General features: G+C 47.6%; 1 pseudogene; it reads right to left on the bottom strand.

The window, feature by feature from the left end:
- Positions 1-36,295: 36,295 nt before the first annotated feature.
- LOC123076532 (uncharacterized) lies at positions 36,296-47,079 on the bottom strand (annotated as a pseudogene).
- Between the last annotated feature and the right edge of the window lie 25,010 nt (positions 47,080-72,089).

Here is a 72,089-nt window from a genome sequence, read left to right on the forward strand (position 1 = left end):
AAACCGTTAGCATTACGCACTGAACTATCACGTAGTCATCAAAACGTGTATGTCAGATGTTTCGCAACATCTACAGACGACGCTGAGGTCAGCACACCGAGCGGTGCATTAAGGACATAAGCCTTCTGTGCAGCAATGAGGACAATCCTCAGTTTACGGACCCAGCCCGCATAATTGCTACTACCAACTTTCAACTAAATTTTCTCTAGGAACATATCTTAACAGTAGAACTAAAGCGCAAGCTATGACATAATTTGCAAAGACCTTTTTGACTATGTTCATGATAATGAAGTTCATCTGATTATGAACTCCCACTCAGATAGACATCCCTCTAGTCATCTAAGTGATACATGATCCGAGTCAAACTAGGCCGTGTCCGATCATCACGTGAGACGGACTAGTCATCATCGGTGAACATCTCCATGTTGATCGTATCTACTATACGACTCATGTTCGACCTTTCGATCTCTTGTGTTCCGAGGCCATGTCTGTACATGCTAGGCTCGTCAAGTCAACCTAAGTGTTTTGCATGTGTTCCGAGGCCATGTCTGTACATGCTAGGCTCGTCAACACCCGTTGTATTCGAACGTTAGAATCTATCACACCCGATCATCACGTGGTGCTTCGAAACAACGAACCTTCGCAACGGTGCACAGTTAGGGGGAACACTTTCTTGAAATTTTATAAGGGATCATCTTACTTACTACCGTCGTTCTAAGAAAATAAGATGCATAACATGATAAACATCACATGCAATCAAATAGTGACATGATATGGCCAATATCATTTTGCTCCTTTGATCTCCATCTTCGGGGCACCATGATCATCTTTGTCACCGGCATGACACCATGATCTCCATCATCATGATCTCCATCATTGTGTCTTCATGAAGTTGTCACGCCAACGATTACTTCTACTTCTATGGCTAACGCGCTTAGCAATAAAGTAAAGTAATTTACATGGCGTTATTCAATGACACGCAGGTCATACAAAAATAAAGACAACTCCTATGGCTCCTGCCGGTTGTCATACTCATCGACATGCAAGTCGTGATTCCTATTACAAGAATATGATCAATCTCATACATCACATATATCATTCATCACATCTTCTGGCCATATCACATCACATAGCACATGCTGCAAAAACAAGTTAGACGTCCTCTAATTGTTGTTGCAAGTTTTTACGTGGCTTGTATAGGTTTCTAGCAAGAACGTTTCTTACCTACGTAAAACCACAACGTGATATGCCAATTTCTATTTACCCTTCATAAGGACCCTTTTCATCGAATCCGTTCCGACTAAAGTGGGAGAGACAGACACCCGCTAGCCACCTTATGCAACTAGTGCATGTCAGTCGGTGGAACCTGTCTCACGTAAGCGTACGTGTAAGGTCGGTCCGGGCCGCTTCATCCCACAATGCCGCCGAAACAAGATAAGACTAGTAGCGGCAAGAAGAATTGGCAAATCGACGCCCACAACTACTTTGTGTTCTACTCGTGCATAGAAACTACGCATAGACCTGGCTCATGATGCCACTGTTGGGGAACGTAGCAGAAATTCAAAATTTTCTACGCATCACCAAGATCAATCTATGGAGTAATCTAGCAACGAGGGGAAGGGGAGTGCATCTACATACCATTGTAGATCGCGATGCGGAAGCGTTGCAAGAACGCGGATGAAGGAGTCGTACTCGTAGCGATTCAGATCGCGGTTGATTCCGATCTAAGCACCGAAGAACGGTGCCTCCGCGTTCAACACACGTGCAGCCCGGTGACGTCTCCCACGCCTTGATCCAGCAAGGAGAGAGGGAGAGGTTGGGGAAGACTCCGTCCAGCAGCAGCACGACGGCGTGGTGGTGATGGAGGAGCGTGGCAATCCCGCAGGGCTTCGCCAAGCACCGCGGGAGAGGAGGAGGAGGGAGAGAGGTAGGGCTGCGCCAAGAGAGGCCGGAAAACTCATATGTTGGGCAGCCCTAGACCTCAACTATATATAGGGGGGGAGGGGGCTGCGCCCCCTCTAGGGTTCCCACCCCAAGGGGTGGCGGCCAGCCCTAGATCCCATCTAGGGGGGGCGGCCAAGGGGAGGAGAGGGGGGGGGGGCGCCACTAGGGTGGGCCTTAAGGCCCATCTGGACCTAGGGTTTGCCCCCTCCCACTCTCCCATGCGCCTTGGGCCTTGGTGGGGGGCGCACCAGCCCACCTGGGGCTGGTCCCCTCCCACACTTGGCCCACGCAGCCTTCTGGGGCTGGTGGCCCCACTTGGTGGACACCCGGGACCCTCCCGGTGGTCCCGGTACATTACCGATATCACCCGAAACTTTTCCGGTGACCAAAACAGGACTTCCCATATATAAATCTTTACCTCCGGACCATTCCGGAACTCCTCGTGACGTCCAGGATCTCATCCGGGACACCGAACAACATTCGGTAACCATGTATATCTATTCCCTATAACCCTAGCGTCATCGAACCTTAAGTGTGTAGACCCTACGGGTTCGGGAACCATGCAGACACGACCGAGACGTTCTCCGGTCAATAACCAACAGCGGGATCTGGATACCCATGTTGGCTCCCACATGTTCCACGATGATCTCATCGGATGAACCACGATGTCGGGGATTCAATCAATCCCGTATTCAATTCCCTTTGTCTATCGGTATGCTACTTGCCCGAGATTCGATCGTCGGTATCCCTATACCTTGTTCAATCTCGTTACCGGCAAGTCTCTTCACTCGTTCCGTAACTCACATCATCCCATGATCAACTCCTTGGTCACATTGTGCACATTATGATGATGTCCTACCGAGTGGGCCCAGAGATACCTCTCCGTTTACATGGAGTGACAAATCCCAGTCTCGATTCGTGCCAACCCAACAGACACTTTCGGAGATACCTGTAGTGCACCTTTATAGCCACCCAGTTACGTTGTGACGTTTGGTGCACCCAAAGCATTCCTACGGTATCCGGGAGTTGCACAATCTCATGGTCTAAGGAAATGTTACTTGACATTAGAAAAGCTCTGAGCAAATGAACTACACGATCTTGTGCTAGGCTTAGGATTGGGTCTTGTCCATCACATAATTCTCCTAATGATGTGATCCCGTTATCAACGACATCCAATGTCCATGGTCAGGAAACCGTAACCATCTATTGATCAACGAGCTAGTCAACTAGAGGCTTACTAGGGACATGGTGTTGTCTATGTATCCACACATGTATCTGAGTTTCCTATCAGTACAATTCTAGCATGGATAATAAACGATTATCATGAACAAGGAAATATAATAATAACCTATTTATTATTGCCTCTAGGGCATATTTCCAACAATTACCTCATCCACACTTCCTCAACTTCCCTGATGTTGTGCAAGATATAGAACATGAGGTCCTCCCCTCTTGTCGTGGCATGTTATAAGGTTTTGAGGCCCCAGCCCTCCCACCTTGCGCGTTGAATAGATGGAGCCTGGGTTGATACTTCGGCTCTTCTATATTGTATCGAGGCACCTTGTTATGCAGATGGGGAAGGTTGTCTGGATAGTATGATTTCCTGAGGTCTGACACCTCCTCTAGGATAACTGCCTCAGCTATGGAAGCTTCAATCTTAGCTTTGTTTCCACATTTCTGTCGGAGATGCTTGTTCTGTCTCTCACGGCCGTACTGCCAGCGATTCTGCACAGGCCCCCCTAACAATACCTCGTTCGCGAGGTGCAGAATGAGATGTGTCATCGGTGTAAAGAAGCCTGGCGGAAAGATCTTCTCTAGCTTGACTATCAACTCCGGTGCCTTCTTATGCAATTTTTCAATCACGTCTTTACTTACTTCTTTAGCACAGAGCGTGCGGAAGAAATGCCTTCATGATTTTCTTTGTATCCTACATGCTTTTCGGCAGTTCATGACCCTCAGGGAGGCTGTTAGCCCATACTCCCAAGAATGCTTCGAAGCATTTCTGGCTACAGCCGTACTCAGCCTTGACTGCAATCAGTTGCGAGATGGCATCCAACTGAGATATTTTCGCACACGCATAAAGAGGTTTCTTCGATGAGGCCAAGACCTCCAAGAAGGCCTTTGCGGTTGCCTCCGGCTCCTCCGGTTCATTCTCTGAAGGTGTCGCATTCGCCGTTTCTGCAACAATGACATCATCTAGCATGTCCCTGACCCCGTCGTCCTCATATCCATTGATGCGTTGTCGCATCACCTCCTCTCTACCACGGTCCTGCTCGGCTATGTTTATCGGCGGCATGTCAAAGTTTGGCATATATCCGTGCGTGCAAAGGTGCTCACTCATGTCCGTCTGATTTCTACGGTGACGTCTGGCACATCTCGCACAGGGGCATGGTGGGATAATTCTCATTGGACGACGGAATATCTCCTTCAAATACACATCAGTTTTCGCGATCCACTCTGATGTTACTCGATTCCGACGGATAAAACCACTATACGTCCACTGATTATCTGCCATCCTCTGCTTTTTTGCAAGCCACACAACATAATTAAGGATTCACTTAAATTAATCACATCAAATTTTCAGTTTCTACCGCGTTGAATCCACCTACATCTCTAATAGGTAAAGATGGGTCCTAATCCCACCCGAGGATGTGTAGATTGAGTATGTTCTCCATTCTACCCCGTTTCGAGACAAAATTTCGGCAGCACCTCCCCGCCGTTCTCCAGATACACGTCTCGGCAAATAGCCGAGAGAATGTGCTCCGAAGAACAATGGGGAGGCGCCGCCGAAATCCTATCTCGGAACAGGGTAGAACATGGAGAACATAACCAATCTACACATCCTCGGGCTGTCCGTGGAAAACGCTGGACAATCCGAAAGAGCTGCGGTGATAAATATGCAATTGAATGCATATTTATCGATGCAACCCTTTCGGACGGGAGACGCCTAGGTTACGCCTGTTGACTTGAGAATGAAATCTAGTGACATGATTCGTAGCTCACCCTCGGCTGTAGAGGAAGTATTCGAATAGCAGACGGACGACTGGGGACCAACAGCTCCTACGCCGATCACTTCACCGAGATGGAACACCACAGAACCTGCACCGTGACAATAATTAAGTACATCACAATATATTCATCATCATCATCTAAAAATCACCGAATCATAAAAATCAGCATCCTATATCATCTCTTCCGCAAAAAAATCATTATCTATCATCAACATCATCATCTATCATCATGCACATCATCATCTATCATGTAACAATCATCATACATTTGCAACTATCATCAAAAAATCTATCATCTAACATCATGCCCCTTGTTAAAAAAATTGCATTTGTTGCATTTCTCACATTTGTAACTATCATCAAATCATCTATCATCTAACTATGCATCCATCCATCTAGTTACATAACTATGAACAACAACAAAATTAACAAAAAAATCTACAGATAGGGAGGGAGGGAGCTCACCGTGGGGGAGGGCCGGCTCGGGGGGAGGGGCAGGCACGGGGGAGGGGCAGAGCAGGCGGTGGAGGGCCGCCGCGGCGGTGGCCTGGTGCGGGGAAGGGCCGGCCGCGCGCGGGGCAGAGGCGAGGGCGGCCGGGTCGGGGACGGGGTGGACGAGGCAGCGACGGGGTGGCCGACGCAGGGACGGGGTGGCCGGGGAGGGGGGCGGTGTGGCCGGGAAGGGGTCGGCGGAGGTCGGGGAGGGGACGAAGTGGCCGCCGGGGCGGGGTCGACGGAGGTCGGGGCGGGGACGGAGGTCGGGGGAGGGAGGGCTGGCCGCGCGGGGGATGTGTCGAGGGAGGCCGGGGCGGGCGGATAGAGCGGCGGCGTGGGCTGATCCGCGCGGAGACGATGGCGACGTGGGCGGATCCAGGCGGCGGCGCGGTGCGGGTCGACGTGCCGGGGGGGGGGGGGTGAGACAGAGAGGGAATGGGTGGAGGAGGATGAACAACGAGTGGATAAGGTCACCCCTATGCCGACGGCCTGGCCGTCGGCATAGGCCTGGCCGTCGGCATAGGCTGGGTCCACAAGTCAGTGGAGCGGGAGGAGTGGATAAGGTGGCCCTATGCCGACGGCCAGGCCGTCGGCATAGGTGTGGTCCCACCTGACAGCGAGAGGGCCATCGAGTGGATAAGGGTGGGTCTATGCCGACGGCCAGGCCGTCGGCATAGATAGGAGGCCTATGCCGACGGCTACGCCGTAGGCATAGATGGCAACTACTATTTTTTTTGAAAAAATAGTCCCACCTCGCCGAGGGAAAAGAAATTTGACCTGTTTAAATAGTTCACTAATCCATACGTTATAAGCTCTGGTATTCATTAGACTTATATGAAGAAAATGGACAATTACTGTGAACTTTTCAGTGCCCGGGCAGCCGGCCCGGTGCCCGAGCACTAAAAGGTTCACAGTGATAGTACATTTTCAATGATGAATACCGGAGTTTTTAATCAATTCAATTATTACATTTTTAGATTCCTAGTTTACCGTCTGTATGGGACCCGGTACCCGGTGCGACGCCTGTGACACCGGGACCCTGGGGGTTAGGCGGTACGGGGGCCGTGGGGGGTAGCAATGCCACTGGAGCTTAGCCGTCGGCATAGATGGACATGCCACGTCCGGCGAAAGTCAAAGGGCTAGACCCGGCGGTCGTCTGTGTCAGGGATAGACAGGACGGGGTACCTGTGGGCGGGGGGGGGGGGTAGCAATGCCGTCCGTGAGGGCGGCCACACCCCGGAGACGCGTGCCGCCTCTTCGTACATGCCACCACACCACCCCGCATGTATGAGGGCCCGGTGCGACGCTCCGGTGGCATTGCTACCCCCAGGGTCCCCGTCCCGCCTAACCCTGTAGCGTTAGACCACGAGATCTAGCCCTCTGACTTTACACAGACAGGCTTTGACCAGTGGAACTCTCCCCCCCGGTTGTGTTAGGTCAGCCCATAGGAACACTTTGGAGCAACATCCGGGCCAAACCCACAGCAAGATCCCCTCCGTGTAGACCCGACGCGTCTGTTTCACCCCTCCAGGTGCCGGCGGCGGCGCCGTCCGTGAGGGGGGGCACAGCCCGGAGACGCGTGCCGCCTCTCCGGACATGCCACCACACCACCCCACATGTATGAGGGCTCGGTGCGACGCTCCGGTGGCATTGCTACCTCCCAGGGCCCCATCCCGCCTAACCCTGTAGCGTTAGACCACGAGATCTAGCCCTTTGACTTTACACAGACAGGCTTTGACGAGTGGAACTCCCCCCCGGTTGTGTTAGGTCAGCCCATAGGAACACTTTGGAGCAACATCCGGGCCAAACCCACAGCAAGATCCCCTCCGTGTAGACCCGACGCGTCTGTTTCACCCCTCCAGGTGCCGGCGGCGGCGCCGTCCGTGAGGGGGGCCATAGCCCGGAGACGCGTGCCGCCTCTCCGGACATGCCACCACACCACCCCACATGTATGAGGGCCCGATGCGACGCTCCGGTGGCATTGCTACCCCCAGGGCACCCGTCCCGCCTAACCCTGTAGCGTTAGACCACGAGATCTAGCCCTTTGACTTTACACGGACGTGCTTTGACCAGTGGAACTCTCCCCCCGGTTGTGTCAGCCCATAGGAACACTTTGGAGCAACATCCGGGCCAGACCCACAGCAAGATCCCCTCCGTGTAGACCCTACGCGTCCGTTTCCCCCCTCCAGGTGCCGGCGGCGCCGCCGTCCGTGAGGGGGGCACACCCCGGAGACGCGTGTCGCCTCTTCGGACATGGCACCACACCACCCTGCATGTATATATGAGGGCCCGGTGCGACGCTCCGGTGGCATTGCTATCCCCCAGGGCCCCCGTCCCGCCTAACCATGTAGCGTTAGACCACGAGATCTAGCCCTTTGACTTTACACGGACGGGCTTTGACCAGTGGAACTCTCCACCCGGTTGTGTTAGGTCAGCCCATAGGAACACTTTGGAGCAACATCCGGGCCAGACCCACAGCAAGATCCCCTCCGTGTAGACCCGACGCGTCCGTTTCCCCCCTCCGTGAGGGGGGGCACACCCCGGAGATGCGCGCCGCCTCTTTGGACATGGCACCACACCACCCCGCATGTATGAGGGCCCGGTGCGACGCTCCGGTGGTATTGCTATCCCCCCAGGGCCCCCGTCTCGCCTCTTCAGACATGGCACCACAGCGCCCCGATGGTAGCAATGCCGCTAGGTGTTGCTTTGGGCCCTCCTACGGTTGTGGAAGCGTGGTGGCTGGCGCAGGCACCCGGCACGCAGCTCCGGGGTGTGCCCCCCTCACCGGCGTCGTTGTGGGGCACGGCGGCAGCAACGTCCGTGAGGGGGGCAATCGATATACCATCGGGGTATGTTTTTTTTGTTACATAAGGCACATTTATGTTGTGAAAAAAAACAAGAAAAAGTAAATAATATAAAAAAATAGAGGTATGCCGACGGCAAGGCCGTCGGCATACTTGCGCACACGGCCACGGATCGATGACGTGGCAAAGGGCGGGGATCGATGACGTGGCAACATCCATGGGCCAGGCCTATGCCGACGGCCAGGCCATCGGCATAGATTTGCCACCCCACGGACCGGCGAGCGACGCGGATCGATGACGTGGCGGGCGACGCGGATCGATGACGTGGGGGCTATGCCGACGGCTGCCGTTAGCCCGTCGGCGTAGACTGACGCCGTCAAAAGGCCGTTTCCGCCCGGGTAGCGGGGCCCACGTTCTATGCCGACGGGCTTATCTATGCCGACGACCGACGTAGGCATATTTCTAGCGACGCCGACGGCCGAACTTTGCCGACGGGGGCCGTCGGCATAGATGGATATACGTCGACGGCTTTTCTATGCCGACGGCTTGGGCTGGGCCGTCGGGATAGGACAATCTATGCCGACGGGGGCCGTCGGCATAGGTTCGGCCGTCGGCATCGCCAGTTATTCTGGTAGTGCCGGTACCCTTTTGGACTAAAGTGACTAATGTTGTGTTGAATGCTCGGCTTTTAAAATATTTGTCAACTGATCTGCCTCATGTGTCTATTTTGTTGGACTGGGAAATTGGCTTTGCTTTATTGTAATCATACAGTGGTCCTCTTATTCTTTGTATACTCAATTGGGCGGGGAAGTGGCTTTGCCTCTTTTGATTATTTAGTGGTCTTCTTAGTATACTCAATTGGGGGAATTGGCTTTGCTTTATTTTAGTTATCTAGTGGTCTTCTTAGTACTCAATTGTCAGCAATCTATATGGTATATGCCTTTCCCTCTTCTTTGAACTGAAGAATTGAACTTACCTTTTTATCTACTGGTCTTCTTAATTATTGATATATAGAGTGTTCCCTGACTCTACCCTTTCTTGTAGCTGACGATGGAAAGAGGCAGATTTTCCTCTTTGTTGACTTGCAAGCTGCGTCTGATTTTTAGAGGACCTTGGAACACTACTCATTAGGTCGGGTAGGAGTCAACTTCTCAATGGAACCTTCTGTCACGAATTCATAATTCGCTGTTCTCTATGAATCAATTGCATCTGGTCAGGTAGGTATTATGGAGACTAATAAGGTCGACATCATAGCAAGATTGGACATAGTTATATTTGTTTCGTTCCGAGGAGTTTTAGTATTCTTGTAGGATAGACTGGTACTGCATTCTGAAAATTTATGAATACCTTTTTGTTCTTCCATACAGACTCTGTTTTTAATTACATTGCACTGTTTGAAACGAGCTCTTATTATTTCCCTCTGTCTCTTAACTATTTTAGGGATTACTAATGCTTCATGCAGTGCACGTTTTGAACAAAAGTTCGAGAATTAAAACATGCACTATTAAATACAAAGAGTTTTGCCATGGTGTGGCTGAGGTCCCACGTTGTTCATGTCTTGAGCAGGACAGCACCATGCCTGTTCTGTGACTGTACAGCTGTAGAAGTAAGTTGAAAGTCACTCTGATCACACCCGCATCAGAGTGAAAGTAAGTTCATCATCCAGATAAATTGATCCAGTTGAAATTCTCTTCACCTTAAACCGTATGATGTGCTCTTTGGTGCAAAGCTCGCATGCAGCTGTACCAGAGCTCATGGTCGATGCAATGGAGCGAACTGAACAGTAGTCTCCTCAGTTTGGTGCCATGTGTATGCTCAAACTTGTCCTTATATTATAGGCCAAGAGAATTCAGAGTAGGAGTTTGAATATGGACCAGTAGGTGAGATTGAGTTTATCCATGGAACGGCGGGTGCATGCACAGCTGCTAGTTCTCACACTATTGTACATCTATAATTTCTTCACCTCGAACTGCTGCATCAGTTCTTGGTTCATTTTCTGAAGAAGGATTGTGCCTTGGTGGAGTTCTTGAGAAGCTATAGTTAGCACTGGACAGCAGCTTCTGTTGCTGGAATGGATCTGCATAGGCCTGGAGGATCAGGTTGGGGAGGCCCTGGACGGTGGGTTATAGCACCAGCTGGAGGGCCTGGATTTCCGGGTTGCCCTGGCCCTGGGTTTGGTGGCCTTTTGGGATCCTGGTAAGTTTAATCCTCAGCTAATTAGTGGAACCACTAAAAAAAAAGCTAATTAGCGGAACTTCACCTAAAAAATTTAACCAATGGAACTTTATACATTGCATCTGTCCACTGGCATTGTCAATTCATTCAGTTAACAACTGTCAAAATTTTATATTCAGTTCACATCTACATTTCATCCAGTTAGATGATTGCTGGTTGAGGGGTCAATTAAATCAAAGTGGAATATATAAGCGATGAAACAAACACTAGTCACTTAGGTTTATTCTTCAAAGCGTTCTTCCTCTGTTTCTTTCCGTTGCTAACAAATTTACTCTTCTTTCTCTTTGTCAAAACACATCCAGAGTGCACTTATGCCGTCCATCTAATGCTTGAACAGCTCAATCTCTTTTGGTTTGTGGCATATTTTTTCTGGAGTGTGCAACCATTGTTACAATGGCCAACTTGCACAATATGCTTCAGTTCCACTCTAGGAACTGAGTGCTAGCAAATATTGCTCCCATCTTTACCTTTACTTTTTAGAGCGAGAATGGTAAGAGATAGAAAATTTGTATTGAAACAATCAACTGAAAGATTATGCACATGCTGCTCCTGTCCATTGTGGAATAACTCAGTCATGTTTGGCTGCCATTGTGGAAAGATTAAGATCACAATTCAAAACTATGAAATGTGATGAAGCAGGTGATAATAAAATTCAGAGGTAGTTTTTCCCCATTGGTATCAGCGCAGCATGCTAGAACTATACTTGGAAATAACAATGCCTTATATGTCAATAGTAGTTCTGATACTCTCGAGTCGTTTATCGAGTTTTTATCTTGACATGCAATAAATTTGGTTTAATGCCACTTAAAAAAACCTTGCACATGTTGCGTACTTAAAATCTCATATGTCGACAGTAATCCTGAAACACTCTTGATTGTGGAGGGAAGCATGATTATCACATTTCAAATTGGTGTGTTATGATAATTTGCATTTGTAAATTAGTTCAGGGAGAACATAATTCTTGCGAATATCAGGAGAGTTGGATAGTTAATAAACTCCAGAGCATTGACCGTATCACTGATTCTGTTTTCTTGGTTCTGCTGCAGGGGAACATCGTGATGATATTAGCAGCAATCCAAGCTAACAAGGTGGCTGAAGACAGGGTTAGAGGATGCAAGGGTTGATGTTTTGCTGAGAGTGCCTAAATTGGAATTGCGGTCGGCGTGAGAAGATGAGCAATCTTTTTTGCATTGCATCAGACAACTCATCAACTGAAACATCACCCCAACGATTCAGCCAAACACGCAGCATGACAAAGGGCGCGACATGGCATCCCGACTTCGAACACTTGGTGCTGGCGCCATGGTTTAGTGTCATCATAAGAGCTCCCATGCGTAGAAATGTGTTACAATTTATTCTTGTTTTCTTCACTATACGTGGAGCACTGCTGTCGGTCAGATAAATTTTTGTCCCGATGGTCACTTTGTAGCTTATAAAACTAACACTAGTAGGAAAAGGGGCTTTTACCCCGGTTTGTAAGGGCCTTTTGTCCCGGTTCTCGAACCGGGACTAAAGGGTCGTTACTAAAGCCCTAACCCTTTAGTACCGGTTCTTACACGAACCGGGACAGAAGGTCCTCCACGTGGCCGCTGCTGCCAGCCCAGGCAGGGGGGCCTTTGGTCCCGGTTGGTGCCACCAACCGGGACCAATAGGCAGGGCCTTTTGTCCCGGTTGGTGTCACCAACTGGGGACCAATAGGCATCCACGCGTCAGCAGCTGGCAGGAGCTGAGGTTTTTGTTTTTTTTGAAAGGGGGTGGTTTAGGGGTTTTGGGGGGTTAATTTCGGTGTTTCATATATTGTGTTAGCTAGCTAATTAATAGAGAGAAGTGTCCTCTCTTATCTCCGTGCTTTGTCGACGCTACGTACTATATACGTATGGAGAGGAGTAGACACGCTAGCTAGTAATCAAATGAAGGAAACAGAAGATCGTCATGAACATTTGCATACGGAGAGAAGTGATATCGACCACCTCTCCTTCTCCGAGATATTGGTCGAACAACAAGTTCTCGTATATCTATCCGACACTACCGGCTACATATATACAATAATTATGTCTTACAATACAATCTCCTAATTAAATTGTAGGAACACAGGGTCCACATAGTATTCTCCGTTTTCAGCGATCACGTGGTCAAGGAAGAATGCCGCCAATTCCTCTTGAATTCCTCGCATACGATCTGGTGCTAGGAGTTCATCCCGCTTCCGAAACATCTAATTTGAAGAAGGGGGGTCAATACATATATATATATATATATATATATATATGAATAAATGAAACTCAACACAAATGATGGTAATAAAATAAAATTGTGAATATTATTGCTTACGCACTTCATATTGTTCTTCAGTGTAGCCCCGCTCACAGGTCGTGTAGCGGATGGACTCGCAAACGTAGTATCCACAGTAATTATTCCCGGGTTCCTGCCACAACCACTTTACAAGAAATAGAGGTCAATCAAACTGATAAGCAAGCATGCTAAATGGTATTGATGAAACTAGCGCTTGAATCACTAGGAGATGCGCGGAACATGCTACTATAGTACTTACTTTCGGGTGATTAAATTGCAGCTTCTTCGGCAGTCCCGGAGCTTTTGAGGTGAATTTTCTCCAAACCCTGCCAGACAAAGAAAACAATTACTTGATATCAGGAAATGAACAAAGTTGCTGATATGGTGGATAATGATCGATTTAACTTACTTCTCGAGCATTTGAGTCATGTTCGCATAGTCCTGGGGATCTTTTCGTCTCGAGTCTAAGACGGTTACTACTCCCTGCTCAAGCTTAATCTCTAGGAGAATATAGTGGAAGCTGCGCATGCATGCATAAGTCATCAATTACATTACCATAACCTGGACTAATAAGGGAAACCGAATATGCACAAGACAGTAACACTCACTTGAAGTTGTAAGGAAAGAGTATTATATCTTTGTTTTGATTTAATACCAACGATTGTAGCAAGTTGGCCTCGGCTTCTTTGGGATGTTTTTCAACCGTATATGCATCTATGAGATTTGTGTTAATGAACCCAATATCACCGATTTGTCTTTTCTTCAATTCGGCGATCTTCAATCTGCATAATATAGTGAGGATAATTATAAATACATGCAATGAAAGAGCTGACCTATATAGAGAGACTTAATGACAGAAGTAGTACTACTTACAGACAGTAGCAAGTGATCGTTGTTTTATCGAGGGCCTTTTGATTGTAAAACTGGAAGAAATCCTCAAATGGAACATTCAGCAGATCAATTCCAACGAGGTCATGCTCCGGTTTAACTCTCAGCGTCAAAGTATCCATCCCATCAGACTCTCTGCAGGTTTTCATGTACCAATCATGTAGTCTTCGCATCATCGTTGTTAGAGATCTTTCATCTTTGACGAGAGGCTTCCCGTAATGGTATTTGTGTTCGTCCACCTCCATGATTTCATAATGTACATCGTCGGGCAGGTAATCTCCAAGATTGCTATAACCGGGCACCATACTCGGATCATTAGCGACGATGTCTTTTGACACCTTGAGCGGGGGGCACGATTGGTTCGCTTGTTCGCCGAGCTGGGCAATTTTTTTCCCAGCTCGTCGTTCTTTTAACCTTTGATCACTGACAGTACTTCCCGACCGCTCCGCTTCGGCATATGTCTTTGCAAGAATGCGCTCATAGTTGCCTCTCGGCGGAGACTTTGGTGGTTTTGTCAGGGCAGCCAGAGTGCGCTTTGCTTTCACCGGATCTACCTTCTCCTCCGGAGGTGGATGTTTCTTTGCTTTCACCCCTTCAAAGAAGTTTGTCACTTCGGCTCGCACGATCTTCCTGGTTTCCTCCTCGGTCCTCTCGTATGGTAACTTCTCTGGAGTCTTCAGAGAAGGACCGAATCTGTATTGCCTCCCGCCTCTGGCAGCTGTACTGCTAGACGCCGGCAGAGCAGACGGAGCGGCTGCGGCTGTCTTCTTTCCTTGCTTACGAGGCGGAGGAGAAGGACTACGACGCGCCGGAGCAGCCGCAGCGGCGGCGGGTCTCTTCCGCCCTTGCTGACGAGGCGGAGAAGGAGGAGGCTGGCTGCTCTGGCGCGCCGGCGCTGGCGGAGAAGGAGGCAGAGTGCCGCCACGCGCCGGAGAAGGAGGCTGAGTGCCCTGATCACTCGCCGGAGGAGGCGGAGGAGGAGGCGGAGTGCCCTTACTCGCCGGAGCCGTCCAGTTCGGAAGCTTGATGAGCTCCTTCCGCCATAGGCATGGAGTCTTCAGAGCAGAACCCAGCCGAGTCTCCCCTTCACCGGTAGGGTGGTCAAGCTGGAGCTCCTCAAATCCCTCCGTTATTTCATCCACCATCACCCTAGCATATCCTTCTGGAATCGGCCGGCAGTGGTAGGTTGCGCCGGGTTCAGGAGGTAAAACAGAGCCAACAGCCGCCTTGACTTTGAAGTTCTGCCATTCCGCCATAAGGTGGCAATGTTGAGACTCCGTGATAGCATCCACGGGGTAGCTAGCAGGAGCCGCATGCTCCAGCTGAAGCAGCTCGGTGGAAGCCACGCTGCTTCTCCGCTGAGATGGCGGTGTAGCTTCGGGGGCAGTTTCGGCATGTCGATTGCCGTCTCGTTCCTCTAGCGCTTGAACCCTTTCGTGCAGCTTCTGAATTTGGATCTGCTCCACTTTTTTCCTCCTCTCCTGGCTTTTGTAACCGCCCGCGTCCGGAAAACCAGCCTTCCACGGAACGGAGCCTGGCGTGCCTCGTGTCCGTCCAGGGTGCTCAGGATTCCCGAGGGCCATTGTGAGCTCGTCGTTCTCTCTGTCTGGAACGAACGTCCCTTGCTGCGCTGCATCGATATATTGCTGAATCTTCTTGACTGGTATTCTCAAAAGCTCGTTCGTCCAAACGCACCTCCCTGATACAGGGTCCAAGGTTCCGCCAGCCCCGAAGAACCAAGTCCGGCAACGGTCTGTCCAGTTCATTGTCTGTGGTTCGATCCCTTTTTCAAGCAGATCATTCTCAGCCTTGGCCCACTTAGGTCGGGCTTTGAGGTAGCCACCTGACCCCGTGCGATGGTGAAGCTTCTTCTTTGCAGCATTCTTCTTGTTTGTCGCTGACATCTTCTTACTCTTTTCCGATGTCTTGTGGGCCACAAATGCGGGCCAGTGATCTCTGATCTTCTCATACCGGCCGATGAATTCTGGTGTCTCTTCTTTGTCGACAAACGTTTTCAGCTCATTCTTCCACCTCCTGAATAGGTCTGCCATCTTCTTAAGAGCATGAGACTTGATTAATTGCTCTATAACTGGCTTCTCCGGATCCTCCTCTGGCGGTAGGGTGAAATTTGCCTTCAGCTCAGTCCAAAGATCATCTTTCTGCATATCATTGACATAAGACACCTCAGGGTCTTCCTTCTTAGGCTTATACCATTGCTGGATGCTGATCGGGATCTTGTCCCTAACTAGAACCCCGCACTGAGCAGCAAATGCATCCTTTGTCCGGATGGGTTCAATCGGTTGGCCGTCGCGCGCGATTGCTGTGATCTCAAACCTTTCATCCGAGCGCAACTTTCTCTTCGGGCCTCGTCTCTTTACCGAAGTTGTGCTCGATCCGGAGGGCTAGAAAAAAGAAGAAAGACGAGTGTTAATTAATATGTGTACATACCAAAACAATGAATGCATCAATTAGCTAGTCAGCACAGGCTTAACTAATATATTTACCTGGCCGGACTCTGTTCGGTCACCGGAGCCGTCACCACGGGCTCCTTCTTGCACCAGCATTGGGTCACCGGAGCCATCATAATCATGTCTTTCCTCCTCCACTCTTCGATCACCGTAGCCTGCTTCTTCACCCTGTTCTTCCAGACCATCATTGTCGTTAAGATACGACAAGATATCACCTCCGGCTAAGATTATGTCCCCCAACACCTCTTCTGCTTGCTCGTCTCGTCCGTGCTCCATTGTTTCTGCAAATATTACAACATGGCAATTATTACACAAACATGACAGCAGGTGGATATATTAGTGCAAACGTAGACCTAGCTTATTCCGGGTTTGGGGTGGCCTAGGCAACGCTTCAAGGGTAGGGGCGCGGCGGGAGGGGGTAGGAGACCGACATCGTTTTTTTCTAGGGTTTGGGTGTCCTCGAGAGTTTTGGTCGAGCGAGAGGGCCGGGGGGTGCTCCCGTGGTATAAGTTATCACGGTCGAGAGGGGGTATAAATATCGACCGTCCATCATGTCGAAGTTATCTGGGAGGGAGTTATATATATCGACAACGACGACATACATACATGGGAAAATAATGTTATCGGGGAGGGGGTATATCGACCCCCCCCACGTGTTGAAGTTATCGGGAGGGGGTTATATCGACAACGACGACATACGTACATGGGAAAATAATATTATCGGCGGGGAGGGGGTATATCGACCCCCCCTCGTGTTGAAGTTATCGGGAGAGGGGTATATCGACGACGACAGACCCGATAAAACATAAGAAAACGAAGAAGAAATAAAAAGAGGAGAAGAAGAAAAGGAATAGAGGAGAAGATCGAAGAAAAAAAGAAGAAAAAAAGAGGAGAAGAAGAAAGGAATAGAGGAGAGAAGAAGAAAAAATAGAATTTTTCTATTTTTTCTTCTTCTCTTCTATTCCTTTCTTCTTCTCCTCTTCTTTTTCTTCTTTTTCCTCTTCTTATTTCTCCTCTTCTTCCTCCTCTTCTTCTCCTTTCTTCCTCTTCTTATTTTCCTTTTTATATGAACATATCATCATATATATGAACATACATTTTCTTTGCATATGCATATGAACATACATTTTCTTTGCATATGCATATGAACATACATACATACATTTTTCTTTCATATGAACATACATACATACATTTTCTTTGCATATGACCATACATACATTTTTCTTTGCATATGACCATTCATACATTTTCTTTGCATATGCTTTGCATATAAACATACATACATATGAACATACATACATACATATAAACATAACATACATACACAAAAAATTCTAAAAATCTGCCTAAAAAATTATATGAAAAAAAGCATACATCATCCATCCATCCATATAATGAACATATACATCATCCATCCATCCATATAATCAACATATGCATATGAAAAAAATTATATGAAAAAAATATATGAAGAGGATCGAGGGGACAGGGAGGAAAGGGGGTCGCCGGAGCCGGACCGAACGGGGAGGAGGGGCGGCGTCGAGGCAGGGGCGGCAGTGGGGGCGGGCGCCGGCGACGACGACAATGGTGGGGGCGGGCCGGGGCGCAGGGGCGCGGCCGTGCGTGCTCGGGGACGGGGCAGGGGCACGGGGCGGCGGCCGGCGTGGGCTCGGGCGCGGGGCAGGGGCACGGGGAGACGGGGATGGCGGCCGGCGGCGGCGACGGCGACGAGGAGCGCGCGAGCGATTTGGGCAGCCTGGCGGCGGGGGCAACTGGCGAGGGAGGCGACGGAGATGTGAAATTTTCACAAGTCCTGGTTATATAGCAAGGGCATTGGTCCCGGTTCGTGGCACCAACCGGGACCAATGCCACCCTTTAGTCCCGGTTGGTGCCACCAACCGGGACCAAAGGTCCCTTTTCAGCAGCGCAAAGGGCGGGAAGCGGCGGCCTTTGGTCCCGGTTGGTGGCACCAACCGGGACTAAAGGGGGGGCATTGGTCCCGGTTGGTGCCACGAACCGGTACCAATGCACCCCTTTAGTCCCGGTTGGTGGCCCCAACCGGGACCAAAGGCCTCTTGCTGCCCGCGTCGCGGCCAAAAGTTTAGTCCCACCTCGCTAGTTGAGAGGGGCTCGGAGTGGTTTATAAGCCCCGCTGCGGCTGCTGTCTCGAACTCCTCTCTATAGCAGGCTTCTGGGCCTAACTTTGGCGCGCTGCCCGTTGTGCCCTCTAGCCCTTCTGGGCCTGTATTTGCAAACCCGAGGGTTGGAGGGCCCAGCGGGCAGCGCCCCAACAATTTTGTTTGTTGTCCGCATCGCGGCCAAAAGTTTAGTCCCACCTCGCTAGCCGAGGGGCGCCCGCACCAGTTTAAATGCCGCGGCGCGGCTGCTGTTTCGAACTCCTCTCTATAGCAGGCATCTGGGCCTAACTTTGGCACGCTGCCCGTTTAGCCTCCTAGCCCTTCTGGGCCTGTATTTGCAAACCTGAGGGTTGGAAGGCTAAGCGGGCAGCGCCCCAACAATTTTTTTTGCTGTATTTAGTTTTTTGTTTTCTTTTTTGCTTTATTTATTTTGTTTTGTTTCTACTTACAACAAAAAACTTATTTATTTTATTTTATTTTGTTTCTAATTAATTATTTATTTTACTTTATGATAATTCTTTTTGCGATTAAAGTTTCTATCAAAAAAAGTTCTTTATGAAAATTCTTTTTGCTTTTAATGATTTTGAACAGAAAATACTTCGATAATTTTAGTTGCATCAATTTTATATGATTTTAGTTTCAATAATAATAGAGGTTTCTTATAATGTTTTGAACAGAAAATACTTTGTTAATTTTAGTTTCATAAATTTTATTAAAGTTTATTTTATTTTGTCGGAACACAAGAAGTCCGGAGTTGTAATAAGTTATTAAAAATAAAAAAGAGGCGCAATGCTCGTTGATTTGCTTCAAGCCTTTCGGAATAGTGTAGACTGCACTGCACATAGCTCCATGCAGTCTACCTTATTCCTCAAGGCTTGAAGCTAAGCAACGTGAGCATTGCGCCTCTTCTTCATCGTCTCTGCACTCAGGGCTTATAAACCGCTCATAGTGCCTCTCAGCTAGCGAGGTGGGTCTAAAAAACTGCTTAGTAAGAAACTCTAGTACCGGTTCGTGCCACGAACCGGTACTAAAGGTGCTCGTGGGGCCACAGCCTCATTAGTACCGGTTCGTGGCACCAACAGGGACCAAAGGGTGGAATTGGTCCCGGTTCGTGCCACCAACCGGAACCAATGGCCTTGCACAGCGGCGTGGTGGTGAGTTTAGTCCCACCTCGCTAGCTGAGAGAGAGCCGCACCTGTTTATAAGGTGCGGTGCGCCTGAGCTGTCGAGCTCCTCTCTAAAGCAGGCTTACGGGCCTAACCTCTCTGTACATGCCTGTGGGCCTACTGGGCCTTCTGCGGGTCTGAATCCTGGCCCATGGATGGGTTTCTAATCGTATTCAGGCCGTGGTGGCCCAGTAGGTGGCATAATTTTTAATTTTTGGCCTGTTATTTTTCATGCATTTACTAATTATTTTGAGCTATAAGACCCTAAAATTGAAAAGCATTTCAAATGAACTCTGAGAAGGTTGAAAGTTGGCATGGTATCATCATTTCATCCACATAGCATGTGCAAGAAAGTTGAGAGGGTTACGGCAAAAACTAGATGCACTTCTTGTACAAAACGGACAATGGTATCATACTCGTCTATTACAAAGTTGGCATGGTATCATCATAATAGTTGCGGGAGAAAGTCTTCACTTTTTCTTCGCTTGTGTCATTTGCTTATTGCGCCGTAACCATGGATAATCTTCATCGTTTATCAGGATGCTTGGTTCAGCCTTGACTTTGAAGGGAGGAATTTCATGAAACTTTTCATAATCTTCAGACATGTCTGTCTTTCCCTCCACGCCCACAATGTCCCTTTTTCCTGAAAGAACTATGTGGCGCTTTGGCTCATCGTATGATGTATTCGCTTCCTTATCTTTTCTTTTTCTCGGTCTGGTAGACATGTCCTTCACATAGATAACCTGTGCCACATCATTGGCTAGGACGAACGGTTCGTCAGTGTACCCAAGATTGTTTAGATACACTGTTGTCATTCCGTACTGTGGGTCTACCTGTACCCCGCCTCCTGACAGATTGACCCATTTGCACTTAAACAAAGGGACCTTAAAATCATGTCCGTAGTCAAGTTCCCATATGTCCATTATGTAACCACAATATGTGTCCTTTCCCCTCTTGGTTGCTGCATCAAAGCGGACACCGCTGTTTTGGTTGGTGCTCTTTTGATCTTGGGCGATCGTGTAAAATGTATTCCCATTTATCTCGTATCCTTTGTAAGTCAATACAGTCGAAGATGGTCCCCTGGACAACGAGTACAACTCATCACAAACAGTGGTGTCACCTCTGAGACGTGTTTCCAACCAACTGCTGAAAGTCCTGATGTGTTCACATGTAATCCAGTCATCACACTGCTCCGGGTGTTTGGAGCGCAGACTGTTCTTTGTGTTCATCGACATATGGGGTCACCAAGGTAGAGTTCTGTAGAACTGTGTAGTGTGCTTGAGACCAAGAATGCCCGTCCCTGAATATAATTGAGTCCGTTCCTAGCGTGCCTTTTCCAGTCAGTCTCCCCTCATACCGCGATTTAGGGAGACCTATCTTCTTAAGGCCAGGAATGAAGTCAACACAAAAACCAATGACATCCTCTGTTTGATGGCCCATGGAGATGCTTCCTTCTGGCCTAGCGCGGTTACAGACATATTTCTTTAGGACTCCCATGAACCTCTCAAAGGGGAACATATTGTGTAGAAATACGGGCCCCAGAATGACAATCTCGTCGACTAGATGAACTAGGACGTGCGTCATGATATTGAAGAAGGATGGTGGGAACACCAGCTCGAAACTGACAAGACATTGCGCCACATCACTCCTTAGCCTTGGTATGATTTCTGGATCGATCACCTTCTGAGAGATTGCATTGAGGAATGCACGTAGCTTCACAATGGCTAATCGGACGTTTTCCGGTAGAAGCCCCCTCAATGCAACCGGAAGCAGTTGCATCATAATCACGTGGCAGTCATGAGACTTTAGGTTCTGGAACTTTTTCTCTGGCATATTTATTATTCCCTTTATATTCGACGAGAAGCCAGTCGGGACCTTCATACTGAGCAGGCATTCAAAGAAGATTTCTTTCTCTTCTTTCGTAAGAGCGTAGCTGGCAGGACCTTCATACTGCTTCGGAGGCACGCCGTCTTTTTCGTGCAAACGTTGCAGGTCCTCCCGTGCCTCAGGTGTATCTTTTGTCTTCCCATACACGCCCAAGAAGCCTAGCAGGTGTTGGGGAACGTAGCAGAAATTTAAAATTTTCTACGTATCACCAAGATCAATCTATGGAGTCATCTAGCAACGAGAGAGAGGGGAGTGCATCTACATACCCTTGTAGATCGCGCGCGGAAGCGTTCAAGAGAACGGGGTTGATGGAGTCGTACTCGTCGTGATCCAAATCACCGATGATCCTAGCGCCGAACGGACGGCACCTCCGCGTTCAACACATGTACGGAGCGGGGACGTCTCCTCCTTCTTGATCCAGCAAGGGGGGAGGAGAAGTTGATGGAGATCCAGCAGCACGACGGCGTGGTGGTGGAAGTAGCGGGATCCCGGCAGGGCTTCGCCAAGCGCAAGCGGGGAGGAAGAGGTGTCACGGGAGGGAGGGAGGCGCCAGGGCTTGGGTGCTGCTCCCATGCGCCTCCCCACTATATATAGGGGTGGAGGGGGCTGGTTTCTTGCCCTCCAAGTCCATTGGGGCGTTGGCAAAGGTGGGGGAAAGAAATCCCATCATTTCCCTTCCCCACCGATTGTTATCCCCCTTTTTTAGGGATCTTGATCTTATCCCTTCGGGATATGATCTTATTCCTTCTAAGGTGGGATCTTGGTGCGCCTTGACCAGGGGTGTGGGGCCTTGCCCCCACTACCCACGTTCATGTGGGTCCCCCCATGCAGGTGGGCCCCACTTCGGAACCTTCTAGAACCTTCCCGGTACAATACCGAAAAATCCCGAACATTTTCCGGTGGCCAAAATAGGACTTCCCATATATAAATCTTTACCTCCGGACCATTCCGGAACTCCTCGTGACATCCGCGATCTCATCTAGGACTCCGAACAACTTTCGGTTAACCGCATACTAATATCTCTACAACTCTAGCGTCACCGAACCTTAAGTGTGTAGACCCTACGGGTTCGGGAGACATGCAGACATGACCGAGACGACTCTCCGGTCAATAACCAACAGCGGGATCTGGATACCCATGTTGGCTCCCACATGTTCCACGATGATCTCATCGGATGAACCACGATGTCGAGGATTCAATCAATCCCGTATACAATTCCCTTTGTCAATCGGTACGTTACTTGCCCGAGATTCGATCGTCGGTATCCCAATACCTTGTTCAATCTCGTTACCGGCAAGTCACTTTACTCGTACCGTAACGCATGATCCCGTGGCTAACTCCTTAGTCACATTGAGCTCATTATGATGATGCATTACCGAGTGGGCCCAGAGATACCTCTCCGTCATACGGAGTGACAAATCCCAGTCTCGATTCGTGCCAACCCAACAGACACTTTCGGAGATACCTGTAGTGCACCTTTATAGCCACCCAGTTACGTTGTGACGTTTGGTACACCCAAAGCATTCCTATGGTATCCGGGAGTTGCACAATCTCATGGTCTAAGGAAATGATACTTGACATTAGAAAAGCTCTAGCAAACGAACTACACGATCTTGTGCTATGCTTAGGATTGTGTCTTGTCCATCACATCATTCTCCTAATGATGTGATCCCGTTATCAATGACATCCAATGTCCATGGTCAGGAAACCATAACCATCTATTGATCAACGAGCTAGTCAACTAGAGGCTTACTAGGGACATGTTGTGGTCTATGTATTCACACATGTATTACGGTTTCCAGTTAATACAATTATAGCATGAACAACAGACAATTATCATGAACAAGGAAATACAATAATAACCATTTTATGATTGCCTCTAGGGCATATTTCCAACAGTCTCCCACTTGCACTAGAGTCAATAATCAAGTTCACATCACCATGTGATTAACACTCAAAGTTCACATCGCCATGTGACTAATACCCAAGAGTTTACTAGAGTCAATAATCTAGTTCACATCACCATGTGTTTAACACTCAATGAGTTCTAGGGTTTGATCATGTTATGCTTACGAGAGAGGTTTTAGTCAACGGGTCTGCAACATTCAGATCCGTGTGTGCTTTACAAATCTCTAGGTCATCTTGTAGATGCAGCTACCACGCGCTACTTGGAGCTATTCCAAATAACTGCTCTACTATACGAATCCGGTTCACTACTCAGAGTCATCCGGATTAGTGTCAAAGTTTGCATCGACGTAACCCTTTACGACGAACCCCCTTTCCACCTCCATAATCGAGAAAATTCCTTAGTCCACTAGATACTAAGGATAAGTTCGACCGCTGTCATGTGATCCCTTCCTGGATCACTATTGTACCCCTTGACTAACTCATGGCAAGGCACACTTCAGGTGCGGTACACAGCATAGCATATTGTAGAGCCTACGTCTAAAGCATAGGGGACGACCTTCGTCCTTTCTCTTTCTTCTGCCGTGGTCAGGTCTTGAGTCTTACTCAATACTCACACCTTGTAACACAGCCAAGAACTCCTTCTTTGCTGATCTATTTTGAACTCCTTCAAAATCTTGTCACGGTATGTATTCATTTGAAAGTACTATTAAGCGTTTTTGATCTATCCTTATAGATCTTGATGCTCAATGTTCAAGTAGCTTAATCCAGGTTTTCCATTAAAAACACTTTTCAAATAACGCTGGATGCTTTCCAGAAATTCTACATCATTTCTAATCAACAATATGTTAACAACATATCAAAAATTCTATAGTGCTCCCACACACTTCTTTGGAAATACAAGTTTCTCATGAACTTTGTATAAACCCAAAATCTTTGGTCATCTCATCAAAGCGTTCATTCCAACTCCGAGATGCTTACTCCAATCCTTAGAAGGATTGCTGGAGCTTTGCATACTTGTTAGCATCTTTCAGGATTGACAAAACCTTCTAGTTGTATCACATACAACCTTTCCTCAAGAAAATCGTCGAGGAAACAATGTTTTGACATCCTATCTGCAAGATTTCATAAATAATGCAGTAACTGCTAATATAATTCTAACAGACTCTTAGCATCGCTACGAGTGAGAAAGTCTCATCGCAGTCAACTCCTTGAACTTGCCGGAAAACATCTTAACGACAAGTCGAGCTTTCTTAATGGTGACACTTACCATCATTGTCTGTCTTCCCGTTAAAATCCATCTGTACCCAACAGCCTTACGACCATCAAGTAGTTCTTTCAAAGTCTATACTTTGTTTTCATACATGGATCCTCTCGGATTTTATGGCCTCGAGCCATTCGTCAGAATCCGGGCCCACCATCGCTTCTCCATAGCTCGTAGGTTCATTGTTGTCTAGCAACATGACTTCCAAGACAGGATTACGTACCACTCTGAAGTAGTACGCATCCTTGTCGTCCTATGAGGTTTGGTAGTGACTTGATCTGAAGTTTCATGATCACTATCATAAGCTTCCACTTCAATTGGTGTAGGTGCCACAGGAACAACTTCCTGTGCCCTGCTACACATTAGTTGAAGTGACGGTTCAATGACCTCATCAAGTCTCCACCATCCTCCCACTCAATTCTTTCGAGAGAAACTTTTCCTCGAGAAAGGACCCGTTTCTAGAAACAATCACTTTTGCTTCCAGATCTGAAATAGGAGGTATACCCAACTGTTTTGGGTATTCTATGAAGATGCATTTATCCGCTTTGGGTTCGAGCTTATCAGCCTGAAACTTTTTCACATAAGCGTCGCAGCCCCAAACTTTTAAGAAACGACAGCTTAGGTTTCTCTAAACCATAGTTCATACGGTGTCGTCTCAACGGAATTGCGTGGTGCCCTCTTTAAAGTGAATGCGGTTGTCTCTAATGCCTAACCCATAAACGATAGTTGTAATTCGATAAGAGACATCATGGTATGCACCATATCCAATAGGGTGCAGTTATGATGTTCGGACACACCATCACAATATGGTGTTCCAGGCGGTATTAGTCGTGAAACAATTTCCACAATTTCTTAATTGTGTGCCAAACTCGTAACTCAGATATTCATCTCTATGATCATATCACAGACATTTTATCCTCTTGTCACGACGATCTTCAACTTCACTCTGAAATTACTTGAACCTTTCAATAATTCAGACTTGTGTTTCATCAAGTAAATATTCTCAGCATCTACTCAAATCATCTGTGAAGTAAGAACATAACGATATCCACTGCGTGCGTCAGCACTCATTGGACTGCACACATCAAATGTATTACTTCCAACAAGTTGCTCTCTTGTTCCATCTGACTGAAAATGAGGCCTTTCAGTCATCTTGCCCATGTGGTATGATTTGCATGTCTCAAGTGATTCAAAATCAAGTGAGTCCAAATGATCCATCTGTATGGACTTTCTTCATGCATATATACTAATAGACATGGTTCGCATGTCTCAATCTTTTCAAAAACGAGTGAGTCCAAAGATCCATCAACATGGAGCTTCTTCATTCGTTTTATACCAATATGACTCAAGTGGCAGTGCCACAAGTATGTGGTACTATCATTACTATCTTATATCTTTTGGCATGAACATGTGTATCACTATGATCGAGATTCAATAAACCATTCATTTTAGGTGCAAGACCATTGAAGGTACTATTCAAATAGACAGAGTAACCATTATTCTCCTTTAATGAATAACCGTATTGCGATAAACATAATCCAATCATGTCTATGCTCTACGCAAACACCAAATAATTATTATTCAGGTTTAACCCCAATCTCGATGGTAGAGGGAGCATGCGATGCTTGATCACATCAACCTTAGAAACACTTCCAACACATATCGTCATCTCACCTTTAGCTAGTCTCCGTTTATTCCGCAGCTTTTATTTCGAGTTACTAACACTTAGCAACCGAACCGGTATCTAATACCCTGGTGCTACTAGGAGTACTAGTAAAGTACACATTAATATAATGTATATCCAATATACTTCTATCGACCTTGCCAGCCTTCTCATCTACGAAGTATCTAGGGTAGTTCTGCTTCAGTGACCGTTCCCCTCATTTCAGAAGCACTTAGTCTCGGGTTTGGGTTCAACCTTGGGTTCCTTCACTAGAGCAGCAACTGATTTGCCGTTTCATGAAGTATCCCTTCTTGCCCTTGCCCTTCTAGAAACTAGTGGTTTTACTAACCATCAACAATTGATGCTCCTTCTTGATTTCTACTTTCGCGGTGTCAAACATCGCGAGTTGCTCAAGGATCATCATGTCTATCCCTGATATGTTATAGTTCATCACGAAGCTCTAATAGCTTGGTGGCAGTGACTATGGAGAACCATCACTATCTCATCTGGAAGATTAACTCCCACTCGATTCAAGTGATTGTAGTACTCAGACAATCTGAGCACATGCTCAACGATTGAGCTTTTCTCCCTTAGTTTGCAGGCTTAAGAAACTTGTCAGAGGTCTCATACCTCTTGACGTGGGCATTAGTCTGAAATCCCAATTTCAGTCTTTGGAACATCTCATATGTTCTGCGACGTTTCAAAACCGTCTTTGGTGCCACAATTTTAAACCGTTCATCACACACTGAACTATCACGTAGTCATCAAAACGTGTATGTCAGATGTTTCGTAACATCTACAGACGACGCTCGAGGTTCAGCACACCGAGCGGTGCATTAAGGACATAAGCCTTCTGTGCAGCAATGAGGACAATCCTCAGTTTACGGACCCAGTCCGCATAATTGCTACTATCAACTTTCAACTAAATTTTCTCTAGGAACATATCTTAGTAGAACTAAAGCGTAAGCTACGACATTATTTGCAAAGACCTTTTGACTATGTTCATGATAATTAAGTTCATCTGATTATTTAATGAACTCCCACTTAGATAGACATCCCTCTAGTCATCTAAGTGATACATGATCCGAATCGACTAGGCCGTGTCCGATCATCACGTGAGACGGACTAGTCATCATCGGTGAACATCTCCATGTTGATCGTATCTACTATACGACTCATGTTCGACCTTTCGGTCTCTTGTGTTCCGAGGCCATGTCTGTACATGCTAGGCTTGTCAAGTCAACCTAAGTGTTTTGCTTGTGTTCCGAGGCCATGTCTGTACATGCTAGGCTCGTCAACACCCATTGTATGCGAACGTTAGAATCTATCACACCCGATCATCACGTGGTGCTTCAAAACAACGAACCTTCGCAACGGTGCACAGTTAGGGGGAACACATCTCTTGAAATTTTAGTGGGGGATCATCTTATTTATGCTACCGTCGTTCTAAGCAAATAAGATGTAAAAATGAGAAACATCACATGCAAATCATAAAGTGACATGATATGGCCAATATCATCTTGCGCCTTTTGATCTCCATCTTCGAGGCGCGGCATGATCACCTTAGTCACCGGCATGACACCATGATCTCCATCATCATGATCTCCATCATCGTGTCTTCATGAAGTTGTCTCGCCAACTATTACTTCTACTACTATGGCTAACGGTTAGCAATAAAGTAAAGTAATTACATGGCGTTTTTCATTGACACGCAGGTCATACAATAAATTAAGACAACTCCTATGGCTCCTGCCGGTTGTCATACTCATCGACATGCAAGTCGTGATTCCTATTACAAGAACATGATCAATCTCATACATCACATATATCATTCATCACATCCTTTTGGCCATATCACATCACATAGCATACCCTGCAAAAACAAGTTAGACGTCCTCTAATTGTTGTTGCATGTTTTACGTGGCTGCTATGGGTTTCTAGCAAGAACGTTTCTTACCTACGCAAAAGCCACAACGGTGATATGCCAATTGCTATTTACCCTTCATAAGGACCCGTTTCATCGAATCCGATCCGAATAAAGTGGGAGAGACAGACACCCGCTAGCCACCTTATGCATCAACTGCATGTCAGTCGGTGGAACCTGTCTCACGTAAGAGTACGTGTAAGGTCGGTCCGGGCCGCTTCATCCCACAATGCCGCCGAATCAAGATAAGACTAGTAACGGTAAGCAAATTGAACAAATCGTCGCCCACAACTACTTTGTGTTCTACTCGTGCATAGAATCTATGCATAAACCTGGCTCATGATGCCACTGTTGGAGAACGTAGCAGAAATTTAAAATTTTCTACGTATCACCAAGATCAATCTATGGAGTCATCTAGCAACGAGAGAGGGGAGTGCATATACATACCCTTGTAGATCGCGCGCGGAAGCGTTCAAGAGAACGGGGTTGATGGAGTCATACTCGTCGTGATCCAAATCACCGATGATCCTAGCGCCAAACGGACGGCACCTCCGCGTTCAACACATGTACGGAGCGGGGACGTCTCCTCCTTCTTGATCCAGCAAGGGGGGAGGAGAAGTTGATGGAGATCCAGCAGCACGACGGCGTGGTGGTGGAAGTAGCGGGATCCCGGCAGGGCTTCGCCAAGCGCAAGCGGGGAGGAAGAGGTGTCACGGGAGGGAGGGAGGCGCCAGGGCTTGGGTGCTGCTCCCATGCGCCTCCCCACTATATATAGGGGTGGAGGGGGCTGGTTTCTTGCCCTCCAAGTCCATTGGGGCGTTGGCAAAGGTGGGGGAATGAAATCCCATCATTTCCCTTCCCCACCGATTGTTATCCCCCTTTTTTAGGGATCTTGATGTTATCCCTTCGGGATATGATCTTATTCCTTCTAAGGTGGGATCTTGGTGCGCCTTGACCAGGGGTGTGGGGCCTTGCCCCCACTACCCACGTTCATGTGGGTCCCCCCATGCAGGTGGGCCCCACTTCGGAACCTTCTAGAACCTTCCCGGTACAATACCGAAAAATCCCGAACATTTTCCAGTGGCCAAAATAGGACTTCCCATATATAAATCTTTACCTCCGGACCATTCCGGAACTCCTCGTGACGTCCGGGATCTCATCCGGGACTCCGAACAACTTTCGGTTAACCGCATACTAATATCTCTACAACTCTAGCGTCACCGAACCTTAAGTGTGTAGACCCTACGGGTTCGGGAGACATGCAGACATGACCGAGACGACTCTCCGGTCAATAACCAATAGCGGGATCTGGATACCCATGTTGGCTCCCACATGTTCCACGATGATCTCATCGGATGAACCACGATGTCGAGGATTCAATCAATCCCGTATACAATTCCCTTTGTCAATTGGTACGTTACATGCCCGAGATTCGATCATCGGTATCCCAATACCTTGTTCAATCTCGTTACCGGCAAGTCACTTTACTCGTACCGTAACGCATGATCCCGTGGCTAACTCCTTAGTCACACTGAGCTCATCATGATGATGCATTACCGAGTGGGCCCAGAGATACCTCTCCGTCATACGGAGTGACAAATCCCAGTCTCGATTCGTGCCAACCCAACAGACACTTTCGGAGATACCTGTAGTGCACCTTTATAGCCACCCAGTTACGTTGTGACGTTTGGTACACCCAAAGCATTCCTGTGGTATCCGGGAGTTGCACAATCTCATGGTCTAAGGAAATGATACTTGACATTAGAAAAGCTCTAGCAAACGAACTACACGATCTTGTGCTATGCTTAGGATTGGGTCTTGTCCATCACATCATTCTCCTAATGATGTGATCCCGTTATCAATGACATCCAATGTCCATGGTCAGGAAACCATAACCATCTATTGATCAACGAGCTAGTCAACTAGAGGCTTACTAGGGACATGTTGTGGTCTATGTATTCACACATGTATTACGGTTTCCAGTTAATACAATTATAGCATGAACAACAGACAATTATCATGAACAAGGAAATACAATAATAACCATTTTATTATTGCCTCTAGGGCATATTTCCAACAGCAGGTTCACGCAAAGGTTCCTCGTCACGTGCATCACGTCGATTGAAGAGAGGACCTCTAGCTCTTTCCAGTAGGGTAGGTCCCAAAATATAGATTTCTTCTTCCACATGGGTGCGTGTCCCTCAGCGTCATTCGGAACAGCTAGTCCGCCGGGACCCTTTCCAAAGATTACGTGTAAATCATTGACCATAGCAAGTACGTGATCACCGGTACGCATGGCGGGCTTCTTCCGGTGACATTGATGGTTGGTCGGAAGAAATCGACGATGGCCCAGGTACACATTCTTCCTGCTTTTGTCCAGGTATATACTTTCAGTGTCATCTAAACAGTGCGTGCATGCGTGGTATCCCTTGTTTGTCTGTCCTGAAAGGTTACTGAGAGCGGGCCAATCGTTGATGGTTACAAACAGCAACGCGTGCAGGTTAAATTCCTCCTGTTTGTGCTCATCCCACGTACGTACACCGTTTCCATTCCACAGCTGTAAAAGTTCTTCAACTAATGGCCATAGGTACACATCAATGTCGTTGCCGGGTTGCTTAGGGCCTTGGATGAGAACTGGCATCATAATGAACTTCCGCTTCATGCACATCCAAGGAGGAAGGTTATACATACATAGAGTCACGAGCCAGGTGATGTGATTGCTGCTCTGCTCCCCGAAAGGATTAATGCATCCGCGCTTAAACCAAACCATACGTTCCTTGGGTCAGCTGCAAACTCAGCCCAGTACTTTCTCTCGATTTTTCTCCACTGCGCCCCGTCAGCGGGTGCTCTCAACTTCCCGTCTTTCTTACGGTCCTCACTGTGCCATCGCATCAACTTGGCATGCTCTTCGTTTCTGAACAGACGTTTCAACCGTGGTATTATAGGAGCATACCACATCACCTTCGCAGGAACCCTCTTCCTGGGGGGCTCGCCATCAACATCACCAGGGTCATCTCGTCTGATCTTATACCGCAATGCACCGCATACCGGGCATGCGTTCAGATCCTTGTACGCACCGCGGTAGAGGATGCAGTCATTAGGGCATGCATGTATCTTCTGCACCTCCAATCCTAGAGGGCATACGGCCTTCTTTGCTGCGTATGTACTGTCGGGCAATTCGTTATCCTTTGGAAGCTTCTTCTTCAATATTTTCAATAGCTTCTCAAATCCTTTGTCAGGCACAGCATTCTCTGCCTTCCGCTGCAGCAATTCCAGTACAGTACCGAGCTTTGTGTTGCCATCTTCGCAATTGGGGTACAACCCTTTTTTGTGATCCTCTAACATGCGATCGAACTTCAGCTTCTCCTTTTGACTTTCGCATTGCGTCCTTGCATCGACTATGACCCGACGGAGATCATCATCATCGGGCACTGGTTCCTCTTGATCTTCAGCAGCTTCCCCCCTTGCAGCATCATTGGGCACATCGTCTGGTTCCTCTTGATCTTCAGCAGCTTCCCCGTTGCAGCATCACCGTATTCATGGGGCACATAGTTGTCATCGTCCTCTTCTTCTTCGCCGTCTTCCATCATAACCCCTATTTCTCCGTGCCTCGTCCAAACATTATAGTGTGGCATGAAACCCTTGTAAAGCAGGTGGGTGTGAAGGATTTTCCGGTCAGAGTAAGACTTCGTATTCCCACATATAGGGCATGGACAACACATAAAACCATTCCGCTTGTTTGCCTCAGCCACTTCGAGAAAATCATGCACGCCCTTAATGTACTTGGAGGTGTGTCTGTCACTGTACATCCATTGCCGGTTCATCTGCGTGCATTATATATAATTAAGTGTGTCAAAAACAATTACAGAACATCATGAATAGATAATTAAGTGACCAAATTAATAGAAGTTCATCATCACATTAGAACCAAAGTACATACATAGTTCTCATCTAACAACATATATATAGCTCTCCAGAGCATCTAATTAATTAAACCATACATTGAAACTATGTAAAACATTTCAATGCGAAAACAAATGCGATCATAATCGCAACCAAGGTAACAATTGATCCAACGGCATAATGATACCAAGCCTCGGTATGAATGGCATATTTTCTAATCTTGCTAATCTTCAAGCGCATTGCATCCATCTTGATCTTGTGATCATCGACGACATCCGCAACATGCAACTCCAATATCATCTTCTCCTCCTCAATTTTTTTTATTTTTTCCTTCAAGTAATTGTTTTCTTCTTCAACTAAATTTAACCTCTCGACAATAGGGTCAGTTAGAATTTCCGGTTCAACCACCTCCTAGATAAATAAAATCTATGTCACGTTGGTCGGTATATTTGTCATAAACAATAAATGAACCAAATAGTTCTAAAAAGATAATATATACCACATCTGAATCATATACAGGACGAGGGCCGACGGGGGCGGATACCAAAACCATCGCACTATGTAATAAGAAGGAATAATAAAAGTAACAAAATTAGACAAGTAACTATCTAAAGTAAGAATTTTTTCCTTTCAGAAAGAAGATAAGAACAAGAGGCTCACCACGGTGGTGCTGGCGACGAGATCGGCGCGGGCGATCGACGGCGGTGAAGACGGGGACGGGACGTGACGGACCGCTAAACCTAGACAAATCTCGGGGAAAATGGAGCTCGGAGGTCGAGTTTCGAGAGGACAAAGATTAACTAGTGTGGCTCAGACATTTCATCGAACACCTCATGTGCATAGGAGGTGAGCTAGAGCACCCAAATGCTCTCCCCTCGCCGGCCAGAAAAAACAGAGCACTCTGGAGTGCTCTGCTGTGGCGATGGGGTATATATAGGGAACTCATTGGTCCCGGTTGGTGGCACCAACCGGGACTAAAGGCCTTTGGTCCCGGTTGGTGCCACGAACCGGGACCAATGCCCCCTTTAGTCCCGGTTGGTGGCACCAACCGGGACCAAAGGCCTTGTGCTGCCCCGCGTCAAAAGTTTAGTCCCACCTCGCTAGTTGAGAGAGCTCGAGAGTGGTTTATAAGCGCTGCTGCGCCCACCCTCTCGAACTCCTCTCAACTGCAGACTTTCGGGCCTAACTGTTCTCTTGGCCTGTGGGGCCTACTGGGCCTTCTGCGGGCCTGAATCCTGGCCCATGCATGGGTTTCTAGTCGTATTCAGGCCGTGGTGGCCCAGTAGGTGGCATAATTTTTTTCCTCTGTTTTTTTTCTCTTTTGCTTTATTTGTTTTGTTTTGTTTCTACTTACAACAAAAAACTTATTTATTTTATTTCTAATTACTTATGTATTTTAATTTAATTATTTTATTTATATTTATTTTACTGCTGCTATTTTTATTTATTTTACTGCTGCTATTTTTACCTAATTTATTAAGGTTTATTTATTGTAGTTACTATAGTTTATTTTATGTTATTAAGGTTTACGAGCTGTGGGAGGGACGAGGGGTGGCGACGTGCTGTGGGACACGATGCAGGGGCCAAGGAGGGACATACAGGAGGGGCCGAGGAGGGAATTTAGGGTTAAGTTTTTATACGGGAACGGTTAGACGGGCTTTGGCGGGCTTTCACCGGGCTTGTGGGGTTTTACCAGGTCATCGATGAGAGTTTCCAAAAATGTCATTAGAAATCCGTCATGGATTAACAGGTTTCTTGTAGTGATATGTCGAGCACAATGAGTGGTGATCCTCCGGCCTCCCAATCGCACGCAGCCGCCGCCACCCTCCCGCTCGCTCGCCGCCGCCGTCGTCACCAGTCCCGGCCATGGCGCCGCCGCTGCCGTCGTGCCCCTGAAGACCTATTCATCTTGCCTGAAGGTGATCCTGTGTCAGATCCTGCACGATACCTCATCACTACAACACGTCGGCGGCGGTGTATGAGGCGTCCATGGCCCTGCTGGCGCCTTCAAGGGAGGACGCATGATCTTCAAGGGAGGACAGGCCATCAGATTCATCCACTCGGTAGCGTCTTTGTTCATCCAGGTTTGACGATTCATCTTTTCATTATCTAGTCTCTCAGGGATGTCAAACGTACCCTCAACAACTAACGTCAGCATTTATTTTGTTCTGTAGTGAACCCCCTCGATGAATGCATGTCTGTTGCCGTGGCTAGAGAAAATTCTACATATCCACATCCTGATAACCAACAAGATAAGTAGCAGCTTTGATATAGAGGTATTTTCCTTCACTGCGTGCTTTTTCTTTGTGCCCTTTACTGTACTGTAGTAGCATTTGCTAAATTGGATTGAGAGAATAGGACGGCACAACAAGCTAGGGCTTCAAGAAAACCAACCAAATTCCTTTTTTTTTGGGATCAACCAACCAAATTGTTGTAATAGCACGATCCGCAAGACCTAGAAGGGATCTACACATGACATCGGTGGCTTCTCCTCCGCCTGCTATTTGCCGCTTTGACACTGTTGACAGATCCGAGTTCCACCTGCTAGGCTCGAATGGTAGATGTTACGGTCAACTGTATGTGAATCCCACTCCAAGGGATCGCCCTTCTCTATCCCAGATATGGCGGTTATGGAGTTGATGGCTCGTGTTTTTTTTTTCTCTTTTGCTTTATTTGTTTTGTTTTGTTTCTACTTACAACAGAAAACTTATTTATTTTATTTCTAATTACTTATGTATTTTACTTTAATTATTTTATTTTTATTTATTTTACTGCTGCTATTTTTATTTATTTTACTGCTGCTATTTTTACTTAATTTATTAAGGTTTATTTATTGTAGTTACTATAGTTTATTTTATTTTATTTTATTAAGGTTTATTTAGTTTTATTTATTTTATAAATATAAAAAAATGAACATAGATGCGCTTATAGAGAAAATTAAACCTAAATTCATAGTAAATTTTAAATTTCTATGAAATTTACTGTGAATTTAGGTGAAATTCCCTGTATAAGGGAATCTATTTTCACTTTAAGAGAAGCTCAACAAGGCATAGAGGGACGGGCTTATAAACTGGTGTGAGCGCCCTTCGGTTGGCGAGGTGGGACTAAACATTGGCCGCAACTAGGACCAGCCCTTTAGTCCCGGTTTGTGGTAGGAACCGGGACTAAAGGGTGGTGGGCCAGGAGCGTGGCCCATTGGTCCCGGTTTGTCCCACCAACCGGGACCAACGGGTCCGGACGAACCGGGACCGATGCCCCTACGAGGCCCGGCAGGCCCTGGCCGCACGAACCGGGACCAATGCTCACATTAGTCCCGGTTCGTGACTGAACCGGGACTAATGTGAATATTGCCCTGTGACCAAAGCCCAGTTTTCTACTAGCGTAAGTTGATGCAAACTGTAGTCTTGAACTCATTTCCCCTGTATAAACAGGAAGTACTCCCTCCGTAAAGAAATATAAGAGTGTTTAGATCACTAAAATAGTGACCTAAACGCTCTTATATTAGTTTACAGACGGAGTGTTACTGATGTACACGAGACCTTATTTGTGGATAATGGGCATAATAGGGCATTCCGTGTGAGATTAATCTTGTAATGTTATCTCAGTTTCACTTGAAATATCAGACTCTGTTTGTGTTACATGCCAAGCATATGAACACTGCAACTAGCCTGAATCTAGAGGAACTTTATGCAAAAATACACTTTGGATCAAAGGACGAAGAACTTTATGCAAAAATACACTTTGAACCAAGGGGCGACACTTGTTAGTTTATTTTGACCTTAGAAAGAGCAAACATTTCTGTAATTCCACAGTAGGGACAATTTTATACTCGTATTTCTTATTCACATCGACTGCAGTTAATTTTTCTGCAGTGCTTAAGCAGAGATTACCTTTATGAAAAATAATAAGCCATCCCTAGAGTACTGGCAGAAGACATTATATTATCATCTGCTTCTCATTGAAACATCAAAGGCACATAACAGTACACAGTTCCAGCACAAAATCTGCAACATCCATCCAGTGCCAAGCAAGCATACATCCAGCAAGGTCAAATGGCGCGGATAAGATTCAAATATGAAACAAACAAGGACCTGTTAGTCTAGCACAGTAGACCAAGTCACCCTTCACCAAGATAGAGACAAACTGAAGCATTATTTGCTGACAGGCACATCCATGGATGTTCGCTTGGAAGTAACAGCAGTGTCCAAGATCACCATTTTTAGAGCCCTTTTCCGGCCGTATTTGAAATTCAAATACATCCAAGTATCCATCTCTACGGCAATCATGGATCTTGTTAAGCCACATGACTCAAAAAACAGCAGACCAAGTCACCTTCACTGAGATAGAGGCAGGCTTAAGTTTTATTTGTCGACAGGCACGTCCATGGATGCTCGCTTTGAAGTATCAGCAGCGTTCAAGCTCACCATTTTTAGAGCCTTCTTGACCATATTTGAACTTTAGATGCATCGGAGTATCCTTTGTTACGGAAATCACACATCTTCTTAAGCTACATGACTCGCCAATAGTGCCACGAAAGAGCTCAATTCTGTGAGGTGACCCACGGATAAACACGAACGAACTGAGAGACAAATTGAATCCACTCTGCAGTTTTGATATGTCAACCTCTATTGTTACCTCCACTGCCCTGTACAACATTGCTAAAGTGATGTCAACTGCACCACAATCCCCATGAATGCGATTCGTGAATGGCGTGCAAGGCATATGGTTAGATTGCAGTAGTCTGCTGCCCCGTCAACTAATTGTAGATCATCTTCTTCTTGCTCTCCTTTCTTAATCCTCATGTCAAACTCTATTAGAACAGAGGAAGTCATTGAGATGCCTCGCTTAGGTCCAGTCATCTCAATGAGAGAACCCTGCAAGACTATTATTAAGTAGCTCCTCATGGTAACACCAGAATTATCTAAAGCTTATACTTCTCCTCTAGCCAATTGGAAATTGAAGTCAAATAAATGAAAAAATGATTTCTATTCACAAAAAACTAAAATAATGTGAGTTTTTTCACCATAAAAATGTCGGTTGCACATGACACTTAACGTTGCTAAACCGAACATAATTAACCATAGGCATGCTACATATATGCAAAAGGACAAACTCATCTTGGTATAACATCCTCCAACCGCACACATATTTGCATACAAGAATCCACGAAAATAAAATCCATAAAATAGAGCCAGCATCACCAACACCTCAAATGTTTATAGGAGTAATTGTCTTACAAGAATTAAGGGTCCAAAATTATCCGACTTGATATTAATTAAATACATATTAGTCTATTACTGGTTAATAGATCACTAAATTACACACTATAGTTTCAGTAGTAAGTTTCTTCTAACTAATTGTAATTCCACAACATGATTCTCCAATTGGTAACATAGTGGACAAATAGTTATTTTCACAATTTCGGTATGACACTTTTTAATAGAGTTAAGCACATGGAAGAAGATATGCAACCACAACACAAAAATATTATTAAATAGGTAAAAATCAATTCATTATGAAATACTTATTTAAAGAACGACAATAAAAATAAACTAAGCATGTGTTATTTATTAAGAACTAAGAACATCACAACAAAACTAAGAACATAATTAATAGTATTTTCATTACATATACCAATCCACATGAGATAAAAGATATTAAGCATGTACAATATTCACCTTCGATCCCAACTTTTATGATTAAAAAGAGATGAAGTAGTTGAAGTATATACCCAAACAATGTTTATATTTTGATCCATTTTGTGCAATGCATGTGATGGGATTGAACTTATAAATTAAAATAAATGAATTATTTGAAACAATTTGTGCAAGTAAAGATATGCACCTGTCGCATAATGATGGGATCATCCCTGCTACGATTAATAACATAATTAAGCAATTGATCTTGACAATCCCGCACTGCTATGTATCCATATAGTTGTATGGAGTCCATGTTAGTAGAAGTTCTAGCCAACTTTAATGAGAAAATTTGCATCATGCAACTAGTATAATGCACACAACACCTTGCCCTATCAGGCCAGCAATCTGTGGGTTCTGTTATCATCATTGGCTCCAGTTGTGCTTCACCAAAAAAACATCTGTATTAATAAACAATAAGGTAAACACATCAAAATATCCTCCTCTCCCATTTCCAGCTTGGTATGAATACATGAGTTTATATGAGACTTATTTATTAATGTGATTTCTAAAAAAATTGCTAGGACAAAATGCATTATACTCTCTTAGTAATAAAGAAAACTATGAATTGGCACCAACTGTAACAACATTGTTGCAGATTGAGATGGCTATAATACGAACACTAATTGTGCATATACATAACTAAGCATGTTGTAGATAGCTAGCCTTTTGGCTATATGTATTAGCATATACTGCTCACACAAAAATCAAACCATTAGCATAGACACTAGACACTAGTAGCAATTATCTTTCATAAGGATGATGTTCCTGATAAGGTCGCCAAACAGTCTGTGGGACTGGATCCTGGTGAAAAACTTAGCTCTTGTTACCCTGGTAATAGGCATGCTAGAGCTTGTGATGAGTGCAGTGAGCCTGAAGGGCTGCCTGACTCTGATGACTTGTTAGATCCACCTATTACCCCTGAAGTGCTAAAAAGGATTCCTTCTATGTTAGATGATCATAGTGTGATCTGGTCTAAAAATCTCTAAATATGGACGGGGCAAGCACCCCAGGAAAGCCTTTTCAAAATGAATTGCCTTTCTGGAATATTAGAGAGATCACCACCCCCGGGAAAAAACATGCATCTTGGATATGATTGCCAAGATTAACCCTAGTATTATTGCTTTCCAAGAGACTAAGAAAGAGCAGCTTTCTACATTTTTCCTTAAATCTATTAGTGGTAATAAGAATTTTATCTTGCAACATTTGCAACCTATTGGCATCTCTGGGGTCATCGTAGTAGGTGTTGATAGTGATATCTTTGATATAGTTGACTGGACTTCTCTTAGATTTTCTGTTTCACGTAACCTAGAGATTAAAGTTTGTGGTAAAAAAATAGATTCATTGCTGTATATGGGTCTCCCTATGATGAAGGCAAGAGAAAACCAAAAGGATACAAGCCCATTGGTCACCCGCCCCCGCGTCGCTCCCTTGGGGCGACTTGGGCGGCCCCCAACCCTAGCCCGCCTCTGGCCTCTTCCCTCCTCCCTGCCGACCTTGCCGCCACCGGAGACAGCCGCCGGCAAGCCCGCGCGGCGCCGAGGAAGGTGGTGGCGAGGCTTGCCGCTCCTGCCTCGTGCGGAGGGCATGGTGTGCCGGGGTGGCGGCCCCGGTCAAGGTGGGCAGCGCTGTTCCCTGCGGCGGACGGCGGCTGCGGGTGCTCGGCTGGGCTCCTCGGCTTGCTTGGGCGGCGAGGCCCCGGTGGATGGAGCTCGCGGTGGCCGGATTTCCTCCGTCGGTCGGCCTCCAGATCAGAATCGACCAGCTCCAACTCCACCCTCCTCACCTTCTCCCGTTCGATCTTAGCTCCGGTGCAGCCCTGCTCGCCGGATCCGGTGGTTGGCGGTGTTTGGGCGGTGGGGCTCCTGGGACCGGGGGAAACCCTTGGCCGCCGGTGGCGGCCACAACGTCGACGATGCCGCGGCGTCGAACTACTTCTTGGAGGCTTCATTGAGGTATCCCACCCCCCACCCATCCGCCCCCGCATCTAGGTGAAAACCTTGGTCCTGCTTCGGGATGACGGCAGCGCTACGACACCGTTCCCCTTCCTGAAGGCGCCGTCCTTGGACTGCGGGGTGGATGTCGAGTTTGGATGTATTGGTGGCTGCAGTGGCGGCATTGCTCTTCATCAACCTCTCGCCGTCTCGATTTGGGTCGCGTTCCTATCCTGCAGTGCGCGTCTCCTTCGTGGCTGTGCCATGGCAACTGAAGTTTCTTGTGGAGCACAATGTGGTCTGTTGCAGCCCCTCCCATGGTACACCTGGTTGCCATTTGTGAATTCGGGTTCTTGGGGAACCACTTCGCCTGCCGACGACGAGAAGGTTGTGGCCTCCTACGGCGACGAAGACGGATTTCATTATGCCCAGGTTGTTCATCATGCTGGAGTGGACTCGGGCCTTCTCCTTTCACATTGTTGCTTTCCACAAGTTCGATGTTTGTCCGGTGCTGGTTGCTTCAGTGGACGAAGACCTTGACTGATCAAGCTTAGTTCTTCAGTTTCATCATGGTAGCTGCTTGTGTAGTCTTAGGTTTGTGCACTGTCCTGTTTTGCACCTTGTATCGGCCGCCTGAGGTTGTTCTGCCTCAGTGTCTTCCTTTTCTTTCTTTTTCTTGTTGCATGTATGTGGTTGATTGATGTAATCCTGGCCGGTTGATGGCTTTGTTAATTCAAAGCCGGGCTAGGTTCGAGCCTCCTCTCGGGCTCGGCCGATGCCTTTCCTCTAAAATGATGAAGGCAAGCATGACCTCGTTTCTGAATTACATAGTTTGTTCATTGATGATCACCAACCAACTCTGATTGGGGGTGACTTCAACCTAGTTATATATCAGAAGGATAAAAGTAATGGTAATATCAACCACTCCTGGAGTGACAAGCTTAATGCCTGGGCTGAAATCTGGAGTCTATTAGAGATTAGAATGCCAAGAAGGCAATTTACCTGCAAATAACCAGGAGAACTTGATCATGTCTACCATAGATAGAATTTTTTGCACTATTGAACCAGATGCCATTTTCCCTTTAAGCAACTCTCAAGCCCTTCCTAGGATAGGTAGTGACCACACCCCTCTCCTCTGGCTCTGGGTCTCAGGGGTGAGTAATCCCCCCCCCCCCCCGCCCCCCATGAAAAAAGTAATTGTAATATGAACCACTCCTGGAGTGACAAGTTTAATGCCTGGGCTGAAATCTGGAGCCTATTAGAGATCAAAATGTCAGGAAGGCAATTTACCTAGGCAAATAACCAGGAGAACTTGATCATGTCTACCATAGATAGAATTTTTTGCACTATTGAACCAGATGCCAATTTTCCTTTAAGCAACTCTCAAGCCCTTCCTAGGACAGGTAGTGACCACACCCCCCTCCTCTAGGTCTCAGGGGTGAGTAACCCCCCCCCCCCCACCACACACACACACGAAAAAAGCAATAGTTATAAATTTTTAAAATGGTGGTTACTTAGGGAAGATTCTAAAGAGCTTGTAGAGAAAAACTAGAATGCCCGTGTTAAAAGTGTCAAAGCTATTAACACTTCGCAGGAAAAAGCCAGGAGATTTAGGAAATTCACCAAAGGGTGGAGTAGTAATATTAATGCTGAGATTAGGAAGAGTAAGAACTCCTTGTCAACTGAGTATGATGAGCTTGACTGGACGGCTGGACCTCTCTTTGATCTTGAGATAGATAGGATGAAAATCATTCTTCAAGAGCTTCAGAAAATTTGGCTTCAGGAAGAAACCTATGCTAGACAAAGAGCTAGGGATATGCTGCATGGAGATAGGAATACTAATATTTCCAGGCAATAGCTAATCAAAGGAGGAAAACTCTGATTAATTCTGTAGATGGTCCAGATAGGTCTGTTACTGACACTAAAGGTACATTGGACATAACTTCTTTATACTACGTACAAGGACCTTTTGAAAAAAGGGGATGAATCAGGTTTTACTTTAGATGGTAGATTCTTCTCTGAAGGAGAAAAAGTCACCAGTAGGGATAATATTTCCTTACAAAAGCCTTTCTCTGAAGAGGAAGTGAAGGAGGCAATCTTTAACTCTTATGCAGGTGGAGCTCCAGGCCCAGATGGTCTCTCCTTCCTCTTCCTGCAACATTTTTGGGGAACCATCAAAAAAGACCATCAAAAAAGACATTATGGCCTTGTTTGATGACTTCCACAAAGGGGAATTGGATCTATATAGACTTAATTTTGTTGTCCTAACTCTTACCCCTAAAGAAAAAGATGCAACTAGTATGATAAAACTTAGACCAATCAGTCTCCTCAATTGCATCTTTAAGGTCTTTACTAAAGTCCTGACTAACAGGTTAGCTCTTTTGACGAATACATTGACATCTAGTAATCAATCAGCTTTCGTCAAGGGGAGATATATACTTGAGAGTGTGGTTACAAGACATGAAGTGTTGCACTCCAGTTACCATTCTGGTAACAGAGGGCTTGTTCTAAAATTAGACTTTGAAAAAGCATTTGACAAGGTCAACATAGATTTTCTCATGGACTTCCCAGAGAAAAGAGGGTTTGGTCCACTTTGGTTAAAATGGATCAAACAAGTTACTCATCTAGGATCTGTAGGGGTTAAGATTAATGGAATCGAAGGGAACTTCTTCACAACTAGTAAAGGAATGAGACAAGGAGACCCCTTGTCCCCCCTTCTCTTTAACCTAGTGGTAGATGTTTTAACTTAGATGCTCTATAAGGAAGCTACTCATGGGATGATTAGTGGCTTGTGCTCGGAGCGTATTCCTGGAGTCATTTGCTTACAATATGCAGATGACACAATACTATTACTAGAAAATAATGAGCAAAAAGCTACTAATAGTAACATGAAAATAGAGTTCTCAGTAGCTTATTTCAGGGTATTACATCATAAATTGCTGTGATCGAAAAATCCCCTCTCCCCCGTGCCGCTCCCGCGAGCGGACGGCGGAACCCTAGCCACCGCACTTCAGCTCCCTCCCATCGGGCCTCCTCCTCCCTTGCCGCCACCTCGGGTTGCCGTCGGGCGAAGCCCGGCCGGTGTGGGCGGCTACGGGGTCGCCTCCTCCCCTCCTTGTGGACCCCCTGGCTGCTGCAAGATGGCTGGCCGCTGGAGGTGTCGGTCTATGGCGGGGCTCGGCGGCGCGGCTCCATGTGTTCCTGGTGGCGGCGGCTCGATGTCCCCCTAGGGCTTCATGGTGGCGCGACGACTACCATGGATGGGCGCACCTGGGCGCGGTTCGGCGTTGATCTGGTGGCTGGATTTGATTCGAAGCGACGCGGGCTGCAGGCTGGCGCCCCCGCCGTGGACTCGGCTTGTGGTGCTAGTGCCGCAGCAGTGGAGAGATGGTGGACGGGCGGGTCAGCTTCAGTTGCTCCGGCGGCAGATAGCAGCTTGCAGCGCAGATGTCTCGGGACTGCCCCTCGGGGTCTGGGCGTGGATGTGGGCTGCCATAGCGTGGTGGTGGCTCATGGCGGCGGTCAGGGTCATTTCACGGCGGCGGCTAGACATATCCGGCATGGGCCCATTGGTGTGCGGCTTGTGTCGTCCTTCGATTCCTCTTCGTCGCCTGGGCGCTACCTTCATCAAAGGGTTGGCCCTCTCCCAGCTGCGGCCCATCGCTCGTCTCATGCCCGATGCTACAGGATCGAACTCGTCTCGCGCCCAGCAGCAGGACCGAGCTCGTCTCGTGCCCGATAGCAGGACCAAGCTCGTCTCTCGCCCCGCGGTAGGACCAAGCTTGTCTCGCGCCCGGCAGCATGATCGAGCCCGTCTTGTGCCTAGCAGCAGGACCTAGCTCGTCTTGCGCCCGGTGCCGCAGGACAAGTCGATGGAGGCCAGTTTTGGCCGGCCTATTGGGTCTCGATGCTGGGGGTCGCCCAGGTGTTGGGGGGATGACCCCCGGGTAGGTCCATCAACACTTGGCAATTTTCAGAACATCGGGGCGGCAAAGCTCCCCTCAGTCCGGCTAGCCTTCCAGCCGGGCCGACGGCACAGGCAGTCCGGCTAGGCCGCGGGCCGGCAGACGGCGGGTCAGCGCCCGTCCCATCCAACCATACGACAAGACCGCTCCCCCACGACGGGGAGAGCATGGCGATAGTGCACCCCTCACTGCTGACCCGGGCCCAGAGCCGGCGGACCTCACGAGAAGGCTTAGAGACTGACGCCAGAGCCCAGCCCTCATGTACATTTACCGTTGTACCCTGGGGGCAGACTATAAGACCCCCCAGGAGCCCTCCATGCAGAGGGTCTTCTCTTTGCCCCCCCCCCCACACACACACTCATACACTAGGAGAAGGAGAGAGCTAGCTCTTCTTACTCCTCCACCCAACACAACTCAAGGAGCACCATTGTAGCCCTCTTGTGATCCATCTAGTAGATCTTGCAGGACTAGCGGTGTTACCTCCTACGGAGGGCCCCGAACCTGGGTACTACCACCACTTGTCTGTTTGGTTGGGGTAGCCGCGAGTCTCGGGTGAGGTGGTATCAAGGTCTTAGATGCTGGGGCGGCGGCTCTGGTGGTGGTAGTGCGGTGCTGCCTGGTGACGACCATGGCCGTGTGGGCGGCGTGGTTGCCGGGTGTGGCGTTCGGTGGCGGTGAGTGTCGGCCGGGGTGAAAACCTGTTCTATCTTCGGACAGACCGGCGACGGCGAAGCTCGTTCCCTTCTTGAAGGCGTTGTTGCGGCTCTCATTGCCCGTAGTGTTGCTCCAAGGGAAACTCTGACCCTCGGGTCGGGCGGTGGCGGCACTCCGGTGCCGTATCCTTCCTGAAATCAAACAGTTCATTTGCTTTCCTTCTTCAAGTTTCCCAAGTGGGCTCTGGACTTGATAAATAGTCAGTTAGCCCACTGCCTATGGAGTGATTTTGAGGGGAATAGAAAACTCCACCTGGCCAATTGGCATCTAGTCTGCAGGAAGAAAGATCATGGTGGACTAGGGGTTCATAACATCAAGGATGTTAATCTTTGTTTGTTCGGAAACTGGGTGAAGAGATATATTAAGGATGAAGGAAAATTTTGGAGAACCATCACAGATAAGAAGTATGTGAGGGACTCTGCCAATATCTTTGCTAGTAATACCCACGACTCTTCCAGATTTTGGCAGGGGGTCATGTGGGCTGCCAAAGCTCTTAAATTTGGCTATAGATGGGTTGTAGGAGATGGATCCAATATCAAATTCTGGGAGGATATTTGATTTGGAACACCCCCTCTATCTGTCCAATACTAGCCTTTATATTCCATCTGCCAGCAGGAGTGTGCTACTCTTGCTGAGATTTGGAATGGCCAAGAGATTAGACTGACATTTAGAAGAACCTTCTCTCCACATATGATGGAAAGCTGGTATGAATTAGAGCAAATCATCAAGGGGACTCAATATCTCACAACAAGTTAATGACTAAAAACAATTTAGCAAAAAGAGGGATCCTGAAACCCCCTGAGTGTGCTTTCTGCAATGAAACTGAAAGCATCAATCACTTATTCTTTGATTGTGTGGTGGCCAAACAGATTTGGCTTTTGGCCTCCGAGTTCCTTGGTGTTAATCTAGGACATGACTACCTCTCTATTGCAAAGTTTTGGCCTGCCAACAAAAAGAAGAGTGCTTTGAACTCTATTTGTTCCTGTGTGCTGTGGTGCATCTGGAAATTCAGGAACTCAATGATTTTTGACAATGTGTATTGGACTGATATCAAACAGGTGTGGCTACTGATTCTGAGAACAATGAGAAAGTGCTTGATCCTCTACAAGGAGGAATCCCTACTGAAAGTGGATAACTTCTGTGGGTGATATCTTGCTTCCTCAAGGCCCCCCTTCAGATCTCAGTGGGGTAGTCGCCGCTGACAAAAACACTGAAGGTGTTTTCAGTCAGGTGCTGCGAAACAACCTGAATCTGGGGAGTGACAGGCCTGCCTCCCGACTACAGGATGGAGCTTGACTCCCCTCCCAGAAGCCCTGGTAAATGGACAGACAAGCAAAGCTTCCTCAGCCCCGTCACATCGCTGGATCTGCCCTGCTCGCCTAGTACACCACTGGTGAAGAAACTCAAGGGACCAGGAACTCACCAGAGGGCGCTGGCAGCTGAAAAAAGAGGAGTTATTCACCTAGCAACCGCGCTGGACGTCGAGGTGCTGGGTGCTTGGGCGATTAGCTATGGAAGATGTAGCATCTATAAAACTAGTGGTTTTTGTTTTATCTCCCTTGTAATAAGCAGCAGAAGTTAGAGCCCCATCGCCCAGGTTTCACCAATCTGCTGACTGTGTGTGAGCTGGGGATGCAGCTTCGGTTGCTGTGGTGTCTTTCGACTTAGTGGCAGTAGTCTTCCGCTGCTGTTTCTTGTGCTCTCTCATACTGACACCCTCCGTGGAACTTAAGAACTACTCCATATATTACTAAATCATCACATGGATCATTAAGCATATTGCCTTTTGTCTTCGTGTCCATGGACCTATTTATAGGGCTACAGGACTACTGTCAAGATTCTAATTAACTGTCCATCACCTATCACCAAATTTCCTACATGTTTTAAATTAAAGATCCTACACGTAGATTTACTTTTTGCTATACACATTGCCATTAGAACATTCCAGATATACACTGCATATTCCAAAACAAAATGATGCTTGTCAAATATGCTAACAATAAGATGTATCAAGATAGCGAAGAGATTTGGAACACTTACTCTCACCACGCTCAGTAATACGGCATTGTCCCTGAAGACCAGAGTCTCTTGTGTATATAGAACCGTCGCGATGGCTGGTATTCTTAATGACGTAGGCTGAGCTTACATAACCACCATCATCACGGTTAGCAGGATGGCTAACAAGGACTTCTGCGCTATCTGTCCCTTTGGTGGTCGCAAAATGTTGACATAGGGCATTACTTGAGGCGCAGAAAAGATCATTGGCACAAGGGGGGCGGCAGCGCCAATTCGGCTTCCCCCGTTCCTTCACGCCTTTCACTCCAATGTTCCTTGCCATGAACCAGGATCCGTAAGCAGATCTATTATCACAAGAGCGCAATTTATAACCAGGCTCAAGTAAAAAAAATTTTAAAAGGAATATATTAATATCGCGAAAATACCAATTACACCTAGCCTCTACACCAACAAGAAGTCTTGAAGAAGGCTCAAGTAATATACAGGGAAATAAATTATCCGCTAGATTTGAACTCTAGCGCAACACACAATGTTGATCTCAATGCAGAGACGAAAGTCAATTCTCCAGTGTGGTACCGACGAGAATAATGTACACGATGAGGGGACAAAACTCACCGGGAAACACGGTATGAGTAGTGGAGCATCTCGTGGCGAAGGCTCCGGAGGTGGAGAGAGTTGGGCGGAGAGGACACCGATTTGGGGGCGGGAGGGACGAGGCGGCGGGCGGAGCGAGCATGAGGAACTACCAACACCGAGTCACTATCCATCACATCGTGCCGCCCATCGCCCCCGGGCAAAAGAGATGGGCTTGGCCCAGCCCATAATATACATCCCGCCAAAGAGATTGAGAAACACGACCACAACTCCACCGCTCTTTCTTTGCTCCTCGGACGGATCCGGAGCGACCACGCTCGAGGAGCGACGCCTCTCCTCCCTGGCCTCCTGGACAACATCGCCATCTGGGAGATTCTAGCTCGTCGACGGCCGCGCCTAGCGTTGCACGTCTTCCTCGTCCAGCTTTAATCCAGTTGATGTTGTTCCTAGTCGCGCTAATCTATTTTAGATTGATGGCATGCTCGGCATGTCCAGCTTTAATGATGGATCAACAATATTTGACATCTGGTATGAAATTTCAGGTGCCGGGTTGAATTGCCGGTTGGGGAGGTCATGACGCGGTACGGAAAATTTGAGAAGTGGGATGTGATGGTCATGCCTGTGGATGGTGAGTTGCTCGTCGATCAGTTTTCTGACTACTGCTTCATGGCAACGTGGATAGCAATTTGGTTGCTCGTTTTCGTCATAAATAGGCTTATGTCTTGTTCCGCATACCTTCTTTCGACACTACATGGTTATGTTATCAATGCTACGCCATTAGCTAGTATCCATATAAACACACAACTGACTCGGTTCATCTAAAACACATCAGGAAACATAAACACAAGACATATGTTGGTGAAATTTAGATCTTAGACTGAATATCTGAAACAAACAACAGGAGTAAGTCATGCAGGGGAGGAGCATATGTCGTTTCCACCAGAACAATGGAGCCTAAAAATGATAAAAATGAAATGAAAATGCTGATAAGTTGACATTTAATAGAATCATGGAATTTGCTTTCCAATTTATATCATTGTAAATGCTACATTCCTCAATGGAGTATGCACTTTCCAAAAATGAAGTTGACAATTAAAGCACTCATCAATGGCCTCAGTCCAAAAATACTGCCTACGCCTAACATGTTACAAAACATAAAACTAACACATGCACCTAATCAAGTGGACCCTTATCACAGTAGGTCATGTGTTTTTAAGCTCAGGCCTGGAGAAACAAGGCATCCCCTTTAATAGTAAACTCACACTGTTTATTTTTTCGAAACATGAGCCCTGCTCATATGAAGTAGGATGCATGTACCACAATAATTCGATGTTCAGTTAGTCGAAGGAGAGAGAATGTCAGTGTAAATACAAATAGAATCCTAGCGGTTCTCAGTCTTCTAGAGAAAATGACGTTGGCAGGTTGATCTCAACATCATTATACCGATGATGTTCTCTATAAGACCTCAATCATCGAGCGAGATTAGAACATGTTGATATTTGGATTTTTCTTTATACAAATTCTTTGAGACCCCCACATTCCAATTCCCATGAATCATTCAAGTAATCTCTAACCGATAAAATTCGAAATGTCGAGATTAAAAATAAAAACAGTAGAGCACGGCATTAGATTGCAAAACTTAATAACGGAAACATCATACAAATTACGACACCTACAGGGTGAGTAGGAGCTCACCTGGAGCTTAGGTGTTTTGCCCGCCATCCACACTCTGAATAAAATGGATGGTGATGAGCAAGGGGAGGGTCGAGAGGGTGAGGACAAGCAGAGATGCACGTGCAAGGGATCAAACCTGCTGCAAATTCCTGCACAAAAGGCGACCCTCTACTTAGTTTCTCTAGATTCAGGTTCTGAAGAAAGTCAATACACAAACCAACTGAGACCATCAGTTTCAAGCTTACTGGAAATAAGAAAGTGGCACGTCAATAACATTTCTTTGTGTGTGCTCAGTAGGAAAAGGATACGCAACATACATGTCCTCTGAAGCTAATATGAAATCATGTTGAGTAATAGGAAACCACACCATAACCAGATTAATAAATATTGAAGCAAGCTGACAAAATCTGTGAATAAGTATTACTGTTCAGACAAACTAAATAGGCTCCATGTACTACCCATGTATGCCAGAATGGAAATCCTCATATACATTTTCTATGCATCAACATATAACCCATTAAAAACAGAGAACACTTGATGTGCATCCACCTATACTTACTAAAACACAAAGAGAATGGTAACTGTTCCTCTACTATCTGAATGAGTTCACATACACTCGTTAGAAAAACAGAGAATACTAATTGCTCCTTTACCTCTGCAAAGCCTAAGAAACATGAGCCAAAAATCGATCCGATGGAACATAACACCAGCTCCTGATATGTCAAGCAGTACAGATAATGCCATAATAGTGGAAAATTAAATAAGCTCCATGTACCAACCAGGTAATCCAGAATGGAAACCACCATATACATTTTCTATGTATCACATATAATCGTTAAAAAAAGAGAGAACACTTTATGCACATCCACATGTACTCCCTAAAAAACGAAGAACACTTTATGCACATCCAGATGGTAATTGCTCCTCTACTATCTGTATGCATCCAGACACACACTCATTAAGCCTAATTACTCCTCTAACCTCTGCAGAACTTTACAAACAAGAGCTAAAAATTGATCCAGTGGAACCTAACACTAGCTCCTAATCTGTCAAGTACAGAAGCAGTTCCTCTAAACAAAACACATAACAAAAAATGAGCATATGATCATAAGGCATTACGCTCAAGCAAGCATCACTAATTTTTTTTTGGACATCAAGCATATCCAACCTCGATAATAGGAGCACAGCACGGACTTTGCATCAATCATCATAGAATCTGTACCAAAAATCAAGCCCGATTCAAAGAAAATAGAAGTTAAAAATACAACTGAGAAATGCAAAACCTTTGAATATGTAGACGCGTTTATCAGACAATCCCAACAATTTAGCAATATCATAAGTTCTAACCCTTCTCATAAGCAAAAGGAGGGATGGGTGAAGAGAGAGAGAGAGAGTGAGAGAATTAATGGAGAGCAGCAGACTACGTGTGCAGGCATACAAGCGAGATCCGGGGATGGGAAAAACCGGGGGTGGCACCACTTCCCTGCGGAAGCTGCTGCTCCTTGGCATTGATGGGAAGCAGTGGTCGGAGCGCCGGGAGGCTTGCTCGGATCGCGCCTCCACGTCCTGCATCAAAGTGAACCACAGATCGAATGCCCCGCCGTCATCATGTACTCGCTCCTCTCTCTTGGAGAGCCACTGGTAGGGACGTCTATCTCCGCCACTGGTGGGCGTGCTCTCGACCTGGGCGACCTCGGCCAGGGAAAAGGTGAGGGGAGGAGAGAAGGGGTGGGGCGCAGGCTGCGCGAGAGGGCGCCGGTGGCGCCGGCGGGGGAGGTCGTCCAAAGAGAGGGAGGGGGGAGGAATCAGGGGATGGGGAACGGGGGCTGGTGGGGCTGGCGATTCGTTTCTTTCTTAGTCTCATAGCTTGCGGACGTGGACAGAACGAGAGGGCGCCCCTTCCGCAGACGTTAATGTGTTTGATGTCTTGTTATGGGCAAGAAAAAACATGTTTTAGATTTTCAGACTGGTGGTATGTGAAGCTTATGTACGCCTATGTGGTCCAGGGCGCGAGTGTCACGTTTCATCTATTCTCGTAACACTCTCGAGCGTCAATGAATCACCGTATGTAGTCCTTCCTGTTGTTACTTGTTCTTTGTTGGATTTCTGGGCATTACATCAAAATGGCCCAACACAATTTGTAGCAAAATTTTAGTTGGGAATTTCCCTGTTTTTAATGAAAGAGAGGCCTCCCCTTCAGATTTCTATCAAATGAAACCATCTGGTTCATTACATAAACCCTACCTAAGACTACTAACCTAAAGCAACACGTCACATTATCATCAAAAGTTTGTAAGCAAACCAACCAAACAGACAACAACCACCAGACTCCAAACTTAAATTACATGACCATAAAACACCACCGGACCAAATTATAATCTATCACACCGAGGAGGTCAAATTAAGAGCTTCAGCCACTGATCCGAAGAACTCCACGACTCTTGCAATGCTTGATAGTTGGTACACTTCACTTGCTACATGCTCTATGATTTTTGCTCCCGGCATTAGCACTTTTTTGGCTTTCCTCCTATCCGCAAAATTGCCCAACTCATTATCCAATGATAAATCAATTTGATCAGTACAATTACAATTTGATGATTGATCATCTTCCTTTCCAATACTATGTCATTTTTACATATCCAAATAGTCCAAAATATAGCAGCAACACCAACCGACATTGGCAACAGTGTTACACATCGGCTGCTTTGAGTGTGGATGAAAGAGGCGTGGATGACACATTACATTGACCAGGTGGTTGGATTGACATGCACATATGGCCAAGATCAGTTTGATCTGCCCCTATGGTTTTTGTATATTGGTATATAGATATATATACAGATATAGTTCACAACAAAATGGTTCACGTCTCTTTGTACTACGGACTATGTTGCACATTTCTTTCTCCTACTTTTGTCACTTGTTCTTTGTTGAATCTCTGGGCATCACAACATAATGGTCCAAAACAATTTGTAGCAAAATTTTAGTTGACAGTTAATTATGTGCTTTGCAGTTAAAGATTTCTTTTTTGCGAGTATTTGCAGTTGAAGATTGTTTTTTTTAGGGGTGCAGCTGAAGATTGCTGATAAGAATTAAGAAGTTAGGATGCAACATTTTATTTTTGGAGAAACAACGATTATAAGGTAGAACTCAAAACTGTAGGCGCCATAAATCCTTTCAGCAATCTGCAGGCAAAATATTTGTAGTTTTTTCTTATGAGAAATAGGGTTTTTTTTCTTTTTAAGTGCAAGTATTGGACTGCAAAGTTCACGGCGAGGTGCTTCTGGGCTAAAAAGCCCAGCCCGTTTCAGAGACACTTCAAAGTTCACGGTGATATACTGATGCAGTGATTCTCATTTCCAATCCTATCCCCACCAGAATCCCTAAGAGCATCTCCAGTCGCGCCCCCAACAGGCCCTCCCCAGGCGTTTTTGCCGCGTTGGCGCCGAAAAAACGGCACAGTCGCCCTCCAGAAGCCCGTTTTTCGTCGGCTCAGGCCGAAACTGGTGCCGGCGGACCCAGGCAGAACCCGGCGCCCTGGGGGGCGCCTCGGGCGCCGGCACAAGCGAAAAGGGCGCGTGGGTCCGCCCTGTCGGCGAGTCCAGCGCCTATTCCCGCCGTTTCTTCCCGCTTTTCCCCCACTTCCCTCCCATTTTCTCCTTTCCTCCCGCCAATCTCCCTCCCGCTCGCCTCCCAGCCGGCCGCCATGCCACCGAAGAAGTACGTCGTCCCCCGCGCGGCGGCAACCGCGACCGCCTCCGTCGCCCAGCCGAAGCAGAGGAAGCCGAGGGCGCCTCCGTCCAAGCCACCGGGCATGCCAAACGCCGAGCGGAGGGCTCTCCATCGCCGCAGCCATGGGGATCGCCCTCGCCGAGCTACGCCGACGGGGACGCGCACGGTGGGTTCAACCCAAACGTCACCTTCCCCATGGACACCCGGCCCAGCGCACGCCCTCGCCCGCCTTCACCGGCGTGCAGTACCCTCCATACAACTACTCGCCGCCCGCCTACGCGTCCTCCCCGACGCCCCATCTACGCCGTTGCGTGCTGCCCTTCTCGCACCTCGGCGACACCGACGAGACCGAGGGCGACATGGACGGCATCATCGCGGCAGGTTCGGCCGCGGCCGCCGCGTCTCCCGGGTTCGTCACCCAGGACAAGACGGTGGATCTCAGCAGCGACATGGACAGCGAGCTCGGCTACGTCTACGGCGAGGACGAGCAGGAGGAGCAAGAGCAGGAGGACGAGGACGACGAGGAGGAGGAGGAGGAGGAGCCGGCGCCTGTTCCGGCGAAGGGGCGCAAGAAGAAGAAGCGGGCGGCCAGGTCAGGCGAGCCGCGCATCAAGTGGGCATCCAAGGAGGAGGAATGCCTCGCCGAAGCATGGAAAGTCGTCTGCCTCGACCCGACCACCGGCACGAACCAGAGCATCGAGACGTACTGGGACCGCATCAAGGCCGAGTTCGACAAGCGCAAGCTCGTCGACCCCTACTTCAAAGGCGTCTACATGCAGCGCGGCTCAAAGGCGATGGCGAACCATTGGGGGCGTATCCAGGGGGCATGCAACAAATGGCATGGGGTCGTTGAGGAGGTCGCGGCTCGCCCGGAGAGCGGCGCCAGCGTTGAGGATCAGGTATGCCACGCCGGTCTCCCGCCTCTCTTCGCCGTGTGCGCCCGCCAACTATTTGTTCCTCCGCGCAGTTGCTGCGCATGTTCGCCCTGTATCGGCAGAGCAATAGCGACGCCGAATTCAAGTACCTCCACATTTACAAGCGCATTGACAAGTGCGAGAAGTGGGCGGAAGTCCGGCGCACCCTCGACAAGGCCAAGGAGACCTACAAGCCGGACGCGCCGACCCCGGCGCATCAGAAGGGCGGCCGGACGGCAACAAAGGTGCCAAGGGAAACACGCCGACGCGGCCACCGCTCGAGTGCAGGAGTCCATCGAGCACTGCCTCGCTGACGCACAGGCCCGGGCCGTCCTTCGTGAAGAGAAGAACGACGCGCGGTGGTCGGCGTTGATGTCGAGTAGCGCCGCTAAGCTCGACCTACTCCGGACCAACGTCGCCGCGAAGAAAAGGAACACCGGCCTCGCTTTCCTGCTGGGCGGGGCGGACATGCTCCAGAGCAACGACGAGGCGTTCAAGGCGTGGTACTTGGCGGAGCGTGGCCTCATCCTGAACCAGCTTCCCTCGAGGACGCCGTCCACGCCCACGCCCACGCCGACGCCCACGCCGACGCCAAGCCCGAGCGATGATACCGCCGAGACTCCCCGCAGCACAGAAGCCACCCCAACGCCGCCAAGCACAGAGATCCCGCCAAGCCCGCGCACGCCGACTCCGCCAACGCCGGAGGCCGACCTCGCCGTCTGATGCGCACGCGCGTCCTTTTCTGCTTTTTGTACGCCGAACTTTTCATCCGATCGCCGAACTTGTGGCCGCTTGATCGCCGGATTTGTGGCGTCTATTTTGTGCGCGGGAATGACTACGTTTGAATTTGCCGCGACTGGGGGACGGCGCCTGGGGGCGTGGCTGGGAGCTAGATCGCCCCTAGGGGCCAATCTAGCGCCGGTTCGCCCCTAGGCCGCTCTTTTTCGGCGCTCTGGGGGGCTGAACGGCTGGAGATGCCCTAACTCAGTTCTCCTCCGCCGCCACCACCACCAGCCAGGATCCGGCGACAATGGCGGAGGCCGCAATAGCCGGGGCGAATCCTCTCCTCAGCGGGCTCCCAGATGAGATCGTGATCTGGGAGATCCTCGTCCGCCTCGACCCCAAATCCCTCCTCCGCTGCCGCGCCGTCTGCCGCGCCTGGCGCTGCGCCACCTCCGCCCGCGGCTTCCTCCTCGCCCACCACGCCCGCCAGCCGGCCCTCCCCGTCGGTAGAGGCAAAGATGACGGCAACAGCCGCTACTACCGGAGCATCATCATCTTCGACCACCAGGCCGCCGACGCCCAGCTCCAACACGTCACCCGGCTTGACGACGTGTTCTCTTGTCTGGAGGCCTCCTGCGACGGCCTCCTCCTCCTCCGTTCCCATGGCCCGACTGGCGCCTACTACTCAATCTGTAACCCAGCCACTCGCCAGTGCGCTCGCCTGCCAGTGCTTTCTGACTTCTTCGTCTTCGGAATGTACCAACACCATCCTACCAGCGAGTACCGAATACTGTTGTACCATGAAAATCAGGAAATCGTCGGTCTTGATGCCTGCCACATCTTTGCATTGGGTTCCGTCCAGCCGACAAGGAACATCGGGTGGCAGCAGGAGGCGGAGGAAGCGTGTTACCGCAGTGTGGAAGCTGTCTTCAGAGAAACTCATAGATTAAAATCGCGGGAGAAATGATTTCGCGGCGGCCTCTCCCAGCAGCTATAGCGGCCGCCATAGCGGGCAATCGCGGCAAATAGCGAAAAAATTTCTGGTGGAAGAGATTATTTCTAGAGGGTTTTGCTCATTTTTGAGCCATTTAGAGGGATTTGTGGGGATATCGCGGCAGCAGCCATAGCGTAGCGGCGAGGCTCCCGGGCAGCTATAGCGCAGCTATAGCGGCTATTTCGCGGGCTATTTTAATCTATGGAGAAACTTGATATTGGAAGCAACAATATAATTGTTTTTGACACCACAACCGAGTCGTTCCAGGCGATGCATGCTCCAGTTGCACCAATCGTCCCTTGCTACAATCTCCTGTTTGAGATGGATGGTGTGCTCGGCATGTACTGCTATGGTGATGTTGTGACTACCATTGATATCTGGGTGTTGCCAGACTATGAAAGCGAGGTCTGGACCTGCAAGTGCAAGATTGAATTGCCGGTTACTGAGATCAAGGAGCTGTGGGGAAAACATGAAGGTTGTAGGTCTGCAGTGGTCGTGCCTGGAAATGGTGAGTTGCTCGTGCTGGTCAAATCTGCCGAGTGGCTATTTCAGATTGACATGGATGGCAAGTTGGTCGCTACTTTCCATCGCAAGGAAGTGGTTCCTAGTCGATTTAAGCTCAAACAAACTCTCGTTCCACATGCTTTCTTTCCAACATTAGATGGTAATTTTGTGACTGCAATGTCCTAAATCTGAAGGCTGTTTAGTGTGTCGGCGCTTTTTAACGCCTAGATGTTTGTATCCTCATGAGCTGCAATATGTGTCAATCGGATACACTATAAGCCTAGTAGCTTATTTGTTGATGCATATACCGTTAGATAGTTGCATGAAATTTATGCTTGTGTCCATACCCTTCCATGTTCAAGGAAGTGACTGTCGTGCATGTTGATTCTAAAATTATCAAGTCATTTTAATGCACATTTGAAATATGTGCTAACTATTCTGCATGATGTTTCTATTATCTTGAACCGGAGAATTATGTTGCTCTTTTATCTAGTTGTCTTCTTAGCAGTTGCTAACTTAGCAATCTACCTACCTTATGTCTATTTATTGAACAGAAGAACAGACTTCCTGGTAGGTATTTTTTCCCGAGAGATTATCTATGGTGTTCTCAATACTATATTCTTAATACTATTAGCAATCTGCACGTGTTATCTGTTTCTAAGTTTGCCTGACGAATAAATGTGGCAGTTTTTTTAAGGGAAATAAATGCGGCAACTGATCCTCATAATTAGTTCACTAGTGAGAACACTACTCGTAAATTGAATTAATAATTGCATTGTGTTCTCAACTTATTAATTCTTCATGAATCCATTTAAAATTATTGAAATGTTCTGTCATAATTCCTTCTTTCTAGTCCATTGTTTGGAATTATCTCCATTATCTCACATTAGCTGCTAACCATTTTAAGGAAACAATGCTTCATGTGGTTCCATTTTAAGCAATAGATGTTACAGATCCACTAGCTTCTTTGTCAACGTATACAAAGTTATGCTCAGGAACTGTTACATGGCTGCATGAAAATTATTTTTCTTTGGATATTCTTTTGAGCCGAAGTGGCTACTGTGCATGCTGATGCTAAAATTATCAAGTCATTTTGGTCGTCATTGAAGTATTTGCCAATTAATCTGTCTCATGTCTTTGATTTTCGTAACTGAATTGGTTCAGTGATCCAGTGATGATCCATTAATCTTGGCTTTTTGTCCTTTTGAGCTGAAGTGGCTACTTGCCTTTAATCTTGGTCTTCTTCTTCTTTGGAGATGATCCAGTGATTGTAATGAGTTACTAGTAGCATCGATGCATTATTGCTGGTCCTAACATTTGTTGTGGCTGCCGATGAAATTAAGGCAGATTATCCTCTTTCTTGACCAGCAAGTTGCACATGGTTTTTAGTCATGAATCCATTGCATCTGTTTAGGTGCTGAAATGTTTTGCCTTTCTGTTGCATAGTTGGGAATTATCTATATCATTTCCTTTTAGCTGGACAACACCAGGAATCATGTGGCAATGCAGCTGTAACAGCAATTTGAAAGCTCCCTCTCCTCAATTGTATGCTTGTACTATGCCGTTGAAAGATGACTCGTCGTTTGCTACTGCATGTGCAGTATGTGCCAGTACAGGGGCAGTTGTTCAGCTGCTCAAATTTAGGCTACTTTTTTTTTTTGCTTGAAAATTTAGTCTACTGAACAGCCAATTTTATGCTGCATTGCCATTTGGGAGTGTCTGGTTACATTTAGGCTACTCTTAACTTTTTATTGGTTTAGTATATGTATATCCAGCATATTAATGTTCTCCGATGAGTTCAGGTCATGAAGCCGGCCATTGAAACAAATCTCTTTGTTGCTCTGCACTCCTATAAACTAATGTAAGAGCGTTTAGATCATTATTTTAATGTTCTAAATGCTCTTATATTAGGCCCCGTTCGGATCTCATCTAGCTTCTAGATTAGCTGGCTTCTGGAATTCTCGCTGGCTTCCAGCTTCTCGCTGGAGCAGCCTCGCGTTCGGCTGGCCTGAGCAACTCCTCGCGTTACACAGCCCAGTAAAATGGGCTTGGCCTGTTCGGCCAAGAGCTGGGCCGCAGATGCGGGATTTGACTGCTAGCGGTGACTGCAGGCGGCGAAAGACGGACACCTGCCGGATGTCAGTCTTATCGAGCTAGCTGTGGCGTTGTGTCACATTTAGTCTGAATTTCGTTTTCAATAGAACATGGACAGATTATCTGATCATGTCAAAGACTTGTTTTTATGTTTTGCTTGTTGCAAATAACCCTGACACGTGCTGCGTTCATATGGAGGTTAGTTAGTTTCCGCTTATTCAGTTGTAAGCGCCGCACAATCCGGTCTTGTGGGATGGCACAGGAAATCAAGGATCGTGGAGGGCGTAGGAATCGGTCACGATCGTTAAGACGTCGTGCACCTGAGAATAAAAAAAAGGAGCAGAAAAGACGCAGGTTTTTACGCGTCGCAAAATCTCTCTCGCCTCCGTGTTCGCGTGTGTTCCCTGTGTGCGTGAGTCCACCGTCGGCGTGTTCGATCCGGCCTGAAAACCATCAATTGGTATCAGAGCTTTAGGCTTAGGATCTTGGGCGTTTGGCGACGCTGATCGGAGGAGTTTCTGCGGTGGTGATGGGGGATACATCTCCGAAGAGTAGCGACGGGAAGAGCAGTAGCGGTGGCGGAAAGTACACGCCGCCGGCGGCCAGGAAGGCTGCTACAGCGGACGATGGCGCTGTCGTGCTCGCTACCCCGTCGAGGGCCATGAGTGTGCCCGTCCAGTATCCGATGCTGACGGACACCAACTACTCGCACTAGTAGGAAAAGGGGCTTTTACCCCGGTTCATAAGGGCCTTTAGTCCCGGTTCTGGAACCGGGACTAAAGGGTCGTTACTAATGCCCTAACCCTTTAGTCCCGGTTCTTACACGAACCGGGACTAAAGGCCGTCCACGTGGCCGGTGCGGGGAGCCCAGGCAGGAGGGCCTTTGGTCCCGGTTGGTGCCACCAACCGGGACCAATAGGCATCCACGCGTCAGCACCTGGCAGGAGCTGAGGTTTTTGTTTTTTTTGAAAGGGGGTGGTTTAGGGGTTTTGGGGGGTTAATTTAGGTGTTTCATATATTGTGTTAGCTAGCTAATTAATAGAGATAAGTGTCCTCTCTTATCTCCGTGCTTTGTAGACGCTACGTACTATATACGTATGGAGAGGAGTAGACACGCTAGCTAGTAATCAAATGAAGGAAACAGAAGATCGTCATGAACATATATATATGCATACAGAGAGAAGTGATATCGACCACCTCTCCTTCTCCGAGATATTGGTCGAACAACAAGTTCTCGTATATCTATCCGACACTACCGGCTACATATATACAATAATTACCTCTTACAATACAATCTCCTAATTATATTGTAGAAACACAGGGTCCACATAGTATTCTCCGTTTTCAGCGATCACGTGGTCAAGGAAGAATGCCGCCAATTCCTCTTGAATTCCTCGCATACGATCTGGTGCTAGGAGTTGATCCCGCTTCCGAAAAATCTAATTTGAAGAAGGGGGTCAATACATATATATATGAATAAATGAAACTCAACACAAATGATGGTAATAAAATAAAATTGTGAATATTATTGCTTACACACTTCATATTGTTCTTCAGTGTAGCCCCGCTCACAGGTATGGTAGCGGATGGACTCGCAAATGTAGTATCCACAGTAATTATTCCCGGGTTGCTGCCACAACCACTTTACAAGAAATAGAGGTCAATCAAACTGATAAGCAAGCATGCTAAATGGTATTGATCAAACTAGCGCTTGAATCACTAGGAGATGCGCGGAACATGCTACTATAGTACTTACTTTCGGGTGTCTAAATTGCAGCTGGTTCGGCAGTCCCGGGGCTTTTGAGGTGAATTTTCTCCAAACCCTGCCAGACAAAGAAAACAATTACTTGATATCAGGAAATGAACAAAGTTGCTGATATGGTGGATAATGATCGATTTAACTTACTTCTGGAGCATTTGAGTCATGTTCGCATAGTCCTGGGGATCTTTTCGTCTCGAGTCTAAGACGGTTACTACTCCCGGCTCAAGCTTAATCTCTAGGAGAATATAGTGGAAGCTGCGCATGCATGCATAAGTCATCAATTACATTACCATAACCTGGACTAATAAGGGAAATCGAATATGCAGAAGACAGTAATACTCACTTGAAGTTGTAAGGAAAGAGTATTATATCTTTGTTTTGATTTATTACCAACGATTGTAGCAAGTTGGCCTCGGTATCTTTGGCATGAAATTTAACCTGATAATCATTTATGAGATTTGTGTTAATGAACCCAATATCATCGATTTGTCTTTTCTTCAATTCGGCGATCTTCAATCTGCATAACATAGTGAGGATAAGTATAAATACATGCAATGAAAGAGCTGACCTATATAGAGAGACTTAATGACCGAAGTAGTACTACTTACAGACAGTAGCAAGTGATCGTTGTTTTATCGAGGGACTTTAGATTGTAAAACTGGAAGAAATCCTCAAATGGAACATTCAGCAGTTCAATTCCAACGAGGTCATGCTCCGGTTTAACTCTCAGCGTTAAAGTACTCATCCCATCCGACTCTCTGCAGGTTTTCATGTACCAATCATGTAGTCTTCGCATCATCGTGCTTAGAGATTTGACATCTTTGACGAGAGGCTTCCCGTAATGGTATTTGTGTTCGTCCACCTCCATGATTTCATAATGTACATCGTCGGGCAGGTAATCTCCAAGATCGGTATAACCGGGCACCATACCCAGATCATTAGCGACAATGTCTTTTGACACCTTGAGCGGGGGCCACAATTGGTTCTCTTGTTCGCCGAGCTGGGCAATTTTTTTCCCAGCTCGTCGTTCTTTCATCCTTTTATCACTGACAGTACTTCCCGACCGCTCCGCTTCGGCATATGCCTTTGCAAGAACGCGCTCATAGTTGCCTTTTGGCGGAGACTTTGGTGGTTTTGTCAGGGCAGCCAGAGTGCGCTTTGCTTTCACCGGATCTACCTTCTCCTCCGGAGGTGGATGTTTCTTTGCTTTGTCCCCTTCAAAGAAGTTCTTCACTTCGGCTCGCACGATCTTCGCGTTCTCCTCCTCGGTCCTCTCATATGGTAACTTCTCTGGAGTCTTCAGAGAAGGATCGAATCTGTATTGCCTCCCGCCTCTGGCAGCTGTACTGCTAAACGCCGGCAGAGCAGACGGAGCGGCTGCGGCTGTCTTCTTTCCTTGCTTACGAGGCGGGGGAGAAGGACTACGACGCGCCGGAGCAGCCGCAGCGGCGGCGGGTATCTTCCGCCCTTGCTGACGAGGCGGAGAAGGAGGAGGCTGGCTGCTCTGGCGCGCCGGCGCTGGCGGAGAAGGAGGCGGAGTGCCGCCACGCGCCGGAGAAGGAGGCTGAGTGCCCTGATCACTCGCCAGAGGAGGAGGCGGAGTGCCGCCACGCGCCGGAGAAGGAGGCTGAGTGCCCTGATCACTCGCCGGAGGAGGAGGCGGGGTGCCCTTACTCGCCGGAGCCGTCCAGTTCGGAAGCTTGATGAGCTCCTTCCGCCATAGGCATGGAGTCTTTAGAGCTAAACCCAGCCGAGTCTCCCCTTCACCGGTAGGGTGGTCAAGCTGGAGGTCCTCAAATCCCTCCGTTATTTCATCCACCATCACCCTAGCATATCCTTCTGGAATCTGCCGGCAGTGGTAGGTTGCGCCGGGTTCAGTAGGTAAAACAGAGCCAACAGTCGCCTTGACTTTCAAGTTCTGCCATTCCGCCATAAGGTGGCAATGTTGAGACTCCGTGATAGCATCCACGGGGTAGCTAGGAGTAGCCGCATGCTCCAGCTGAGGCAGCTCGGTGGAAGCCACGCTGCTTCTACGCTGAGATGGCGGTGTAGCTTCGGGGGCAGTTTCGGCATCTCTATTGCCGTCTCGTTCCTCTAGCACTTGAACCCTTTCGTGCAGACGCTGAATTTGGATCTGCTCCACTTTTTTCCTCCTCTCCTGGGTTTTGTAACCGCCCGCGTCCGGAAAACCAGCCTTCCACGGAACGGAGCCTGGCGTGCCTCGTGTCCGTCCAGGGTGCTCAGGATTCCCGAGGGCCATTGTGAGCTCGTCGTTCTCTCTGTCTGGAACGAACGTCCCTTGCTGCGCTGCATCGATATAGTGTTGAATCTTCTTGACGGGTATTGCAAGTTGCTCGTCCGTCCAACGACACCTCCCTGATACAGGGTCCAAGGTTCCGCCAGCCCCGAAGAACCAAGTCCGGCAACGGTCTGGCCAGTTCATTGTCTGTGGTTCGATCCCTTTATCAAGCAGATCCCTCTCAGACTTGGCCCACTTAGGCCGGGCTTTGAGGTAGCCACCTGACCCCGTGCGATGGTGAAGCTTCTTCTTCGCAGCATTCATCTTGTTTGTCGCTGACATCTCCTTACTCTTTTCCGATGTCTTGTGGGCCACAAATGCGGGCCAGTGATCTCTGATCTTCTCATACCGGCCGATGAATTCAGGTGTCTCTTCTTTGTCGACAAACGTTTTCAGCTCATTCTTCCACCTCCTGAATAGGTCTGCCATCTTCTTAAGAGCATGAGACTTGATTAATTGCTCTATAACTGGCTTCTCCGGATCCTCCTCTGGCGGTAGGGTGAAATTTGCCTTCAGCTCAGTCCAAAGATCATCTTTCTGCATATCATTGACATAAGACACCTCAGGGTCTTCCTTCTTAGGCTTATACCATTGGTGGATGCTGATCGGGATCTTGTCCCTAACTAGAACCCCGCACTGAGCAGCAAAAGCATCCTTTGTCCGGAGGGGTTCAATCGGTTGGCCGTCGCGCGCGATTGCTGTGATCTCAAACCTTTCATCCGAGCGCAACTTTCTCTTCGGGCCTCGTCTCTTTACCGCAGTTGTGCTCGATCCGGAGGGCTAGAAAAAAGAATAAAGACGAGTGTTAATTAATATGTGTACATACCAAAACAATGAATGCATCAATTAGCTAGTCAGCTCAGGCTTAACTAATATATTTACCAGGCCGGACTCTGTTTGGTCACCGGAGCCGTCACCACGGGCTCCTTCTTGCACCAGCATTGGGTCACCGGAGCCATCATAATCACCACAGCCTGCTTCTTCACCCTGTTCTTCCAGACCATCATTGTCGTTAAGATACGACAAGATATCACCTCCGGCTAAGATTATGTCCCCCAACACTTCTTCTGCTTGCTCATCTCGTCCGTGCTCCATTGTTTCTGCAAATATTACAACATGGCAATTATTACACAAACATGACAACAGGTGGATATATTAGTGCAAACGTAGACCTAGCTTATTCCGGGTTTGGGGTGGCCTAGGCAACGCTTCAAGGGTAGGGGCGCGGCGGGAGGGGGTAGGAGACCGACATCGTTTTTTTCTAGGGTTTGGGTGTCCTCGAGAGTTTTGGTCGAGCGAGAGGGCCGGGGGGTGCTCCCATGGTATAAGTTATCACGGTCGAGAGGGGGTATACATATCGACCGTCCATCATGTCGAAGTTATCTGGGAGGGAGTTATATATATCGACAACGACGACATACATACACGGGAAAATAATGTTATTGGGGAGGGGGTATATATCGACCCCCCCCCCCACGTGTTGAAGTTATCGGGAGGGGGTTTTATATCGACAACGACGACATATATACACGGGAAAATAATGTTATCGAGGAGGGGGTATATCGACCCCCCCCCCTCGTGTTGAAGTTATCGGGAGGGGGTAATATCGACAACGACAACATACATACACGGGAAAATAATGTTATCGGGGAGGGGGTATATCGACCCCCCCCCCACGTGTTGAAGTTATCAGGAGGGGGTTATATCGACAACGACGACATATATACACGGGAAAATAATGTTATCGGGGAGGGGGTATATCGACCCCCCCTCGTGTTGAAGTTATCGGGAGGGGGATATATCGACGATGACAGACCCAATAAAACATAAGAAAACGAAGAAGAAATAAAAATAGGAGAGAAGAAGAAAGGAATAGAGGAGAGGATTGAAGAAAAAAAAGAAGAAAAAAAGAAGAAAAAAAGAGGAGAAGAAGAAAAAATCTATTTTTTCTTCTTCTCCTCTATTCCTTTCTTCTTCTCCTCTTCTTTTTCTTCTTTTTTCCTCTTCTTATTTATATCTCCTCTTCTTCCTCTCCTCTTCTTCTTTCTTTCCTCTTCTTATTTTCTTCTTTCCTATCCTTCTTGTTCTTCTTCTTCCCTTCCTAGCTAGATATATAAAACTTTTCTAAAATTGTAACTTTTGCATATATAAAACTTTTCCATGTGGATCATCATTTCTCATATATATCGAATATATATCCATTGTCATATATAAAAACTTTCTATATATGAACAAAAACTTTCTATGAACAAAAAAACATTTTTGACATATATATTCATACATTTTGAACATCTACATACATACAATTTTTTTTTGTTCACATATACATTATAGCCACATACACATATACATCACATATGAACAAAAAAATTAAACTAATAAAAATAAAAAAAACAGAGCCGGGGCGGCGGCTCTCACAGCGGGGGAGGCTAGGACGATGGCGACGGCGGGGGCGGGGGCGGCGAGGGCGCCGGCGGACGGGGCCGGGACGGGGCGGGGGCGGCGAGGGCGCCGGTGAGCACGCGCGGGCCGGGCAGGGGGGCTCGGGGCGCCGAGGCGGCGCGCGCGAGCAGGGGAGCACGAGGCGGGACGGCGTGTGGGGGCAGGGCGACGGCGACGAGCACCGGGCGGCGACCCGTCGAGGCAAGGGCGCGGGGTGACGGCGAGCACGGGCAGCCTGGCGGCGTCGGGGGCAACTGGCGAGGTATGTCGAAAATTTCCTAAGTGTGGACTTATATAGCAAAGCCTTTAGTCCCGGTTCGTGGCACCAACCGGGACTAAAGGTGGGCATTAGTCCCGGTTGGTGCCACCAACCGGGACCAAAGGCCTCTTTTCAGCAGCCCAAAGGGCGGGAAGCGGCGGCCTTTGGTCCCGGTTGGTGGCACCAACCGGGACTAAAGGGGGGGCATTGGTCCCGGTTGGTGCCACCAACCGGGACCAAAGGCCTTGCGCTGCCCGCGGCCAAAAGTTTAGTCCCACCTCGCTAGTTGAGAGGGGCTCGGAGTGGTTTACAACTCCACTGCGGCTGCCCTCTCGAGCTCCTCTCAAATGCAGGCTTACGGGCCTAATGTCACACTATGCTGTCTGTTGGCCTATTGGGCCTTCTGCGGGCCTGAATCCTGGCCCAGGTTGGGTTTCTAGTCGTATTCAGGCCGTGGTGGCCCAATAGGTGGCAGTTTTTTAAAATTTTTGCATTATTTATTTTCTTTTGTTTTTTGCTTTATTTTTTAATTTTTTTTGCTTTTAGGTCAGCAAAATTATAAACTGTCTGTTAGTGCCATTAGTTTTAGAAAACATATAAACTTTCTATTAGTGCCATTAGTTCTTTATGAAAATTCTTTTTGCTGTATTTAGTTTTTTATTTTCTTTTTTGCTATATTTATTTTGTTTTATTTCTACTTACAACAAAAAACTTATTTATTTTATTTTATTTTATTTCTAATTACTTATTTATTTTACTTTATGATAATTCTTTCTGCTATTAAAGTTTCTATCAAAAAAAGTTCTTTATGAAAATTCTTTTTGCTTTTAATGATTAAAAATAAAAAAGAGGCGCAATGCGCGTTGATTTGCTTCAAGCCTTTCGGAATAGTGTAGACTGCACTGCACATAGCTCGATGCAGTCTACCTTATTCCTCAAGGCTTGAAGCTAAGCAACGTGAGCATTGCGCCTCTTCTTCATCGTCTCTGCACTCAGGGCTTATAAACCGCTCCTAGTGCCTCTCAGCTAGCGAGGTGGGACTAAAAAACTGCTTAGCTAGTAAGAAACTCTAGTACCGGTTCGTGCCACGAACAGGTACTAAAGGTGCTCGCGGGGCCACAGCCTCATTAGTACCGGTTCGTGGCACCAACAGGGACCAAAGGGTGGAATTGGTCCCGGTTCGTGCCACCAACCGGGACCAATGGCCTTGCACAGCGGCGTGGTGGTGAGTTTAGTCCCACCTGCTAGCTAAGAGAGAGCCGCACCTGTTTATAAGGTGCGGTGCGCCTGAGCTGTCGAGCTCCTCTCTAAAGCAGGCTTACGGGCCTAACCTCTCTGCACTCAGGGCTTATAAAGCATTTCAAATGAACTCTGAAAAGGTTGAAAGTTGGCATGGTATCATTATTTCATCCACATAGCATGTGCAAGAAAGTTGAGAGGGTTACGGCAAAAACTAGATGCACTTCTTGTACAAAACGGAGAATGGTATCATACTCGTCTATTACAAAGTTGGCATGCTATCATCATAATAGTTGCGGGAGAAAGTCTTCACTTTTTCTTAGCTTGTGTCATTTGCTTATTGCGCCGTAACCATGGATAATCTTCATCGTTTATCAGGATGCTTGGGTCAGCCTTGACTTTGAAGGAAGGAATTTCATGAAACTTTTCATAATCTTCAGACATGTCTGTCTTTCCCTCCACGCCCACAATGTCCCTTTTTCCTGAAAGAACTATGTGGCGCTTTGGCTCATCGTATGATGTATTCGCTTCCTTATCTTTTCTTTTTCTCGGTCTGGTAGACATGTCCTTCACATAGATAACCTGTGCCACATCATTGGCTAGGACGAACGGTTCGTCAGTGTACCCAAGATTGTTCAGATTCACTGTTGTCACTCCGTACTGTGGGTCTACCTGTACCCCGCCTCCTGACAGATTGACCCATTTGCACTTAAACAAAGGGACCTTAAAATCATGTCCGTAGTCAAGTTCCCATATGTCCATTATGTAACCATAATATGTGTCCTTTCCCCTCTCGGTTGCTGCATCAAAGCGGACACCGCTGTTTTGGTTGGTGCTCTTTTGATCTTGGGCGATCGTGTAAAATGTATTCCCATTTATCTCGTATCCTTTGTAAGTCAATACAGTCGAAGATGGTCCCCTGGACAACGAGTACAACTCATCACAAACAGTGGTGTCACCTCTGAGACGTGTTTCCAACCAACTGCTGAAAGTCCTGATGTGTTCACATGTAATCCAGTCGTCACACTGCTCCGGGTGTTTGGAGCGCAAACTGTTCTTTGTGTTCATCGACATACGGGGTCACCAAGGTAGAGTTCTGTAGAACTGTGTAGTGTGCTTGAGACCACGAATGCCCGTCCCTGCATATTATTGAGTCCGCTCCTAGCGTGCCTTTTCCAGTCAGTCTCCCCTCATACCGCGATTTAGGGAGACCTATGTTCTTAAGGCCAGGAATGAAGTCAACACAAAACCCAATGACATCCTCTGTTTGATGGCCCATGGAGATGCTTCCTTCTGGCCTAGCGCGGTTACGGACATATTTCTTTAGGACTCCCATGAACCTCTCAAAGGGGAACATATTGTGTAGAAATACGGGCCCCAGAATGACAATCTCGTCGACTAGATGAACTAGGACATGCGTCATGATATTGAAGAAGGATGGTGGGAACACCAGCTCGAAACTGACAAGACATTGCGCCACATCACTCCTTAGCCATGGTATGATTTCTGGATCGATCACCTTCTGAGAGATTGCATTGAGGAATGCACATAGCTTCACAATGGCTAATCGGACGTTTTCCGGTAGAAGCCCCCTCAATGCAACCGGAAGCAGTTGCGTCATAATCACGTGGCAGTCATGAGACTTTAGGTTCTGGAACTTTTTCTCTAGCATATTTATTATTCCCTTTATATTCGACGAGAAGCCAGTCGGGACCTTCATACTGAGCAGGCATCAAAGAAGATTTCTTTCTCTTCTTTCGTAAGAGCGTAGCTGGCAGGACCTTCATACTGCTTCGGAGGCATGCCGTATTTTTCGTGCAAACGTTGCAGGTCCTCCTGTGCCTCAGGTGTATCTTTTGTCTTCCCATACACGCCCAAGAAGCCTAGCAGGTTCACGCAAAGGTTCTTCGTCACGTGCATCACGTCGATTGAAGAGCGGACCTCTAGCTCTTTCCAGTAGGGTAGGTCCCAAAATATAGATTTCTTCTTCCACATGGGTGCATGTCCCTCAACGTCATTCGGAACAGCTAGTCCGCCGGGACCCTTTCCAAAGATTACGTGTAAATCATTGACCATAGCAAGTACGTGATCACCGGTACGCATGGCGGGCTTCTTCCGGTGATCTGCCTCGCCTTTGAAATGCTTGCCTTTCTTTCGACATTGATGGTTGGTCGGAAGAAATCGACGATGGCCCAGGTACACATTCTTCCTGCTTTTGTCCAGGTATATACTTTCAGTGTCATCTAAACAGTGCGTGCATGCGTGGTATCCCTTGTTTGTCTGTCCTGAAAGGTTACTGAGAGCGGGCCAATCGTTGGTTGTTACAAACAGCAACGTGTGCAGGTTAAATTCCTCCTGTTTGTGCTCATCCCACGTACGTACACCGTTTCCATTCCACAGCTGTAAAAGTTCTTCAACTAATGGCCTTAGGTACACATCAATGTCGTTGCCGGGTTGCTTAGGGCCTTGGATGAGAACTGGCATCATAATGAACTTCCGCTTCATGCACATCCAAGGAGGAAGGTTATACATACATAGAGTCACGGGCCAGGTGCTGTGCTTGCTGCTCTGCTCCCCGAAAGGATTAATGCCATCCGCGCTTAAACCAAACCATACGTTCCTTGGGTCAGCTGCAAACTCAGCCCAGTACTTTCTCTCGATTTTTCTCCGTCAGCGGGTGCTCTCAACTTCCCGTCTTTCTTACGGTCCTCACTGTGCCATCGCATCAACTTGGCATGCTCTTCGTTTCTGAACAAACGTTTCAACCGTGGTATTATAGGAGCATACCACATCACCTTCGCAGGAACCCTCTTCCTGGGGGGCTCGCCGTCAACATTACCAGGGTCATCTCGTCTGATCTTATATCGCAATGCACGGCATACCGGGCATGCGTTCAGATCCTTGTACGCACCGCGGTAGAGGATGCAGTCATTAGGGCATGCATGTATCTTCTGCACCTCCAATCCTAGAGGGCATACGACCTTCTTTGCTGCGTATGTACTGTCGGGCAATTCGTTATCCTTTGGAAGCTTCTTCTTCAATATTTTCAATAGCTTCTCAAATCCTTTGTCAGGCACAGCATTCTCTGCCTTCCACTGCAGCAATTCTAGTACGGTACCGAGCTTTGTGTTGCCATCTTCGCAATTGGGGTACAACCCTTTTTTCTGATCCTCTAACATGCGATCGAACTTCAGCTTCTCCTTTTGACTTTCGCATTTCGTCCTTGCATCGACAATGACCCGGCGGAGATCATCATCATCGGGCACTGGTTCCTCTTCATCTTCAGCAGCTCCCCCCCTTGCAGCATCATTGGGCACATCGTCTGGTTCCTCTTGATCTTCAGCAGCTTCCCCCGTTGCAGCATCACCGTATTCAGGGGGCACATAGTTGTCATCGTCCTCTTCTTCTTCGCCGTCTTCCATCATAACCCCCATTTCTCCGTGCCTCGTCCAAACATTATAGTGTGGCATGAAACCCTTGTACAGCAGGTGGGCATGAAGGATTTTCCGGTCAGAGTAAGACTTCGTATTCCCACATGTAGGGCATGGACAACACATAAAACCATTCTGCTTGTTTGCCTCAGCCACTTCGAGAAAATCATGCACGCCCTTAATGTACTCGGAGGTGTGTCTGTCACCGTACATCCATTGCCGGTTCATCTGCGTGCATTATATATAATTAAGTGTGTCAAAAACCATTACAGAACATCATGAATAGATAATTAAGTGACCAAATTAATAGAAGTTCATCATCACATTAGAACCAAAGTACATACATAGTTCTCATCTAACAACATATATATAGCTCTCCAGAGCATCTAATTAATTAAACCATACATTGAAACTATGTAAAACATTTCAATGCGAAAACAAATGCGATCATAATCGCAACCAAGGTAACAATTGATCCAACAGCATAATGATACCAAGCCTCGGTATGAATGGCATATTTTCTAATCTTTCTAATCTTCAAGCGCATTGCATCCATCTTGATCTTGTGATCATCGACGACATCCGCAACATGCAACTCCAATATCATCTTCTCCTCCTCAATTTTTTTATTTTTGCCTTCAAGTAATTGTTTTCTTCGTCAACTAAATTTAACCTCTCGACAATAGGGTCGGTTAGAATTTCCGGTTCAACCACCTCCTAGATAAATAAAATCTATGTCACGCTGGTCGGTATATTTGTCATAAACAATAAATGAATCAAATAGTTATAAAAAGATAATATATACCACATCCGAATCATAGACAGGACGAGGGCCGACGGGGGCGGATACCAAAACCATCGCACTATGTAATAAGAAGGAATAAAATAGTAAGAAAATTAGACAAGTATCTATCTAAAGTAAGAATTTTTTTCTTTCAAAAAGAAGATAAGAACAAGAGCTCACCACGGTGTTGCCGGCGACGAGATCGGCGCGGGCGGTCGACGGCGGTGAAGATGGCAATGGGACGTGACGGGCCGCTAAACCTAGACAAATCTCGAGGAAAATGGAGTTTTGAGGTCGAGCTTCGAGAGGACAAAGCTTAACTAGTGTGGCTCGGGCATTTCATCGAACACCTCATGTGCATAGGAGGTGAGCTAGAGCACCACAAAGCCCTCCCCTCGCCGGCCAGAGAAAAACAGAGCACTAGAGTGCTCTGCTCGCGGGCGAGGGGTATATATAGGCACCTCATTGGTCCCGGTTCGTGGCATGAACCGGTACTAAATCTGGGCCTTCTGTCCCGGTTCATGCCAAGAACCGGGACAAATGGTTGTGGGCCAGGAGCGAGGACCATTAGTCCCGGTTCGTGGCTCGAACCGGGACAAATGGTTCCATACGAACCGGGACCAATGCCCACGAGGCCCCGGCCGGCCCCCTGGGCTCACGAACCGGGACGAATGCCCCCATGGGTCCCGGTTCGTGACTGAACCGGGGCTAATGTGAAAACTGCCCTGTGACCTATGCCCTGTTTTCTACTAGTGTCGCTGTGGGCCGCGAAGATGAAGGTTCTGATAAAGCCGTTGCGTGTTTGGTCCGCGATTGAAGGCTCTATTGAGTATGATCAGGCTGCGACGAAGGGGCGTTCGCCGCGCTCTCTCAATCCGTTCCGGATCACGTGATGATGCAGGTTATGGAGTGCGACACCGCGCGTGAGGCCTGGGAGATGATCCGTTGTGAGCGCCTCAGCGAGGATCGCGTGAAGAAGGCGCATGCACGACAACTGAAGAGGCAGTTTGATCGCCTCGACATGGCAGACGGGGAGACGATCCCAGAGTTCGCCAAGAAGCTCATCCCGTTGGTGAGCGAGATCCGCTCTCTCGACGTCACACTTGAAGATGAGGCCGTGGTGGAGCGCCTCTTCAGCGCTGTTCCAGACCGTTTCACGGACATCATCAACACCATTGAGCAGTGGGGTGATGTCTCCGTGATGACGGTGCAAGAGGCGATTGGGCGCCTCACCGCGTTCGAGCAGAACCAGCGCGGTCGTCGTCAGAGTGGTGGCGATGAAGGCGAGAAGTTGATGCTTGTTTCACGTGCCCAGCTAGAGGAGTTGATCCTTAAAGAGAAGAAGAAGGGTGTGGGCTCCAGCAGCGGCAACAAGAATGACGACCAGGACGGGTGTGGCGGTGGCCGCGGCCAGGACGGCAAGAAGAAGGAACGGCGTGTCAAGTTTGACAAGTCGAGGATCACCTACTTCCAGTGTAGCGAGAAGGGCCATTTCGCCTCTGAGTGCGAGGAGCCGAAGAAAGAAAAGGCGCTGCTCGCCGACGCCGGCGACGACGAACCAGCACTACTGATGGCTATGGCATGTGAGCACGGGCCATTGGTGGAGCACGCCAAGGTCGAGCCCAAAGAGAAGCAGGCTGAGATCACTCTTTTTGGTGCATCCATGGAGGAGTTGGAAGCTGCCAAGGCCGAGGCAGAGAGGCTGCGTGGGGAGCTGGCTGCAGCCGAAGCAAAGTTGCACGCTGTGTCCCATTTGTGCAAGGCAGAGGCGAAGGATGATATGGCCACAAGTGGTGATGAAGAGTACATGCTCTTCCTGGAGTGTATGCATGCTTACGAGAAGGAGATGCAGCAGGCCATGAAAAACAATGATGAGATGAAGAAGGTGCTGCCAATGGCTGTGCAAGAGGGTAAGACGCCAGCGGTGGCAACGGCGCCGGTGACAATGGCGCCGTCTGCAACGGCGCCGGCTGCAACAACAGTGACTTGTACCGGCTTGATGTGTACATCTCTGGAGTAAGGGAGTGTTCATTCTTCTGAAAAACGAGGTAACACCCAAGAGCTAGTACCATCCATATCTAAGTTATGCAAAGTGGAGGTGCATCCTGTAGCAGATCGAGAGAGGATCTTCCTACGTGAAGAGAAAGTGAAGCCAAAACTAGCCTCTGGTGATGTGGATAGTAAGAAGAGCACTTGGTACTTGGATAGTGGTGTAAGTAACCACATTACCGGCTGCAGAGGTAGTTTTGTTATGCTGGATGAGTCCATAAAAGGGAGTGTGAAGTTTGGTGATGATTCTGTGGTGAAGATTCTTGGCAAAGGTACAGTGTTGCTC

Source organism: Triticum aestivum, chromosome 3D (genome assembly GCF_018294505.1).
Source record: "Triticum aestivum cultivar Chinese Spring chromosome 3D, IWGSC CS RefSeq v2.1, whole genome shotgun sequence".
In the NCBI taxonomy this organism is placed as follows: domain Eukaryota; kingdom Viridiplantae; phylum Streptophyta; class Magnoliopsida; order Poales; family Poaceae; genus Triticum; species Triticum aestivum.